Source organism: Hemitrygon akajei, chromosome 2 (assembly GCF_048418815.1).
Source record: "Hemitrygon akajei chromosome 2, sHemAka1.3, whole genome shotgun sequence".
In the NCBI taxonomy this organism is placed as follows: Eukaryota; Metazoa; Chordata; class Chondrichthyes; order Myliobatiformes; family Dasyatidae; genus Hemitrygon; species Hemitrygon akajei.
The window spans coordinates 204,215,296-204,287,384 of record NC_133125.1 but is presented as its reverse complement, the minus strand read 5'-3'; the positions used below and the strand labels follow the sequence as shown (position 1 = coordinate 204,287,384).

The 72,089-nt window shown below is 45.2% G+C and overlaps 1 protein-coding gene across 1 annotated transcript; it reads left to right on the top strand.

Annotated features, from left to right (window-relative positions):
- Window positions 1-32,023: 32,023 nt before the first annotated feature.
- LOC140720096 (cytochrome P450 2K1-like) lies at window positions 32,024-68,210 on the top strand. The gene is made up of 9 exons (XM_073034997.1): window positions 32,024-32,443; window positions 35,425-35,587; window positions 49,233-49,382; window positions 56,670-56,830; window positions 57,503-57,676; window positions 58,881-59,022; window positions 61,414-61,601; window positions 62,275-62,416; window positions 67,850-68,210. Exons 1-9 carry the CDS (start codon window positions 32,243-32,245, stop codon window positions 68,035-68,037), a joined length of 1,509 nt encoding a protein of 502 aa, XP_072891098.1. The 5' UTR covers window positions 32,024-32,242; the 3' UTR covers window positions 68,038-68,210.
- The last annotated feature ends 3,879 nt before the right edge of the window (window positions 68,211-72,089 follow it).

Genomic DNA, 72,089 nt, shown 5'->3' with positions numbered 1-72,089 from the left:
AGGACCTAGAACAGTAGTTCAGAGTATTATGTCCCACAATGTCTGTGCCTAACACAACATGATGCCAAATCAAACAACACTTATCAGCCTGCACATGCTCCATCTGACTGTTCATCTGCCTGTCTAAAAGCCTCTTAAACATTAAGACCATATGATATAGAAGCAGAATTAGGCCATTTGGCCAGTTGAGTCTGCTCTGCCATTTCATCATGACTGATCCAATTTTCCTCTCTGCCCCAGTCTCCTGCCATCTCCCTGCATCCATTCATGCCCTGACTAAACAAGAATCTATCAACCTCTGCTTTAAAGAAACATAGTTTCTCACTGGAAAGTGGTGCAGATGCAGTAGTAGTGTTCCCACACAGGTGCGGAGTGGAGTTTGGAAAAGCAGCCAGTTTTTGACTGGACAGCAGTGCAGACACAGTAGAGTGTGACCATGCCGGTCTGGAACGGAGCTTGAAAAGCCCAGTCTCCATAAAAGAGAGGTACTGTCTAGTGGAGCGGTCATCGTCGGAGTAGTCTGAGTCAGAGTGGTAAGGCTTTGGCTCAACAGACTTTGGTGAGACCAGGCGGAGACAAGGTAAGTAGTTAAGTTCAGTTCTTACTTCTTTTTCTTATTTATCTCTTGAAGGAATGGGGGGAGGGGTATATCTGCAGGGTCAGTGTTCTGTTCTGGGTGTCAGATGTAGGATTTCCAAGAGACTCCCAGCCTCCCCAATGGCCATATCTGCCCCAGGTATATCAAGATGCAACTCTTTAGAGACCGTGTTAGGGAACTGGAGCTGCAGCTCGATGACCTTCGGCTTGTTATGGAAAGTGAGGCAGTGACAGACAGAGACTACAGGGAGGTTGTCAGCCCCAGGCTACAGGAGATAGATAGATGGGTGACTGTCAGGAGAGGGAATGGAAAACATCAGATAATGGAGAGCATCCCTCATCCCTGTGGCTGTCTCCTTCAACAATAAGTACTCCTGTTTGAGTACTGTTGGGGGGAAGGACCTACCTGGGGGAAGCAACAGTGGCCGTGCCTCTGGCACTGAGTCTGGTCCTGTGGCTCAGAAGAGTAGGGGACTGAAGAGGATGGCAGCAGTGATAGGGAAATCTATCGTTAGTGGGACAGATAGGCGATTCTGTGGACACAGGAAAGAAAAAAGGATGGTAGTTTGCCTCCCAGTTGCCAGGGTCCACAATGTTTCTGATCACATCCGCAATATCCTGGAAAGGGAGGATGAGCAGGTGGAAGTCGTGGTACATACTGGTACAACGACATAGGTAGAGAAAGGGAGGAGAAAACAGCTAGTTAGGAAAGAAGTTGAGAAGCAGGACCACTAGTGTGGTAATCTCAGGATCACTATCTGTGCCATGAGATAATGAGGATAGGAATGGAATAAGGTGGCAAATAAATCTGTGGCTGAAGAATTGGGGCAATACAGATTTCTGGATAATTGAGACCTTTTTTGCTGCAGGAGGGACCTGTACAAAAGGGATAAGTTGCACCTGAATCTGGGGCGGGGCGGGGTTTGTTAAGGCAGCTGGGAGCGGTTTAAACTATGTGGCAGGTGGATGGGAACCAGTTTGATAGAGCTGAGGATGAGCCAACAGGTTCACAAGCAGATGATGGGTCTAACGTGTACGTAATGAAGGACAAGCCAATGATTGGATACAAATGCAGACAGAGTAAAGAGTCAAATTCTGCCGCAGACTGAAGGTGCTATATTTAAATGCATGTACCGGTAGTTTTCGCAATAAGGTGGTGCGGTTAGAGATCGGTCAGTATGACGTTGTGAGCATGTCTGAAAGAAGGTTGGGAGCTGGGAGCTTAACATCAAAGGATATACTTTGTATTAAAAGGACAGGCAGGAAGGCATAATCGGTAGTGTGGCTTTGTTGGTAAGAAGTGGAACTACATCTTTAGAAAGTGGTGACATAGGGTCAGAGAATGCTGAATCTTTGTGGGTGAAGGTAAGAAACTGTGAGGATAAAAAAACCCATCATGGGAATCATAGAAAGGTCTCCAAATAGTAGCCAAGATTTGGGGTTGAGATTGCAAAGGGAGCCGTTAAAAGGGTAATGACACAATTGTCATGGGGGACTTCAATATGCAAAAGGATTGGGAAAATCAGGCTGGTGTCGGATCGCAAGAGAGGGAATTTGTTGAATGCCTATGAGATGACTTTTTAGAGCAGTTTGTGCTTGAGCCTACTCGAGGAAAGGCCATCTTAGATTGGGTGTGTGTAATATCCCAGATATTATTAGGGAGCTTAATGTAAAGGAACCCTTAGGAGGCAGTGATCATAATATGATTGAATTCATACAGCAGTTTGAGAGGGAGAAGCATAAGTCACGTGTATCATTATCACAACGGAATGAAGGAATTACAGAGGCATGAGAGAGGAGCTTGCCCAGGTGGATTGGAGGAGGATACTGGCGGGGATGACAGAAGACCAGAGATGGCTGAGGTTTCTAGAAATAGTTCACAAGGCACAGAATAGATATGTCTTACAGAAGAAGTTGTTCTCAAATGGCAGGTGCAGGGAATTGTGGTTGACAAAGGAAGTTACGGACTGCATAAAAGCCAAGGAAAGGGCATATAAAGTAACAGAAGTGAGTGGGAAGTTGGATGATTGGGAAGCTTTTAAAAGTCAACTAAAAACTATAAGACGGGAAAAGATAAAGTTTGAGAGCAGACTAGCCAAAATTATAAAGCAGGGTACCAAAAGATTTTTGTTATATAAAGAGTAAAAGGGAGGTGAGAGTTGATATTGGACCACTGGAAAATGATGCTGGTGGGGTAGTAAGGGGGGGGGACAAAGAAATGACAGATGAACTTAATGGGTATTTTGCATCTGCCTTCACTGTAGAAGACACTAGCAGTGTGACAGAGGTCCGTGAGTGTCAGGGAGCAGGAGTGAGTGTCATTGCTATTGCAAAGGAAAAGGTGTGAGGCAGAGTGAAAGGTCTTAAGATGGATAAGACACCTGGATCAGCTGGACTACATTCCACAGTTGGAAAGAGGTCGCTGAGTCATTCAAGAATCACTTGATTCTGGCATGGTTCCAGAGGAATGGAAAATTACTGCACTGTTTCAAAGGGAGGAAGGCAAAAGAAAGGAAACTATGGGCCAGTTAGCCTAACCTCAGTGGCTGGAAATGTGTTGGAGTCTAACTATTAAGGATGAAGTTTCAAGGGACTTGGAGACTAATGACAAAATAAGTCAAAGTCAGCATGGTTTCTGTGAAGGGAAATCTTGCCTGACAAATCTGTTAGAGCTCTTCAAGGAGGTAACAAGCAGGATGGACAAAGCAGAGGCAGTGGATTTTCAGAAGGTGTTTGATAAGGTGCCAGGAGTTAATATATGAGGAGCGTTTGGCAGCTTTGAGCCTGTACTCACTGGAATTTAGAAGAATGCAGGGGAATCTCATTGAAACCTACCGAATGTTGAAAGGACTGGATAAGGTGGATGTGGAGAGGATGCTTCCTATGGTGGGTGTCAAGAACTAGAGGATGCAGCCTCAAAATAGAAAGGTATGTTACATACCCCGTGGGTATCTTGTGACTGTCTTATGACCATGATGTAATTGAGTATCTTGTGAGCATGATGTAATTGTCTTGTGATGGTGGGGTGATGTAATTTTCCCGCCAGTGTGAGGTCACATGATGTAACTTTCCCCGCCGGTGTGAGGTCACGTGATGGAAGGTTCCAACAGGTATATAAGAGAAACCCCTGTTGTGACGCAGGTTAGTTCGATAGTCGGTTCGTTAGCTTTGCTGAGTATTCATCTCATGACACAGTTTTGTTTTAAAGTGGATTTTTACTTTCTATCTGAAGTCTCAACGGTTACTGCCGACAGTTTCGCCAAACACTGCCAGTTTTGTTTGATCTACCATTGCAGTCTAGTGGGAGAGTGAAGACTTTACCGAGGTACGGGAACCGAAGGATTGAGTAAAGTTGGTATCGTTCGGCGGTTTCTTGAAGGATCAGCCTTATCAAATCTTCATTCATGAATAGTGACCTGCATCTGAGATAACCCCTGCAAGACAGGAAGGTTTGTAAAATGAGCTCATTCTCCAGGAAAAACTCAGTTCCTTTAAGCTGTTTTATTTCCTTCCTTTGGACAAGGTATCTCTCGTCTGGGATAGGCAGATCGTCGTTACTTCGAAGAAATCTGTTTGCCAGGAAAGTCTCTCCTCACTGACTGTATAAATCACTTGGACTTTTGAATTTACCACTTTAAGAACTGTTCCAGAGTTCGGCTGTTTGTTAATTCGCCGCATACCAGTTAACTTTCGGTTAAGTTAGTCGTTGGTTTACTTTTCACTTTTTTGTTGAACAGAGTTTAATAAATGTTTATGTTTGTTTATAAAACCTTGACTCAATTCTATATTCATTGTTGCCGATCACATGACAGGTATCCCTCTAAAAACAGAGGTAAGGAGGAATCTTTTTAGCCAGACAGTAGTGAATCAGTGGATGGCTCTGTCACAGACAGCTGTGGAGACTAAGACTGTGATATATTTAAAGTGAAAAATGATAGTTTCCCGATTGGTCATTGCATCAAAGTTTATCAAAGGCAGGTGTATGGGGTTGAATTGGATTCAGGATCAGCCACGATGAAATGGTAGAGCAGACTCATTGGGCTGAGTGGCCTAATTCAGCTCTTACGTCTTATGGTCTTATAAAGACTTGGCCTCCACAGCTACCTGTAGCAAAGAATTCCACAGGCTCACCACTCTCTGTCTAAAGAAATTCCTTCTCATCTCCATTCCAAAAGGACGCCTCTCTATTCTGAGTCTGTGCCTTCTGGTGCTAGACTCTCCCACCACAGGAAACATCCTGCCCACATCCACTCTATCAAGGCTTTTCACCATTCAATAGGTTGTAATTAGGTCACCCCTCATTCTTCTGAATTTCAGTGAATACAGGCCCAGAGCCATCAAACACTCTTTGTAAGACAAGACATTCAATCCTGGAATCATTTTTGTTAACTTCCTTTGAACCCTCTCCAGCTTCAGCACATTCTTTCCAAGATAAGGGCCCAACCTACTCAAATGAGGCTGGTGCTTTATAAAGTTTCCACTTGTCCTCCTGGAATGAACACTAACATTGTATTTGCCTTCCTCATCACAGACTCAATCTGCAAATTAACCTTTAGGAATGCTGCACAAGGACTCCCAAGTTCCTTTGCCCCCGAGTTTTTTTGTATTTTCTCTCCATTTTGAAAATAGTCAACCATTCATTTCTTCTACCAAAGTACATGACCATACACTTCCCAACACTGTATTCCATCTGCCATCTCTTTGCCCATTCTCCTGATTTGTCAAAGTCCTTCTGTAGCCTCTCTACTTCCTCCAAACTATCTGCCCCTTCACCTATCATCATATCACTTGCAAACTTTGCAACAAAGCCATCAATCCAATCATACAAATCATTAACAAAATAATAAATAAGTAATAAAAATGAGTCCTGTGGAACACCATTAGTCACCGGCAGCCAGTCAGAGAAAGCTCCCTTTATTCCCACTCTTTGCTTCCTGCCAGTCCACCTCTGCTTTATCGATGCTAGACTCCTTCCAGTAGCACCATGGGCTTCGAGCTTGTTAAGCAGCCTCATGTGTGGCACCTTGTCAAAGTCCTTCGGAAACTCTGAGGTTTGAAGGGTCTACTGAAGGGCCTCGGACTGATATATCTCATGTACTCTTTTCCAGAGATGCTGCCCGGCCTGTTGAATTCCTACATTTTGTGTGTGTCCTTCCTGCTTGTTACTTCTTCAAAGAATTTCAACAGGTTTGTCAGGCAAGATGTCCTTCGAGGAAAACATGCTGACTGTGACCTATTTTATTATGTGCCTCCAAGTACCCTGAGACCTCATCCTTAATCATCGACTCAACATCTTCCCAACCACTGAGATCAGACTAACTAGCCAAAAGTTTCCTTTCTTGGAGTGACATTTACCATTTTCCAGGCCTTCAGAACCATTCCAGAATCTAGTGATTCTTGAAGGATCATTACTAATGCCACCACAATCTCTTCAGCCACCTCTTTCAGATCTCTGGTGTGTAGACCATCTGGCCCAGGTGACTTATCTTCTTTCAGACCTTTCAGTTTCCCAAGGGCCTTCTCTGTAGTTACAGTAACTTCAATACTATCATGCCAGATTTCACCATCTCCATTGGCACCTACCACTTTATGTGTAAAAAAAAAGTACCTTAGATTTTTCCCTATCACCTTAAAGTCAAATTTTCTAATATTAGACATTTCTACCCCGAATGGTGGGATGGAGATACGTCTCTACCAAAGGAGGTACAAGGCACTCCTTCTCTCCGCTAGTCTGCAGGTCACCCTTGGGCAAGATGTAGCACCTGTTTAGATTCCCCCACTCCCCCGAACAGGGTCACGTAAAGCCATGGGAGCAGGTGGTGGACAGTCGAATGAGCAGCTAATGCATATTAGCTCAAACAAATAAATAGAGGGTTACCTCAAGCGGAGCGGCCTGTGGAAAGTGGCCAGTGAAGGAGTGGAGATTTGGGGCTTTGACTCAAGAGATTCTGGCAGTTTTGGCAGTTGGACTGTGCAATCAAGTCAATCAAGATTTGAATAGCTCAGCAGAAAGCCGTTGATTAGACAATCAAGATTTGAATAGCTCAGACTCAGCAGAAAGCAGCTGATTGGGCAATCGAGGTCAGGTCACCAAGCAGTTTGAAAAACTCAAACAAATTAATAGAGGGGTAGCTCAAGTGGAGCAGCCTGTGGAAAGTGACCAGTGAGTTGGTGGGCCAGTGAAGGAGTGGAGATTTGAGGCTTTGACTCGAGTGGCTTCAACGAGAAGAGGCAGAGGATGAGCTTGTTCCCAGTTAGCCTTTACAATGCCTCCTGAGATGGTGATGTGCCTCTCCTGTGAGATGTGGCAGTCTTGGGGGAACTCCCTCTCCCTCAGAGTCACATCTGCCTGAAGTGTATGCGGCTGGGCGATCTGGAAGACCGTGTGAGGAATCTGGAGCAGCAGCTGGATGACCTTCGACTCATAAGGGAGAATGAGGCAGTCATAGATGAGAGCTACAGGGAGGTAGTTACACCTAGGCTGCCGGAAGCAGGTCGTTGGGTGACAGTCCGAGGGGGGAAAGCGAAGGTGAGTAGACAGGTAGTGCAGAGCACCCCTGTAGCCATTCCCCTGAATAATAAGTTTACCGTCCTGGATGCTGTTGGTGAGGATGACCGACCAGGTGTGAGCCACGGTGGCAGAGCCTCTGGCACTGAGTCTGACCCTGTGGTGCAGAAGGATGGGATGGAGAAGAGGAGAGCTGTTGTCATTGGAGACTCTATAGTCAGGAGGGCAGACAGGAGATTTTGTGGATGTGAGAAGGACACCCACATGGTTTGTTGCCTCCCGGGTGCCAGGGTCCAGGATGTCTCTGACCGGGTGCACGACATCCTGGTACGAGAGGGAAAGCAACCAGAAGTCGTGATACATGTTGGTACCAACGACATAGGCAGGAAGAGGGATGAGGTCCTGAAGTGTGAGTTTCGGGAACTAGGCAGAAGGCTGAAGAACAGAACCTCAAGGGTGGCGTTCTCAGGATTGCTGCCAGTACTACGTGATAGTGATGGTAAGAATTGGAGGAGATGGCAGTTGAATGCGTGGCTGAGGAGTTGGTGGGGGTGGCAGGGTTTTAGATTTTTGGACCATTGGGATCTCTTCTGGGGAAGTTGGGACCTGTACAGATTGGATGGGTTGCACCTGAACTCGAGGGGGAGCAATATCCTTGCTGGTAGGTTTGCTAGCATGGTTCGGGAGGGCTTAAACTAACTTGCAAGGGGGATGGGACCCGGAGCGATAGAGCAGTGAAAGAAGTGCATGGAGTAAAGCCAGATCTAACATATAGAGAGGCTTTGAGGAAAGAGAAGCAGAATAAAGGGTGTAAAGGTAGTAAGGTAGAAGGGCTAAAGTGCGTGTACTTCAATGCAAGAAGCATCAGGAACAAAGGTGATGAACTGAGAGCTTGGATACATACATGGAATTATGATGTAGTGGCCATTACGGAGACTTGGCTGGCACCAGGGCAGGAATGGATTCTTAATATTCCTGGATTTCAGTGCTTTAAAAGGGATAGAGAGCGGGGGGAAAAGGGGAGGAGGGTGGCATTACTGGTCAGGGATACTATTACAGCTACAGAAAGGGTGGGTAATGTAGCAGGATCCTCTTTTGAGTCAGTATGGGTGGAAATCAGGAACAGGAAGGGAGCAGTTACTCTACTGGGGGTATTCTATAGCCCCCTGGTAGCAGCAGAGATACCGAGGAGCAGAGTGGGAGGCAGATTTTGGAAAGGTGCAAAAATAACAGGGTTGTTATCATGGGAGACTTTAACTTTCCTAATATTGATTGGCACTTGATTAGTTCCAAGGGTTTAGATGGGGCAGAGTTTGTTAAGTGTGTCCAGGATGGATTCCTGTCACAGTATGTTGACAGGCCGACTAGGGGGAATGCCACACTAGATCTAGTATTAGGTAACGAACCGGGTCAGGTCACAGATCTGTCAGTGGGTGAGCATCTGGGGGACAGTGATCACCACTCCCCGGCCTTTAACATTATCATGGAAAAGGATAGAATCAGAGAAGACAGGAAATTTTTTAATTGGGGAAGGGCAAATTATGAGGCTATAAGGCTAGAACTTGCGGGTGTGAATTGGGATGATGTTTTTTGCAGGGAAATGTACTATGGACATGTGGTCGATGTTTAAGGATCTCTTGCAGGATGTTAGGGATAAATTTGTCCCGGTGAGGAAGATAAAGAATGGTAGGGTGAAGGAACCATGGGTGACAAGTGAGGTGGAAAATCTAGTCAGGTGGAAGAAGGCAGCATACATGAGGTTTAGGAAGCAAGGATCAGATGGGTCTATTGAGGAATATAGGGTAGCAAGAAAGGAGCTTAAGAAGGGGTTGAAAAGAGCAAGAAGGGGGCATGAGAAGGCCTTGGCGAGTAGGGTAAAGGAAAACCCCAAGGCATTCTTCAATTATGTGAAGAACAAAAGGATGACAGGAGTGAAAGTAGGACCGATTAGAGATAAAAGTGGAAAGATGTGCCTGGAGGCTGTGGAAGTGAGCGAGGTCCTCAATGAATACTTCTCTTCGGTATTCACCAATGAGAGGGAACTTGATGACGGTGAGGACAATATGAGTGAGGTTGATGTTCTGCAGCATGTTGATATTAAGGGAGAGGAGGTGTTGGAGTTGTTAAAATACATTAGGACGGATAAGTCCCCGGGGCCTGACGGAATATTCCCCAGGCTGCTCCATGAGATGAGGGAAGAGATTGCTGAGCCTCTTGCTAGGATCTTTATGTCCTTGTTGTCCACGGGAATGGTACCGGAAGATTGGAGGGAGGCGAATGTTGTCCCCTTGTTCAAAAAAGGTAGTAGGGATAGTCCAGGTAATTATAGACCAGTGAGCCTTACATCTGTGGTGGGAAAGCTGTTGGAAAAGATTCTTAGAGATAGGATCTATGGGCATTTAGAGAATCATGGTCTGATCAGGGACAGTCAGCATGACTTTGTGAAGGGCAGATCGTGCCTAACAAGCCTGATAGAGTTCTTTGAGGAGGTGACCAGGCATATAGATGAGGGTAGTGCAGTGGATGTGATCTACATGGATTTTAGTAAGGCATTTGACAAGGTTCCACACGGTAGGCTTATTCAGAAAGTCAGAAGGCATGGGATCCAGGGAAGTTTAGCCAGGTGGATTCAGAATTGGCTTGCCTGCAGAAGGCAGAGGGTTGTGGTGGAGGGAGTACATTCAGATTGGAGGGTTGTGACTAGTGGTGTCCCACAAGGATCTGTTCTGGGACCTCTACTTTTTGTGATTTTTATTAACGACCTGGATGTGGGGGTAGAAGGTTGGGTTGGCAAGTTTGCAGACGACACAAAGTTTGGTGGTGTTGTAGATAGTGTAGAGGATTGTCGAAGATTGCAGAGTGACATTGATAGAACGCAGAAGTGGGCTGAGAAGTGGCAGATGGAGTTCATCCTGGAGAAGTGTGAGGTGGTACACTTTGGAAGGACAAACTCCAAGACAGAGTACAAAGTAAATGGCAGGATACTTGGTAGTGTGGAGGAGCAGAGGGATCTGGGGGTACATGTCCACAGATCCCTCAAAGTTGCCTCACAGGTAGATAGGGTAGTTAAGAAAGCTTATGGGGTGTTAGCTTTCATAAGTCGAGGGATAGCGTTTAAGAGACATGATGTAATGATTCAGATTCAGTTTATTGTCATTTAGAAACCACAAATGCAATGCAGTTTAAAAAATGAGACAACATTTCCCCAGAATGATATCACAAAAGCATATGACAAAACAGACTACACCAGAAAATCCACATAACGTTTGGCAATCCCCAATCCAGAGTCCGGAGAGGCTGCTGCGTATTAATATCGCGCTACCATCTTAGCGCGTTCCCTGGAAAGGAGCTCCAAATCCACCAGACAAACAAGACCAAAAACTAAAGCTACAAGACCTGCACAAAACCACGTAGTTACAACAGTCCAAACAATAGCATAATTGATAAAAAACAGACCATGGGCACAGTAAAAATAGTCCAAAGATGTTAAAGGACTATAAGTTCAAAAGAAATCACCACACGGTTTCCACAGGTCCCCAGGGTCCCGACAGACTCACCATCCCACGCCGGCGGCAGAAGGGAATACCCCCGCTATGGATTTCCATGGCACCGCCCAACTCAGCCTCGCAGACACACTGAAAGCGACCCGACCGCAGCGGACTCTGAGTCCGTCGAACCTCCGAGCCGACGACCATCCCCTCCGGCACAGCTTCTCCGAGCACCATCCTCTGCCGAGCGTATTAAGATGGCCCCGCCAACAGCCATCGGCAATGCAACCCCGAGGATGGGGGGCCTGTTCTTCCCAGCAGAGTCCCGGACCTCACAGCAGCAGCAGCAACGAAGAAGGTCTTCCTGGAGATTTCCCGATGCTCCTCCGTGCTCCCACGTCCGTTTTCAATCGATTATGATTGTGCACGGCACCCCGCTTCACAAATAACAGATGATGCAGCTCTATAAAACTCTAGTTAGGCCACACTTGGAGTATTGTGTCCAGTTCTGGTCACCTCACTATAGGAAGGATGTGGAAGCATTGGAAAGGGTACAGAGGAGATTTACCAGGATGCTGCCTGGTTTAGAGAGTATGGATTATGATCAGAGATTAAGGGAGCTAGGGCTTTACTCTTTGGAGAGAAGGAGGATGAGAGGAGACATGATAGAGGTGTACAAGATATTAAAGAGGAATAGACAGAGTGGACAGCCAGCGCCTCTTCCCCAGGGCACCACTGCTTAGTACAAGAGGACGTGGCTTTAAGGTAAGGGGAGGGAAGTTCAAGGGGGATATTAGAGGAAGGTTTTTCACTCGGAGAGTGGTTGGTACGTGGAATGCACTGCCTGAGTCAGTGGTGGAGGCAGATACACTAGTGAAGTTTAAGAGACTACTAGACAGGTATACGGAGGCATTTAAGGTGGGGGGTTATATGGGAGGTAGGGTTTGAGGGTCGGCACAACATTGTGGGCCGAAGGGCCTGTAATGTGCTGTACTGTTCTATGTTCTATATCACAAGTCCTGGTTATACAACCACTGACACCAGGCAGCCGATCTCTGAAGAGTATTGATCGTGGCTGGGGTTGCCCTTCCTGTAAACGCACTGCCCAGAAGAAACCAATGGCAAACAACTTTTGTGGAATAACTTGTTAAGAACAATCATGGTCACGGAAAGATTTTGATCACCCAACACGGCTCAAAATGTACAAATGTACCCTGGGAGCAAGACTCCGACTGTCCATCACATCTCACCTCCCGTAATTTTACGTCACTCCTCAGTGTCTGATGTTCCAGACAATGAAAAGTGTAATTTATTATTAAAGCCCATATATGTCACAATATACAACCCTACAATTCATTTTCAGGTGGGACATACTCAATAAATCCAATACTCGTAATAGAATCAATAGAAGACTGCACCAACAGTGTGGAAAAGCTCCGTGTAAAAGACAAACTACAAATACAAAAAGAAACTTAAAAAATAAATAACAATAAACTGGTATCATCTCAAAGTCATTACACAATAGATACGCTGGATCATCTTCTATGCCAGCATGTCTTTTGCTGGCATAGAGGATGGGGGGCCCATTCTTTTGAATTCCAGTGATTGCAGGCCCAGAGCCATCAAATGCTCTTCGTAAGACAGGGCATTCAATCCTGGAGTCATTTTCATGAACCTTCTTTGAACCCTCTCCAGTTTCAGCACATCCTTTCTAAGGTAAGGGGCCCAAACCTGCTCACAACACTCCAAGTATGTTCTGACCAAAGCCTCGGCATCACATCTTAGCTCTTACACTCCAGTCATCTTGACATGAATGCTGACATTGCATTTGCCTTCCTCACCACCGACTCAACCTGCGAGATAACTCTGGGGAATCCTGCAGGAGGTCTCTCAAGTCCGTTGGCTGTTCGGGTTTTTGAATTTTCTCTCCATTTATAAAATAGTCCAAGTCTTTGTTCATTCTGCCAAAGTGCATGACCATGTACTTCCCTACTCCATATTCCATCTGCCACTTCTTTGCCCATTCCCCCAATCCAAACCAAATTCAGTCCTTTGACCACACTCAGGTTGGAGAAGCATATTTCGTCTGGGTAACTTCCAACTTGATAGCATGGATATTGATTTCTCTAAATTCTAGTAATTTCTCCCTCTCCCTCCATCTCTCTTTTTCCATTTTTTTCATTCTGGTTGGGCTCTCTCCCCTTCTGACCTGCCAATCACCTCCCTCTGGTGCCCCTCCACCCTCCTGTTCTCCCATTGTCCACTCTCCTCACTTATCAGATTCTTTCTTTTTCAGCCATTTACCTCTTCCGTCACCTCCCAGTTTCTTAATTCAACCCCCTCCCTCATTCAGCCATCTTCCCCTCTCCTGGTTTCACCGATCACCTGCCACTTGTACCCCTCCCCTTTCCAGTCCTGATGAAGAGTCTCTGCCCAAAGTGTCAACCGTTTATTCCTCTCCATTGATGCCACCTGATCTGTTGAGTTCCTCCAGCATTAGCTCAAGATTTTCAGCAACTGCAGAGTATCTTGTGTTTGCTACATCTTGGTGGACCTCGTTTGCACCTTGTCCAAAGCCTCCACATCCTCCCTACAATGGAATGACTAAAATATACAAAAACGCGGAATGTTGCAATACCTCGATTCCTCAGTAGATGGCGGTGTTGCGTTGAAAATTACATTTTCTTCTCACCAAGTTTTGCTGATGAGCAATTTACCCTGATGAAAGGACTCCGCCCGAAATGTCGCCTGTTCATTCAAAGTTCAAAGTAAATTTATTATCAACGTACTTATATGTCGCAATATATAGCACTGAGAGTCACTTTCTTACGTGCATGCTCAATAAATCTGAAACAGAATTATAACCATACTCGCTGGAATTTAGAAGATTGAGGGGAGATCTTATTGAAACGTATAAAATTCTAAAGGGATTGGACAGGCTAGATGCAGGAAGATTGTTTCCGACGTTGGGGAAGTCCAGAACGAGGGGTCACAGTTTAAGGATAAAGGGGAAGCCTTTTAGGACCGAGATGAGGAAAAACTTCTTCACACAGAGAGTGGTGAATCTGTGGAATTCTCTGCCTCAGGAAACAGTTGAGGCCGGCTATATTTAAGAGGGAGTTAGATATGGGCCTTGTGGCTAAAGAGATCGGGGGTGTGGAGAGAAAGCAGGTACAGGGTTCTGAGTTGGATGATCAGCCATGATCATACTGAATGGCGGTGCAGGCTCGAAGGGCCGAATGGCCTACTCCTGCACCTATTTTCTATGTTTTCTATGTTTCTATAATAGAATCAATGGAAGACCATGTTCAAAAAGCATGCAAAGGACAACAAACTATGCAAGAATAAAAATAAAGAAATGATAATAATAATAAATACATAATCAATAAATAGAGAACATGAGATGAAGAGTCCTTGAAAATGAGTACATAGGTTGTGGGAACATTTCAATGACAGGGCAAGTGAAGTTGAGTGAAGTTATCCCCTTCAACAGCCTGACGGTTGAGGGGTAATAGCTGTTCCTGAACCTGATGGTCTGCATCCTGAAGCTCCTGTACCTTCCTCCTGATGGCAGCAGCAAGAAGAGAGGACGTACTGGGTGATGACGGATGCCGCTTTCCTGCGACAAGGTCGGAAACCTAGGGCAAAGAGATTCCCCTCCATTGAGGAGGAATCTCCAGACCTGCCGGGGTCCTCCAGCATTTTGTGTGTGTTGCTCAAGATTTCCAGCGTCTGCAGAAACCAAGAAAACATAAGTGAGAAAAGTTAATCCCCTGCGTTGGTAATGAATGATTACCTGCAAAGACAGGGATTTAGAGCAGCTGTTTATTGCCTGCCTTGTGCTTGGGCAAGTTCAACAAATTTGCAAACCACAGAATGACATAGCAGGAAGTATTTGGAAACACAAGGGATTCTGCAGATGCTAGAAATCCAGAGCAACACAGGGAAAATGCAGGTGGAACTCTGCAGGTCAGGCAGCATCTACGGAAAAGAATTTCAGGTGGAATCTCCTCATTAAGACTGGAAGGGAAGGAGGGGAAAAGCCAGAATTAAGCAGGTGGGGCATGGGAAGGAGTACAAGCTGGCAGGTGATAGGTGAGGGGAAAGGTGGGTGGGGGAGGGAGGGATGAAGTAAGATGATGGGAGGTGATAGGTGGAAGAAGAAAAGGGCTGAAGAAGAAGGATTCTGATAGGAGCAGACAGTGGAACATGGCAGAGCAGGAAGGTGGAGGGGCACCAGGGGGAATTGAAAAGCAGGTGAACAGGAGAGAACCAGAATGAGGAATGGAAAAGGAGAGAAGCAGGGAGAGGGGAAAGATTACCCGATAGTTGGTGAAATCAATGTTCATGCTATCAGGTCATATCATGTCAGGAAATATCTGTGGAACGAAAAGTAGAATTGGCCAGTCAGTGCATTGTGCCTTTCTTGCCTGCCACCCCCTTGTATGTTTCTCACCAAATTATATAACCATAGAGTAATTCAGCTCAGAAACAGGCCCTTCAGCCCATTATCTTCAACAGGCTATGCCTCAAAAAGGTGGTATCTATTATTAAGGACCCCCATCACCCAGGACATACTCTCTTCTTGTTGCGACCGTCAAGCAGGAAGTACAGGATCCTGAAGACACACACCCAATGTTTTAGAAACAGCTTCGTCCCCTCCACTATCAAATCTCTGAATGGAAAAGGAATCCACTATTTTTCTCTCTTTTTACAATACTTATTTAATTTAATTTTATATAAATAAATAAATCTTATTGCAATTGATAGTTTTTGAAATTATGTATTTATGGAGAACAACAAATTTCATGGCAAATGCTGTGATGTTAAACCTGGTTCTGATCCCAGTTCTGATTCTGATTTGCTGCCTGTTGTATCAACCTACACGCTCATATTTCACCCCATTGCCAGCTTCTAAAATCTTCCATTCCCTCATTTATCCAGTCCTCTGTTCCGTCTGCCTCCTCGGTTCTTTCACCCAGCCACTGCATCACACTGGGTGAATTCTGACATCTCTGCTTCTTGTAATCATCTCCTTAAAACTGTCATTACTGACACTTAAAGGTTTAAAGATTTTAAAAATTAACTTGATTAGTTATATGTACTTTGAAACAACAACAGATACAGTGAAATGCATAAACACAAGAGATTCTAAAGACGTTGGAAATCCAGAGTAACACACACAACATGCTGGAGGAACTCAGCAGGTCAGGCAGCATCTCTGGAGTAGAATAAACAGTCGACATTTTGAGCGGAATTCCCTCATCAGGACTGGAAAGATGCCCGAATAAGAAGGTAGGGGGACGGGAAGGTGTACAGACTGGGAGTTGATGGATGGAAAAGGTAAAGGGCAGGATGTTACAGTGAAATGCATTGTTTGCATTAACAACCAACACAGTTTGAAGGTGTGATGGGGGCACTCCAACATTACTTGCCGACAGCTCGCTAACCCGTGTAACTTTGGAACGTGGGAGGAAACCAGAGCATCAGTCTGAGTCTGAAGTCTGAGTGGTGAACGCTAGCGCTATAAAACGCTTGCACTATCCATTACGCTACCGGGCCACTCGACCGGTAAAGCATTACGTGCACAAGGTAGGGTTGAAAAAAAAACTTCGGCCATGATTGAATGGTGGAATAGACTTGATGGGCTGAATGGCCCCATCCAACTTCTGGAGCATACCTTCTGGTGTTATTTGAAGGGTGACTAAATTATGTGGGCAAATTGGCTGGAATTCCTCCAAGAGGACCACAGTAGGGTTTGGAGGCTTGCGTGCCTCAACAACCGGACAGCTGTAGTAGGGTCACCCAGGCCAACCAGGTCAAAGGGTAGAGGTCAGACTAGGAGCAGTCTACCAGTCCTCCAGATTCAGGGCTTCAGCTCAGGGCTAGCATCCCTGACTAGTAAAACTAAACTTTTTTGGACACAGCAATGAAGAATCCTTCTACATCTGCATGTGATGGTATTCCCGAGTCTCCAGCTAGACTTGTATGACTGGCGGTAGTGAAAACTGAGAGGAAGCCACTGACACGATGAAGAAACCCGTGAAATTGAGGACCAGACATGGAGGACCTTCAGTACTGCCCTAAACACCAGCAGCGTAACGGGCAGCAAGTCAGATGGTAAGTATTAACTAGTTGGGCTGAAGGGCCTGTATCTGTGCTGTATTATCCTCTAGGAGTCCATCTCTAGTCATGTCTCTGGTGGATGAACAGTACGACTTTGTGCTAAACCCTAGACGTGTGATGCCGGGGGAAGGGTGATGATATTAGACTAAATATAGGACAGATGGCCACAGTGGCATATTTCCATCCTCCTGTGTCAAACCCTGTTCTTGTCTTCCAACCTGATAAATGCTGGGATATCACGTATCCACTAAACGCTCCATCTGGTGAGATGGCTCCCCTGCTTAACTAACACCTGGAGAAAGGAAACGTGCACAGCCAAGAAGGTTGTTCCACAATGCATGGTTTGATTTAAGCACCTCATCCTTTCATTCAAATCTTACCCTTGACCTCACCCTCCCCAGTTCAGTAATCCCCTCCAGGATTAGTGTGACCTCAGGTAACTGAACTCCTTTACTTGAACATAGAATGGAGAATACAGAACAGTACTGCACAGTAGAGGCGCTCCGGCCACAATATAGTGCCGAACTCTTAACCTACTCTGGGATGAATCCAACCCTTCCCTCCCACATAGCCCTCATGTTCTATCGTTCATTTGTCTATCTAAGCGTCTTTTAAACGTCCCTAATGTATCTGCCTCAGCCTTCACCCCTGGCAGCACATTCCATGCACTCACCACTCTCTGTGTTAAGAGACATCAGATATCGCCGCTCTACTTTCCTCCAATAACCTTAAAATTATGGTCCCCTTGCATTAGCCATTTCTGCCCTGGGGTAAAACCTTTGGCTGTTAACCAACCCTTTTGTTCCCAGGATCAGAACCCATAAGGCCATAAGACATAGGAGCACAATTGGGCCATTCAGCCCATCGAGTCTGCTCCGCCATTCTATCATGGCTAATCCTGGATACCATTCAACCCCATACACCTGCCTTCTCCCCATATCCTTTGATGCTCTGACTGATCAGGAAACGATCAACTTCTGCTTCAAGTATCGCCATGGACTCGACCTCCACCGCAGAGCATTCCACAGATTCACTGCTCTCTGGGTAAAAATACTCCTCCTTACCTCTGTTTTAAAAGGTCGCTTCTCAAAAAGGATTCTGACTTTGACTTATTTTATCATTATTCTCCAAGTGCCCCGAAAACTCGTCCTTAATAATAAACTCCAAAAATTTCCCAACCATTGAGGTTAAGCCAACTGGCCTATAATTTCCTTTCCTTTGCCTTCCTCCCTTCTTAAAGAGTGGAGTGACATTTGTAATTTTCCAGTCCTCTGGAACCATACTAGAATCAAGTGATTCTTGAAAGATAATGACCAATGCATCCATTATCTCTTCAGCAACCTCTCTCAGGACTCTGGGATGTAGTCCACCTGGCCCAGGTGACTTATCCAGCTGAAGATCTTTGAGTTTGCCAAGCACTTTTTCCTCTGTAATACAATGGCATTTACCCCTGCTCCCTGACACTCACTGCTAATGTCTTTCACAGTGAAGACAGATGCAAAGTACCCATTAAGTTCACCTGACATTTCTTTGCCCCCATTACTACCTCACTAGCATCACTTTGCAGTGGTTCAATATCAACTCTCACCACCATTTTACTCTTTATGTAACTGAAAATACTTTAAGTATCTTGCTTTATATTGTTGGCTAGTTTGCCTTCATATTTCATCTGTTCCCTTCTTATAACATATTTGTTGCCTTTTGTTGGATTTCAAAAGCTTCCCAATCATCCACCTTCCCACTCACTTTTGAATATGCCCTTTTCCTTGGCTTTCATGCAGTCCTTAACTTCCCTTGTCAGCCAAGGTTTGCCCACCCCTGCCATTTGAGAACTTTTTCAATTCAGCAGTTTTCAATTGGTACATTTAATGTCAGAGAAATGTATACAATATACATCCTGAAATTCTTTTTCTTTGTAAATATCCACAAAAACAGAGGAATGCCCCAAAGAATGAATGACCGTTAAACATTAGAAACCCAAAACCCACCAAAGCTCCCCCCTCCCACGCACAAGCAGCAGCAAAGCAACGACCCCCTCCCCCACCAGCAAAAAAACATCAGCACCCCCCCACTGAGCACTCAGGCGTGCAGCAAAGCATCAATAAAGACACAGACTTGCAGTAGCCCAAAGACTACTCGTTCACCCGGTAATTCGACATACCGTAGGCTCTCTCTCTCCCTAATAAGGGAAAAAGAGGCGACCCGTTTCACAGCAAAAGGGGAGACATACAGACAACTCGCTGATTTACAATATTAAAAGTCTGTTGTGTCAATTTTTCCGAGCTGTGCGCCCCAGAAATTTGCAGCTCCCCTGACACAGAACCCCCGGCAGCTCACCCCCTGCTCCCGGTGTTCTGTGTTCTCTCACGATGCCTCACTCAGGGAAATCGGCCTTGAATCAGCCCGTCTCCAGAGCCGCGAAGACCACCTCCTTGGGATATCAAACAGCGGCCGGTCGTGAGGCCCTGAGAACGGGTCCCATTCCCGCAGAGAACCAAAGTCAGAGTGTAACTCCAGGTCAGGGTCTTCAAAAGAACCTAGAAAGGAAAAAATAGATACCAAAGATAGAAATGGAGCTGCTTCTGAAGATGCAAGCAAAGGAGGCGCCATTTAGTGCCATCATAACTTCATTCTGCCCCTCCTTTGTGTCCGTATTGGCTACAGTCGAGCAATCCCACAGCCCCATTCTCTGGCATCTGTGACCTTGCAACTTATGCTCTCTCTTGGACTATTTCGAAAGAATGTCCCCACCTCATCTCAGCTTCAAATGTGCTGTGAATGTTACGTTCACCATTATGCTGCTATGCAGCCCTGCTCAGAAGGCATGGGATCCAGGGAGGTTTGGCCAGGTAGATTCAGAATTGGCTTGCCTGTAGAAAGCCAAGGGTTGTGGTGGAGGGAGTACATTCAGATTGGAAGGACATAGCCTTCAAGGTCAGTGTTAAATGCAGGCCCTGCATCTGTAAGCCAGTGGCATTTATAGCTGGGCCCCTGCCCCCGCAACGCTGTTCTGTTTACTGAACCCGTTGGGTAATTACCCCTCTAAAGTTAATTGGCAGGTCGTAGACTGCGGAATTCAATACCTAAACCTGTAAGGGATGCAGACTCAGTTGAATACCATCTCAAAGCCAATTTATTTAAACTTGTTTTTAACTAACATCTTTTCATTCTCATGTTTATTTTAATTTTATTTTCATGTTTGCGGTTTAGCCCATTGTGAAGCCCTTTGAACAACATGGTCTGAATGGAAAGTGCTCTATAAGCAAGTTATTATTATGACCATCTGCTCACCCGACAATACTGAAGAAACTAGGTTTTAACCCTGCTGCCAAAATGGCTTTCAGGCTCAGAGAAATGTCACATTCATAGACAGGAATTTTACTTCATTACACTCAGCGATACAGTGTGGAATGGGCTCTTCTGACCCAATGAGTCAGGCCACGCAGCAACCCACTGATTTAACCCCGGCGTAATCACAGGAGAATTTATAATGATATGTCTTTGGACTGTGGGAGGAAACCATAGCTCCCAGAGGAGATCTATCTGGTGAAGGGGAGAACAGACGGTGCCAGAATTGAACTTCAGACTCCGTCGCTTTGAACTGTACTGGTGTCGGTCTATCTGCTAACACACTGTGGACTGTGGACAGAGACCAATTACTGTTGGGACCAGTTCCCCGATATGCCACTTCCCTCAGTCAATCTGGAGGCCAAGTCGTTGGGTATATTTAAAGTGGAGGTTGATCAGGGCGTCAAAGGTTACAGGAAGAAAGCAGGAGAATGGGGTTGAGAGGGAAAATGAATCAGCCATGATGGAACGGCAGAGCAGACTCGATGGGCTGAATGGCCTAAGCCTTATGGTCTGGAATAGCTGTGTTGCCTTGTGCACACAGTGGCTCAGTGGAGGAGGGCCAGAGTGTAGGGGTCTTCTGCCTCTGGACAGGGAGGTGCCCGGTCGCTCAGTTATCGCGGGAGTGAACCACTCCAGGGCCACGTCAGCTGCGGCAGTCGGTCACCAAACGGCTTTAACAAATGTACACTGGGACACTACCTAACGTATTGTCTTTGAGTGTGAAGCTGAAAAGGTTTATTCCCGTAAATATACATTTATAAGTTTTTAATTTGATGAACTGATCTCGAGTTCTCATGTAAGATGGCAGTGTGCACGAACAGTGCCTTCTACGGGACCAAACAAAATTCGAAGTTCAAGGTATATTTATTACCAAAGGTGTTATTGTCATTTTAGAAGTGTATTTTTTACCATCGCAAGACCCTGCTGGACATAGGAACTTCTACCCCGTTGCTTGTTGGCAGAGAAACTGAAGGAGCTGGACTGTGTTGCTGCCTGAGGCATCCGAGTCAGTAATGAAGGCGGTGTGCGGTCTAACGGTGAGCGTCAGTCGCTTTACTCGTGACTGCGAGACCCTGTTGGACATCGACCGTGCAGAATGCTCACTGGTTATCGGCAGACCCGTCAGCAGGGAAGTTGCATGGCCTCAGTCGTAATGAGGACCGGACCCACCGTTTCCAGCCACCCAGGAGAGAGACATCGGCGTTGGTGCTCTGTGCCAGCGGCGGTGTGGCTCGGCGTCCTGGCCGGCCACGATGCTGCTCTCCAGTGCTCACTCAGTGGAACACAATTCGTACTGTGTTTGAATGCAGACTGCTGCAACGTTCTTGGACTGTAATGTTCTGTGTGACTGTTTTACTGACACCTTATGTGTGACTGTTGGTACCTTGGGCCCGGAATAATGCCGTTTCTTTTGTTGCATTCATAGGTATTCATGTGTGGTTGATTATCAATTAAACCTAAGCTTAAACTTTAATGAAGCCGCCAGTTCCCGATCAGATCAGCGCAGTCAACAGAGGGTGTTTCACACACTTAAAAGCTGCTCTAATCAAACATGATGAAACTAGGGCAGGGAAGCGAGACTTGCACAGCGACAGAAGCCGTGTTTGGTTAACAGTCGAATCTCCAACAGTGCAGCATTCAACAGAGCAGCGTGCAAGAGGGATTTGGGGCTTATCGTTGCCGTGGTAACGGAGACTGACCCAGTCACTGTGCCAATGGTCCTCGGAGCAGGTCCTCTGGCAGCTGAGACGGGGTGGGGGAAGTGTGTATGTGCAGCAGGGAATGTGGTTGCCATGACAATCTCAATCCAGCAGAACCTGATTAGAATCCACAAACTAGGGTTAAAGATTAAAAGGCAGTGCAGTGACCTACAGTCCTTCAGTGACTGTTGACCCCTCAAATCCTGGCCTGCTTTAAAGTGGTATAATCTTACAGTACAGGCCCTTCAGCCTATGATAATGTGCTGACCTTTTAACCTACTGGAAAATCAATCTAATCCTTCCCTCCCATATAGCCCCCCATTATCTATCGCCCATATGCATATCTACGAGTCACTTACATGTTCCTAATGTATCTGTCTCTACCACAACCCCAGGCAAGGCGATCCACACATCCCTTCAATCTCTTACCTCAGGCATCTCCATTATACTATCTTCCAATCACAAATCACGCCCCCATGTGTTACCCATTTCCAGCCTGGGAAAAAGTCTCTGGCTTTCCACCCTGATCCATGCCTTCTATCCTCCTGTACACCTCTCATCCTCCTTCACTCCAAACAGAAAAGCCCTAGATCGCTCCCCCTGTCCTCATGAGGCATGCTCTCTAATCCTGACAATATCCTGGTACATTCTCTCTGCACCCTCTCTAAAGCCTCCACATCCTTCAGTAACCCCTCTTACTGACACCAACTTACTGCCCTCTACTGTGCCTATTGTCTTGTTTAGATAGATAGATAGATAGATACTTTATTCATCCCCATGGGGAAATTCAACTTTTTTCCAATGTCCCATACACTTGTTGTAGCAAAACTAATTACATACAATACTTAACTCAGTAAAAAATATGATATGCATCTAAATCACTATCTCAAAAAGCATTAATAATAGCTTTTAAAAAGTTCTTAAGTCCTGGCGGTAGAATTGTAAAGCCTAATGGCATTGGGGAGTATTGACCTCTTCATCCTGTCTGAGGAGCATTGCATCGATAGTAACCTGTCGCTGAAACTGCTTCTCTGTCTCTGGATGGTGCTATGTAGAGGATGTTTGTATTTATTGTAATGCCTGCATTGTTTTGTGCACTTTATGCAGTCCTGGGTAGGTCTGTAGTCTAGTGTAGTTTCTTCTGTGTTGTTTTTATGTAGTTCAGTGTAGTTTTTGTATTGTTTCATGTTGCACCATGGTCTCATTTTTACTGTGTACTGTACCAGCAACTATGGTCGAAATGACAATAAAAGGTGACTTGACTTGACTTGACTTATAACGATGCCACCACAAATAAGCACAATATTCCAAGTGTGGTCTAACCAAGGTTTTATAGATTCAGGATTGTTTAATTTCTCCTGCACACAAGTGTAAAGAGAACAAAGTAATTGTTACTCCAGATCTGATACATCACACAAAAACTACAAAAGATAATGGATACAATAATAAAAGCACAATAATTATAAATACCTAAGATGACTTGTATACATAGATTGTCTGTATGCCCATAAAATGACGCTACACTCCATATGCAGTAAGGTGACTAATGGGAAATAATAAAGTAGTGGTGGAGTTAGTGGGTGGAGGTGTTGGGGAAAGGAACTGTTTTTGAGTCTGCTGGTCCTGGTGTGCGTGCTACGTAGCCTCCTCCCTGATAGGAGTGGGACAACAGTCCATAAGCAGGGTGGGTGATCATCCAACTAGGGAAAGCCAACTCACTATATGACTTGTGGAACGCAGCAGGCCAGGCAGCATCTACAGGAAGAAGCACAGTCGACATTTTGGCCCGAGACCATTCATCAGGACTCATTTCCTCGTGTTTGTGTTTTCAAATTCACTACTGCTGTGCATCTCCCTATAGATGCTGCCCGGCCTGCTGCGTTCCACCAGCATTTTGTGTGTGTTGCTTGAATTTCCAGCATCTGCAGATTTCCTCGTGTTCACTATATGACTTCATAGCCAGCCTCTCAACTTGCACTAACAGAAACCAGTCTTCCAAAATTCAGTGTCATCTCTGAGGTCCTGTTCCAAGCAGCCAGTGGTACTGGGCTTCACTCCCAGTATGACTAGTTATGGCGTGTTCAAGAGCAATACTGAAATTTCAAATCAACACACACAAATGCTGGAGGCACTCAGCAGGCCAGGCAGCATCTCTGGAGATGAATATTTTGGGCTGAGACCCAAAACATCAGGACTGGAACAGAAGGGGGCAGAAGTCATAAAAAGAAGGTGGGGGTAGAGGAAGGAAGAAAATGTCGTTTATTTATTTCTCTCCATAGCTGCTGCCTGACTTACTGAGTTCTTCCAGAATTATGTGTGTTGCTCTGGATTTCCAGCAATCTGCCAAATCTCTTATGTTTCTGTTATCTGTAATGTTTAAATTCTTAAGCAACTTTCATGGCTGTAAAATAATATCAGACTACAAACCAAAATGACCTTCCATGTGTTACCCTCATAGTGAGCAGCCTGGGCACACCCTCAGGGTGCGTTGGTTGTTAACACAAATGACATATTTCACTCGAGGTTTCGATGTCCATTTGATAAATAAATGAATCTGAGTTTACTTAGCTGCCCACAGTTCAATTGCCAGCGAGCGAACAAACTTCAACTTGCCTTGCCGACAGAGAGGTAAACTTTGATTGTGCCTGGCTGTCTATTGGTGCCCGTGATTGCACCTTTGTTTAAAGAGTCACTGGCCCCAGCGGCGATGAACTCAAGAGTGCTTCTCAACCCTCGAGGTATTTGGAAAAAGCCTTTTCAATGCCTTGTGCAAACCAGCATCAAATTCGAGTGTTCTGAGCTACCTTTTTCAATGAGCCATAAGAGCTAGGGGCAGGATTAGCACATCCAGCCCAGTGAGCCTGCTCACCATTCCATCATGGCTGATCCCTCAGCCCCATTCTCCTGCCTTCTCCCTGCAACTTTTGATGTCCTTACTTATTAAGAACATATCAACCTCCGCTTTAAACATACCTAATGATTTGGCCTCCACAGCTGTTTGTGATGATGAATTCCACAGATTCTCCACGCTCTGGCTAAACAAATTCCTCCTCATCTCTGTTCTAAAGGGACGTCCTTCTATTCTCAGCAATTCAGGAACAGCTTCTTCCCCTCTGTCATCAGATTTCTGAAAGGACATTGAACCCATGAATACTTCCTCACTGCTTTTTTTTCTCTTTGTCCACTACATATTTAATTCAACTTTTTAAATATATTCATATACTTCTTACTATAATTTACAGATTTTTATTATTATGTACTGCAATGTACTGCTACTGCATAACAACAAATTTCACAACATATGCCAGTGATGTTAAACTTGGTTCTGAGGCTGTGCCTTCAGGTCCTGGTCTCTCCCACTATTGGAAATCCTCTCCACATCCACTCTCTCCAGGTCCTTCCAGATTTGATATTTCATTGGGATCCCCTCTTATTCTTCTGAACTACGGGCCCAAAGCCATCAACTGCTCCCCATACATTAACCCTTTCATTCTCGGGATTATTCTTGTAAACCATCTCTGGACGTTTTGCAATGCCAGCACATCCTTTCTTGGATATGGAGCCCAAAAACTTGCCTTATGCGCGAATGTTGTGTGAAACAGAGCTTTTTCTGCAAACACCCTCAACAACATTGTACGTCTGTAGAGGTTTATAAGAGTGCTCAGTAACAATCCGAACCTCCTGAACTTCCTATGAAAGCAAAACCGCTGATGTGTATCACTGGTGGTTGCATTTGTGTGCTAGGCCCAGGGCAGGTCATCTGATATGACAGCCCCGTCTTTGGTGCTGCGGGCTGCAGTCCCCAGCCTCGAGTCAGGCTGCTGGAAGGGGCGGATTCTTTAGGGACATTGAAGCGATGTTGGGGTTAACACATTGATATGAGGAAATCGGAAGGATATGGACATTGAGCAGGCAGAGGGATTTAGTTGGGCTGCCCATTTGATCACTAATTTAATTGTGTTGTTGGGAGAGTTGGGATATCTGCTGTGCGCCTGGAGACCCGGGGATCTTTGTGAACTTCCGGCACAGAGCTCGAAGAAAGCGACGTAACGGACTTTTAACATCGTAAACCAGCGAGTTGTTTGTTATGTCTCCCTGCTCGCTGGGAAAATGGAGACACCTCTTTCTCCCTTATTAGAGAGAGAACCTGCGGTATGTGGAATACCGGGTGAAACACGAGGTCTTTGGGGTAACTGCAAATCTGTGTCTTTGCTGTCGCTTTGTTCACGCTTGAGTGCTCGGTGGGGGTGCTGATGCTTGTTCTTGCTGGTGGGGGGAGGGGGATCGTTGCTCACTGCCGCTTATACGCAGGAGGGAGGGGAGCAGGGGGATCTTTGAAGTTCTAACGTTTAACTGTCGTTCATTCTTTGGGGAACTGCTCTGTTTTTGTGGACGGTTGTGAAGAAAATGCGTTTCAGGATGCATACTGTATACATTTCTCTGACAGTAAATTGGACCTTTGAACCTTTGGATTGGCACGGCATTGTGGGCTGAAGGGCCTGTTCTATGTTTTAAGTCCCTTGTTTGAGACTTGAATCAGAATTTGCAATTACTGTTGATTTCTGTTCTAAAAGATAATTGCCAGCAGGGCACAGCTCCCGAGAGACGTGTGCGGAGAGAATTTTGTTTTCCTTGGATCTTCTGTGAGCGATGTCGCACACGTCAGCGTAATTAGACATCTCAGTGAGATTTGCAAGGGGGACGGTTATCAGAAAACTCAATACCAATCAAAGCTGACATTTGTGTAACTAATCTTGTGTTGGTGCCTTTCTTTAATCCTGAGAATAACTAGGGATCAGGAGTGACAATAACTATGGGATTGAAGTCTTCTTCCTGCCCTGTGCTCATTGTCCTCTCTGTGAGACTGGTCTGGAAAACTCATGAATATATTCCTACAGGAAATCACAATAACAGCACATAAACCTTTCCGACCTTGGTGAAGTCAAAATGGAACAGTCTAGTGTGGAAAGGACAAGGGTGACTTTGTAAATGGGGTCTGCTGGGTGGCAGTTCCCTCAGGCAAGTTCACCAGACAGGTAAGCGGCTGAAGAAAGGAGGACGAGAGGGGAGGGGAGAAAGGTGAGACCGGGACAAGGGAGAGCGAAAGTGAGAGAGTGTGGGTGAAAGAGAGAGAGAGTTAGGTTGAGAAAAAGAGAGAGAGAGAAGAGTGCGGGGAGGAGGGGATAGAGAGAAGGGGCAAGGAGTTAGGTTGGGGGGGGGAGAGCGAGAGAGAGAGAGAGAGAGAGAGAGAGAGAGAGAGAGATCCCCTGAATACTGTTAAATCCTCTGAGGCTAATGAAGTAAACAGAAAGTACACTGCAGATGCTGTGGTCAAATTAACACGTACAAACAAGCTGGATGAACTCAGCAGATCGGGCAGCATCCGTTGAAATGAGCTGTCAATGTTCCAGGCCGAGACCCTTTGTCAGGACTGAAGAAGGAGGGGGCAGGGGCCCTATAAAGAACATGGGGGGAGGGTGGAAGGTGCCAGGTGAAAAACCAATCAGAGGAAAGATCAAGGGGTGGGGGAGGGGAAGCAGGGAGGGGATAGGCAGGAGAGGTGAAGAAGGAATGTAAGGGGAAAACACTATGGGTAGTGGAAGATGGCAGAATCATGAGAGAGGTGATAGGCAGCTTGAAGAGGAGACAGAGTGAAGGTGGGATGGGGGAAGGGAGAGGGAGGGAATTACCAGAAGCTGGAGAATTCGATGTTCATACCAAGGGGGCTAATCTCTGAGTGTAGAAACTCCTCGTACATAGACAACATGACAGTCAGTGTGCAGGAAGCATAGCCTGACAAACAGTAACGTGATGATGAACTTCTACAGTTGGCGATGACCGACCGAGAGATGCAGGGGCACAAACCGTTCAGAAATATAATCTCATCCTCCACCACACCCCCTCCCACCATTGACATGACAGAAGTATCCACCATGTTGAATCAGGTTTGTTACCAATGACATACACTCAGTAGCCACTTTATTAGGTACTGCTTGTTAATGCAAATGTATAATTGGCCAATCATGTGGCAGCAACTCAATGTATAAAAGTATGCAGACTTGGTCAAGACTTTCAGATATTATTCAGGCCAAGCATCAGAATGGGGGAGAAATGTGACCTTGACAGCAGAATGATTGTTGGTGCCAGACAGGGTGGCTTGAGTATTTCAGAAACTCCTGATTATCACACACAACAGTCTCTGGAGCGTACAAGAATGTCCTGAAAAACAAACAAGAGAATAGAAACATCCAGTGAGCAGCAGTTCTGCGGGGAAAAGCATATTTTTATTGAGAATGGCCAGACTGGTTTAAGCTGACGGGAAGGAAACAGTAACTCAAATAACCACACGCTAAAGTAGGGGTGTGCGGAATGTACAACAAGCTGAACCTTGAAGTTAGAAACATAGAAACAAAGAAAACCTATAGCACAATACAGGCCCTTCGGCCCACAAAGCTGTGTCAACCATGTACTTACTTCAGAAATTACCTAGTGTTACCCATAGCCCTCTATTTTTCTAAGCTTCCTTTATCCATCCAGGAGTCTCTTAAAAGACCCTATCGTGTTCACCTCCACCACCATTGCCGGCAGCCCATTCCACACACTCACCACTCTGCATAAAAACTTACCCCTGACATCTCCTCTGTACCTACTTCCAAGCATTTTAAAACTGTGCCCTCTCGTGTTAGCCTTTTCAGCCCTGGGGAAAAGCCTCTGACTATCCACACGATCAATGCCTCTCATCATCTTATACACCTCTATCAGGTCACCTCTCAGTTCACTCAACCTATTCTCATAAGGCATGCTCCCCAATCCAGGCAACATCCTTGTAAATCTCCTCTGCACCCTTTCTATAGTTTCCACATCCTTCCTGTAGTGAGGTGACCAGGACTGAGCACAGTGCTCCAAGTGGGGTCTGACCAGGGTCCTATATAGATGCAACATTACCTCTTGGCTCCTAAGTTTAATCCCATGATTGAGAAGGCCAATGCACTGTATGCCTTCTTAACCACAGAGTCAACCTGCACAGCAGCTTTGAGTGTCCTATGGACTTGGACCCCAAGATCCCTCTGATCCTCCACACTGTCAAGAGTCTTACCATTAATACTATATTCTGCCATCATATTTACCCTACCAAAATGAACCACCTCACACTTATCTGGGTTGAGATATCTCCATCTGCCACTTCTCAGTCAGTTTTGCATCCTATCAATGTCCCGCTGTAACCTCTGACAGCCCTCCACACTATCCGCAACACTCCCAACCTTTGTGTCATCAGCAAATTTACCAACCCATCCCTCCACTTCCTCATCCACATCAATTATAAAAATCACAAAGAGTAGTGGTCCCAGAACAGATCCTTGAGGCACACCACTGGTCACCAACTCCATGCAGAATATGACCTGTCTACAATCACACTTTGCCTTCTGTGGGCAGGCCAATTGTGGATCCACAAAGCAATGTCCCCTTGGATCCCATGCCTCCTTACTTTCTCAATAAGCCTTGCATGGGGTACCTTATCAAATACCTTGCTGAAATCCATATATGCTACATCTACTGGTCTACCTTCATCAATGTGTTTAGTCACATCCTCAAAAAATTCAGTCAGGCTCGTAAGGCACGACTTGCCTTTGACAAAGCCATGCTGACTATTCCTAATCATATTATGCCTCTCCAAATGTTCATAAATCCTGCATCTCAGGATCTTTTCCATCAAATTACCAAATCACTGAAGTAAGACTCACTGGTCTATAATTTCCTGGGCTATCTCTGCTCCCTTTCTTGAATAAAGGGAACAACATCCACAACCCTCCAATCCTCCGGAACCTCTCCCATCCCTATTGATGATGCAAAAATCATCGCCAGAGGCTCAGCAATCTCCTCCCTCACCTCCCACAGCAGCCTGAGGTTCTGGAGACTTACCCAACCTGATGCTTTCCAAAAGCTCCAGCACATCCTCTATCTTAATATCTATATGCTCAAGCTTTTCATATGCTGTATCTATATGCTGTAAGTCATCCCTACAAACACCAAGATCCTTTTCCATAGTGAATACTAAAGTAAAGTATTCATTAAGTACCTATGCTATCTCCTGCAGTTCCATACACACTTCTGCACTGTCACACTTGATTGGTCCTATTCTCTCATGTCTTATCCTCTTGCTCTTCACATACTTGTAGAATGCCTTGGGGGTTTCCTTAATCCTGCTCGCCAAGGCTTTCTCATGGCCCCTTCTGGCTCTCCGAATTTCATTCTTAAACCCCTTCCTGCTAGCCTTATAATCTTCTAAATCTCTATCTTTCCCAGTTTTTTGAACTTTCCATAAGCTTTTCTCTTCTTCTTGACTAAAACAGCCTTTTTATACCACAGTTCCTGTACCCTACCATCATTTCCCTGTCTCATTGGAATGTACCTACGCAAAATGCCACATTTGCCATATTTCTGCCATACATTTTCCTGAGAACATCTGTTCCCAATTTATGCTTCCAAGTTCCTGCCTGATATCCCCTAACTCCAACTAAACACTTTCCTAACTTGTCCATTCCTATCTCTCTCCAATGCTACGGTAAAGGAGATAGGAGTTGATGGGCTACAGTAGCAGAGCACAACTCAGTGGTCACATCACTCCCTGACGATCTCCTGGATGCTGGGAAGTCAGTGCCCATGATGGAGCAGGTTCAGTTTACAGCTTGCTACAGCTTTTCCCAATCCTGTGCAGTGGCCCCTCCAGACCAGACAGTGATGAAACCAGTCAGAATGTTCTCTCCACGGTACATCTGTAGAAATGTGCAAGAGTGACATACCAAATCAGAATCAGAATCAGGTTTATTATCACCGGCATGTGGTGTGAAATTTGTTAACTTAGCAGCAGCAGTTCAATGTAATACATAATCTAGCAGAGAGAAATATAAATAAAATAAAACACAATAATAAACAAGCAAGTAAATCAATTACGTATATTGAATAGATTTTAAAAATGTGCAAGAACAGAAAAAAAGTATATTAAAAAAAGTGAGGTAATGTCCAAAGCTTCAATGTCCATTCAGGAATCGGATGGCAGAGGGCAAGAAGCTGTTCCTGAATCGCTGAGTGTGTGCCTTCAGGCTTCTGTATCTCCTACCAGTGAGAAATGGCATGCTTTGGGTGCTGGAGGTCTTTAATAATGGACACAGCCTTTCTGAGACACCACACCCTAAAAATGTCCTGGGTACTTTGTAGGCTAGTGCCGAAAATAGATCACACTAGATTTACAACCCTCTGTAGCTTCTTTCGGTCCTGTGCAGTATTGGGTTTCACTGAGCTATAGTCGAAAAACAGCACCCTGATGTAGGTATTTGTGTTGTCTAGGTGGTCTAAAGCTGTGTGGAGAGCCTGGTTTTCTCCTCAAACTCCTCAAGTGTAGCCACTCCACAGTATTGTTAATGAACATAGACAGTACTGTACAGAAACAAATGCTACAGTCCCCACCCAATGAAATGCAGACCAAGATGTCAAGTTAAACTGAGCCTGTCTGCCTGCACAATAGCCACACACTTCCATTCCCTCATGTTCCCATCAGTGTCTAAATGCCCCTTAAATGTCAGTATTGTGCCTGCTTGCAAAAGAGGCCCAAACGTCTCTGGGTATGAGACTTATCGACAGACCCTTCAAACATTCCTTCTCTCGCCTTAAAACTAAGATCCCATGATATCACTGTAGCCTACGTACAGTCTTGGTAGCAGAATTTAACTATGTCAATGAAATCTCTCTCAATGAGTCAAGTCCACGTTAGTGCAATTGATACTTTTGCACGTTGGTTGTTTGTCAGTCTTTGTGTATAGTTTTTCACTGACTCTGTTGTGTTTCTTTGTTCTACTGTGAATACCTACAGGAAAATGAATCTCAGGCAAATAAATACAGTGACATTTGCACACTTTGAGAATAAATTTACTTCGAACTTTGAAGTGATAGTTTTAATCATAAATTGAAGAACTTTGTGTGAGAAAGATGTGCTGGTTGGAAGAGGGTATTCTGCCGGGCAAATTGTTTTCTGCTGGAGTGGAAGGGATTTCTGCTGGAGGCAGGGCTTTATACTAGGGAAGGGTTCTTTTTAACTGGGAAATTGTTTCTGCAGTGGTGGATGGGCTTTCTGCTGGGGATAGGGCTTTATACTGGGCAATGATTTCTGCTGGGCTGGGAATGGTTTACGGCACACTGCAGTGAAGCAGATTTTTTCTCGCTCTGAGCTGCGGCTGCAGCCTGTTTGAGGATCAAAAGTCCAACGACCGTAGTTTGCAGAGGGACGGGAATCTGTGCCGGTCAACATGTCGCTGCTTTTATGTTCAGGAATGTGACTGCTTTGGAGTCGATATGAGTATCCAACCAGGCAAAGACTGGAGTATCAAGGCCTAGCATAGATTTAGTGAGGCTGATTCCCGCCCAGGAGGGCGGACCTAACAGAGACATCTTGCTTTGCAAATTCAGACTTTCACAGAATGGCTGTCTTTGACTTGCTCCCGTCAAGCCTCGTCACGACGCTGCTCATTTATTCCCTAATTGTGATCTTCCTGCTGTACGTCTTCGTTGGACTGGGAGGCAAATCGCAATTGAACTACCCTCCGGGACCCACACCCCTGCCAGTTATCGGCAACCTTCACCAGCTGGACCTGAAAAGACTCTACAAATCTCTGGTGGAGGTAAGAAGGGATCTGTGATGTCTGGTATCATTGAGCCTTTGGGGTTCACTGTAGATCTGGGGGGAAATTCCCCACGGTTCTCACAGTGACCTGGTTCCAACTAGGAACTGCACTGTCCGCAGAGATCTCACAGAGATTCCCTGTGCACGAGAGTCAGTTCAGATCAGATTTGTTTTAGTTATAACATGTGCATTGAGACACACAGTGAAATGCATCATCCGTGTTAACAACCAACACACCCTAAGGATTTAATAGCACCAGCATATGTCATGAAATGTGTTGTTATGCAGCAGGAGTACACTGCCATGCATAATAATAAAAAATGTAAATTATCAGTAGAAGTATATATAGGTTTTAAAAATTAAATTAAGTAAGTTGTGCCAAAAGAGGGAAAAGAGGTAGTGAGGTAGTGTTCATGGGTTGAGTGTCCATTCAGAAATTGGATGATGGAGGGAAAGAAGCGGTTCCTGTTTCAGTGAGATCCCCTGCATTCTTCTAAATTCCAGTGAGTACAACCACATTAAACCCTTCCCAGAATCACCCTCGTGAACCTCCTCTGGACTCTGTGCAATGGCAACAATCCTTTCTGAGATATGGGGCCAATACTCTGAGAGCGTCTGACTACTGTCTGAAAAAGGCTCAGCATTATCTCCTTGTTTTTATATTCAATTACAAATAAATGCCAACATTACACTTGCCTTCTTTATCACAGACTCAATCTGTAAATTAACCTTCTGGGAGTCTTGCAGCTCTGCACCTCTGATGTTTGAATCTTCTCCCCATTTAGATAATAGTCTGCACAATTGTTCCTTTTACCAAATGCATTATCATACATTTCCCAACACTGTATTCCATCTGCCACTTTTTTTACCCATCCTTCCAATTTGTCTAAGTTCAGCTGCAATCACGTTGCTTCCTCAACACTACCTACCCCTCCACCCATCTTTGTTATGTCCGCAAACTTTGCCACAAAGCCATCAATTCCATTATCTAAATCATTGACAAACAATGGGAAAAGTAGAGATCCCAATACTGACCCCTGAGGAACAGCACTAGTCACTGGCAGCCAACCAGAAAAGGCTCCTTTATTCCCACTCGCTGCCTCGTGCCTGTCAGCCATTCCTCTATCCAACCCAGTATCTTTCCTGTAACGCCATAGGATTTTATCTTGATAAGCAGCTTCATGTGTGGCACCTTATCAAACACCTTCTGAAAGTCCAAGTAAATGACATCCACTGCCTCTCCCTTGTCCGCCCTCCTCGATACTTCCTGGTGTGGATGCTATGTAGCCTCCTCCCTGAAGGATGTGAGCAGGATAGGTGGGAGCTTTCATGATGTTACTTTTGTGGGATCATTGGTGTCGGTGATGCGTTAGTCAGTTATCCGTTGCAGAGCCTTCCTGCCCATCACTATGCAGTTTCCGTAGCGATGCAGCTTGTTGGGGTGATCGCTTCTCTGTACTGCAGAATGGCATGAGCAGAGACAGCACAGTGCAGCTCTCTTCAGCCTCCTCAGAACATTGGGGTGTTGGTGAGCTTTCCTGATTGTGCTTATCTTTTATCTACAACAAATTTAACATTGCAAAGTGATCTCGAGAGTTAAGGGAGAGAAAGAAGGATCGGCTCGCATTGACAATCACTTGGGGGCTAATTTCCAGGCACTAAAAGGTATTGTCAAGGGCAAATAGGAGGTGGGGAAGGGGGATTAAGAATACAGCATACGACTATAAGATATAGGAGCAGAATGATGCCATTTGGCCCACCGAATCTGCTCTACCATTTCATCATGGCTGATTGAAGCCCAAATCTCCTGCCATCTCCCCATATCCCTTCACGCCCTGAGCAATCTAGAATCTATCAACCTCTGCCTTAAATATACACAATGACTTGGCCTCCACAGCCGGCTGTAAATTCCACAGGTTCACCACCCTCTGGCTAAAGAAATTTCTTCTCATCTCCATTCTAAATGGATGTCTCTCTATTCTGAGGCTGTGTCCTCTAACCCTAGAGTCCCTCACCATAGGAAACATCCTCTCCACATCCACTACATAGAGGGCTTTCAACAGTCATTTGGTTTCAATGAGATTATCCCCCTCATACTTCTGAATTCCAGTGAGTGTAGGCCCAGAGCCATCATAATAGATGTTTAGTGAGGGAGTAAAGAAAAGCTGATTAAGAATTAAAGTTTAAAGATTAATGATTAACTGTATTTGTCATATACACATCAAAACATTGAAGCATACAGTGAAATGTGTCATTTGCATCAACAGTTCGAGGGTTGTGTTGGATGCAGCCCACAACCATCACCCTCCCTCTGATGTCAACACTGTATACCCACAACTTTCTGACCTTATATCTGTTTGGAATGTGGGAAGAAACCAGAGCATCTGGAAGAAACTCACCCTCTAACAGGGAGAATGTACAAACCTCTTAAAGACTGTGGTGGGAATCGAGCACCAATCGTCTGAGCTAAAGCATTACGCCATCGTGCCTGCCCCTGCACAGGGCAGTAATAATGGTAATGAGGGAGGGAGCAGGAGAATGAAGGAAGTGAGGAATAGTTCATCAGATTGAAAGTCAGAAAGACTTTGAAGAGGGATTTTGAGCACTGAAAATCCGATGGGAGAGATAGGGTTTGAAGAAGGCAATTTAAACAGAAAGGATTTGAAGATTTGCAGATGTAATGAACTGCAGTCATTGGCCACCTACTGTGCCTAATAAAGTTGCCATTGGGTGTATGTTCCTGGTCTTCTGCTGCTGTAGACCCTCCTCGACATGTGCATTCAGAGACACTCTTCTGCACATCTCCTTTGTAGTGCGTGATTATTCAAGTTTCTGTTGTCTTCCTGTCTGCTTGAACCAGTCTGGCCTCCGACCTCTCTCATTAACAAGGCTGCCGCATGATTGGCTGATTAGATATTTGCAACAACGAACAGGTGTGCAAGCGGAACGATGAATGAAGTTCCTCTCTTTCGTTTCCAGCTGTCTGAGAAGTATGGCTCGGTGTATTCCGTGAGACTTGGCCCGGAGAAAGTGGTGGTGCTAGCAGGCTACAACACAGTGAGGAATGCACTGATTAACTACGCCGACGAATTCCTAGGCAGACCTGATGTCCCAATCATGAACGTTCTTAAAGAAGGATCTGGTAACTTATTTAATACTTATTTTTAAATTGTCTAACCTTTCCTAGAAGAATGTTGTTTGAGCTGCTGTGTTGAGACACAGAGTACCCTTCTTATTTTGAATGATCTGTTTGTATCGTTAATGTAATAGTGGATCAGATTGCATGCAATTCATTGTTAAACGATTAAGGTTTGTTTTATTTATCGCAAGTACATCAAACCATCAAAACACAGCGTAATGTGTTGATGACATCAAGGACCAACACCGTCCAAGGATATGCTGGGGCAGCCCGCAAATTCCAACGCCATCGCCACAAATTAATAATAGTTTGAGAACCAGAATGTAAAGGCAGGAATGCAACGCTAAGGCACAGCTCAGTGTCTTTTGCACATTGATTGCTTGTCCATCCTGTAGGGTGTGGTCTTTCGTTGATTCTATTGTGTTTCTTGTACTTACTGTGAATGCCCACAAGAAAATGAATCTCATGGTTGGAAAGGGGAAAGGCGGCCGTCGATCCCAGGGGATCATGGGTTTGCGCCTCTGGTGGACCGTGTCCTCTCCAGGCACAAGCCTGGCAGGAAGATTTGGAGAACCGGCTGTTGCCCGTGCAGTGGGTTCCCCCTCTCCACATCACTGATGGAGTCCAGGGGAAGGACAAGCACCGATACAGCTCGGCACCAGTGTCGTCACAGGGGTTGCCAGAGTGAAGTTGTAAACAACATCAAACTGCCTCAGGGGCCCCGGCTCCGGATTTCTTCCTCAGGGTTTACTCCCAAAGCCTTTCCCATGGGTGGGTATGGCCGCAAGGCAGCGGAGGTTTAAAATCAGAGTTTTCCCTCTCCTGGACAGGCTGCTGTCCAAGGCTGATGAGTCCCGCCTGCCTGAAGCAACTGCTTTTGCTGCGCCAGTGGTCTGCCTTCGCCCCTTCTCTTGTCAGTAGGTATATTTAAAGCAGAGTTTGATAGTAAGGGTCCCAAAGATTACGGGGAGAAGGAAAGAGAGTGGGGTTGAGAGGGATAATAAATCAGACAGGATGGAATGGCAGTGGACTGAATTGCCTAATACTGCTCCTATGTCTTATGGCCTGTGGGAGGATACCAGAACACCCAGAGGAAACCTGCATAGTCAGGGGGAGAAGGTACAGACAGCAGCTGGAATTGAACCAGTTCACAAGGACTGTGAAAGGTTATGCCACGATGGCACTGTGCAGGGAAATGAGGTGGGAGCACATTTTAGAATAACTCATTCCAATTATGCCACAGGGTAGGATGACAGTGAAAAAAATCTGAAGCAAAAAAGAAAACAAAATGTAATAATTCAGGCAGTTACCATCCTATCATTTGTTGTCGATCGTCATGGTAATAATGACAAGCGGCATTATCAAGAAACCTACCGGGAGCAACTCAAAAGGTGGAGGGAAATGGACAGGTGACATTTTGGGTCAAGATCCCCAGGTTGGGAACACGTGGTCTCGATGAAGGGTCTTGACCCAAATGTCAACTATCTACTTCCCTCCACAGATGCTGCCTGTCCATTTGAGGACCCCAGTATCTCAATTTTGCTTCAGATTACAGCATTAGACCATAAGACATAGGAGCAAAATGAGGCCACTCAGCCCATCGAGCAACTTCCATCATTATCCTTATTATCCCTCTCAACTCTATTCTTCTGCCTTCTCTCTATAACCTCTGATGCCTTTATTATCAGGAACCTACCAAAATATACCCAGTGACTTGGCGTCCACAGCACACTCTGGCAATGAATTCACATATTCACCACCTTCTGGCTAAAGACATTTTTCCTCACCCCTGTTCTGAACGGACATGCTTAATTCTAAGGATGTGCTCTCTGGCCCTAGACTCCACCACTATAGGAAAAATCTTCTCCAATCCACACATCCAGGCCTTTCAATATTCAATTGGTTTCAATGAGATTCACCCCTCATTCTTCTAGACTCCAGTATGTGGAGGCTCAGAGTCATTGAACACTCCTCCTATGATAATAGTGGGATCATTCTCGTGGACCTTCTCCAATGCCAGCTCATCTTTTCTTAGATAAATGGCCCAAAACTGCTCACATGACTCCAAGTGGTGTCTGACAGCCCAGTCAGTGGCAGGAGCAGGCCGCAGTCACGAGGTTTTCTGCAGGTCAGCGATGCTTGTTTAAACGCACAGAAGGGCGGCTGTTGTTGGGAGTTGGCCAGAGGTGAGAGTAGGAGTGTCGGGCTTTGGATCGAAAGAGGCTTCAGCTCGAAAAAGGCATCGGCCCTGGGTAAGCTTTTGTTAAGGGTCCCGTTTTCTCTCTTACTGCACCTAGAGTAGTAAATGGCTGTTGTGTGTTCTTCATGCCGGATGTTGGAGTCCTGAGAGACCCAGAGTGTCGCAGTGAACACCGTCTGCGTGAAGTGTATCGGGCTGCAGCTGCTTGAAGATTATATTAGGGATCTGGAGCAGCAGCTGGATGATCTTCGGATTGTAGAGGGGAGTGAAGAGATAATCAATCAGAGCTACAGGAAAGTAGTCACCCTGAAGCTGCAGGAGACAAGCAGCTGAGTGACTGTCAGGATAAATGGAAACGTGAATAGGCAGTTGGCGCAGTGTACCCCTGTGGCCATTCCCTCAAAGATATCTGTACTCTTTTGGATACCCTTGTGGGGGTGACCTCCCAGGGGAATGCAATGGAGACCGGGTTACTGGCACTGAGCGTGGGTCCGTGGTGCAGAAGGGAAAGAGGAAGAACAGGGGAACAGCCAGGAGACATGAACGGGACACCCAGATGGTATGTTGCCTCCCAGGTGCCAGGGTCAGGGACTGAGGCTGACGCTGTGTCCTGCTCTGGGCCTTGTGTCTGCGACACTGGTGATGATTTGCCCTGCCGTGTGATGAACTGAGGCTGACGCTGTGTCCTGCTCCGGCTGCTCTGAGCTTCAGGTCTAGGGAACTCACTGTCGTCCTGAATGCTGCTGCTTGCTATTTATTATTGTTAGCATGAATTATGAATTTTTTCTCTCTGCACTGGGCGTTGGTCTTTTTTTTAAATTGGGTTCTTTTGGGTTTCTTGTCTTGCGGCTGCCTGTAAACAGATGAATCTCAAGGATTTATAATTTATATATGCTTTGATAATTAAGTGCACCGAGAACTTTGACCTATGTTAGCGATGGAATGTGTGGCAACAATTGTCCCCAAAACACATCCTTAGGTTGTGCTGGTTGTTAATGCAAACAATGCATTTCACTCTATGCTTCGATGTACATGATGAAAAATTGAACCTGAATTTGAAGAAAGGGAAGACCTCAAATGCGAGGGGTGATTGATAGGTTCGTGGCCTAAGGTAGAAGGATTCAATTTTAGAAAACCTAGCACATTTATTTTTCAACATAGTCCCCTCCTACATTTACACACTTAGCCCAGCGGTCGTGGAGCATACAGATCTTGGACCTCCAGAAAGTGTCCACAGCAGGGGTAATTGATGTTCATGCTCTAAGGTAGAAGGAGATGAGTTATTAACTTCAAACTTTCTGCATAATCACTCAAGGAGTTGACCTGCATGTGCATGTAACGAGAGCTGTATAACTCATCTCCTTCTAGCTTAGGCCACAAACTTATCAATCACCCATCTGTGGACACTTTCTGGAGGTCCAAGATCCATATGCTCCACGACCGCTGGACTAAGTGTGTAAATGTAGGAGGGGAATATGTTGAAAAATAAATGTGCTAGGTTTTCTAAAATTGACTCCTTCTACCCTAGACCATGAACATATCAATCATCCCTCGTAAAAGCAAGGAGATAATGCTGAGGCTTTATAAGACAGGCTGCACGGAGTACTGTCAACAGTTTTGGGCCCCATATCTCAGAAAGGATGTGTTATCATTGAAGAGAGTCCAGAGGAGGATTACAAGGATAATTCCAGGAATTAAGGGGTTAAAGTATAAGGAGAGTGGCAGCTTTGGGCCTGTAATGACTGGAATTTAGAAGAATGCAGGTGGGAGTGGGGGGGGGCGGTGGAATCTCATTGAAACCTACTGAATGTTGAAAGGACTAGATAGGGTGGACATGGAGAGGGTCTTTCCTATGGTGGGGCTATCCAGAACTAGAGGGCACAGCCTCAAACTTGAGGGGCAACCTTTTAGAACAGAGGTAAGGAGGATCGTTTTTAGCCAGAGAGTAGTAAATCTGTGGAACGCCCTGCCACAGTGCGGTGGAGGCCACGTCCACAAGGATATTTAAAGCGGAAGTTGATAGTTTCTTGATTGGTCAGGGCATCAAAGGATATGGCGAGAAGGCAGGTGTGTGGGGTTGAGTGGGTTTGGGGATCAGTGATGATGGAACACAGAGCAGATTCGATGGGCTGAATGGCCTGTCTGCTCCTATGTCTTATGGTCTGTGGTCTTACGTGCATCGAAACGTACAGCGAAATGTGTTGTTTGCGTCAAATCAGATCAGCGAGGACTGCACACATGTTTCCGGTACCAGTGAAGCATGCACACAACTTACCTGTACGTCTTTGGAAGGCTTAGATGAAACCCACGTGATCATGGGGAGAACGTACAAACTCCTTACAGACGGAGGTGGGAATTGAACCCAGACCGGTGATGCTGTAAAACATTACGCGAACCACTATGCACCGTGCTGCTCAGCTTCCTCTTAAACCTGTCTTATTGATTTCCCACCACGGGGGAAGTGACTGTGTGGACTGGGCAGTCGTGGGGTCATTAGTTGTGTTGCCATCTGACAGCTGTAACAAGCCAGGTCCATTCCTGCCCTTGGCCACTGTCTGTGTGGAAGTTAAACGTTCCTCCTTTGACTGGGTAAATTTCCACTGGGTACCCTGGTTTCCACCTACAAAGACGCACAAACCTGTAAGTAAATTGGCACTGTAGTTTGCCCCTGTGTTTGCCCCAAACCTGTAAGTTACCCTTGTGAGATAGGCATGAGATTGGATCAACAGTGAAATCCGACCACCAAGAATGCGGTTCTGCGACACTTTGTGGGGAGCAAAGGGCGGGACAAGGTATGGAAGAAGTCAGGGTCGCCACTATCACCAGTCTGTGACGAAAATTTCTCCCATTGCACTCCGACTTCGGAGGTTGAGAGAGTACAATGGCCTTTCCACTTGAAAAACTCTCCCATACTGCCTTTCACTGTCGCCATCGGGTACGATGCACAACCAATCACATCAGTCTGCCCTGGTGTGTTGGTGAGTGGTCAGGAGGGGCTCGCTGCTCAGCCTTGCTTTGCCTTTGAAGCCAGCCTTTGGTGCCTGCTGTTCGCCACAGACGCACCATCAAAGGTGCTGCTGAAAAATCCTTGTAACAGGGCCAGGACACACGCAGCAATGAGGGCAAGTTTCAAAATCATATACACAGGGAGGTGTAAATACAAGAGTGTTTTTTTGTAAGTCCTAGAGAGAGCTGAAAGGTTACATTAGATAAGGAAAGGCTCCAAGAAAAACAGCATCTCTTTCATTAAACCAAGAGATTCCAGCGATTGATTTACCTTGTAGATCGCAAAGCCCATTCCTGGGGCTTGGCGTGACTCAGTGTTTCCCAACCTTTTTCAGCCTACCCCCCCCCCCCCAGGACTTTCCTGCTTGCCCACTGTGGTGAACTAGATATACCTGTCTGACTGCTCCTGTGGCTCCTCCCAAGACCCTGCTGACTGCTCCTGTGGCTCCTCCCACAGACCCCTGTATAAAGGCGACTGTGGCCTGCTGCTCTCCCTCATTTTCCCCAGGATGTAGTGTTGTCCTTCAGTCAATAAAAGCCGATAATCTCACTTCCTAAGTCTCGGCGTGAGTTATTGATGGTGCATCACCCACAACCCCCTAAAGCACCTTTATACTTGCCAGTGACCCTCTTAGGCACAATATTCCTTCTGGCTCCCCCAAAATGTAAAAACATGTCTACCATATGCTAACATGCAAAAAATGATTCTGCTCAAAATCTGTATTTATCTTTAAACACAGCTTACACAGTCAGTACCCGTGCACAGAAACCAGGTTACTGGCATTGAGCATGGGTCCGTGGTGCAGAAGGTAAAGGGGGAGAAGAGTGGAGTGGTAGTGATAGGAGACTCGACAGTGAGGGGAACAGACAGGAGACTCTGTGGACGTGAACGGGACACCCGGATGGTATGTTGCCTCCCAGGTGCCAGGGTCAAAGACTTCGCGGATCACCTCCACAGCATTTTAGAGAGGGAGGGAGAGCAGCTAGATGTTTTAGTACATATTGGTACCAATGACACAGGAAGGAAAAGAAATGAGGTCCTGAAAAGAGAATTTAGAGAGCTAGGTAGAAATCTGAGAAGCTGGACCTCCCGGGTAGTAATTTCTGGATTGTTGCCTGTGCCACACACCCGTGAGGGTAGAAACAAGATGATTTGGCAAATAAATGTGTGTCTGAGAAGCTGGTGCAGGGGACAGGGCTTCGGGTTCTTGGATCATTGGGATCTCTTTTGAGGAGGTACGACCTGTACAAAAGTGACAGGTTGCACCTGAACCCAAGGGGGACAAAAATTCTCCTGGGCAGATTTGTTAGAGCTGTTCGGGAGAGTTTAAATTAATTTGGCAGGAGCTGGGAACCGGAGTGAAGGGACTGAGGGTAGGACGAATGGTAAAAAAGCAAGGATAGAGTGCAGTCAGACTGCCAGGAAGGGTAGGCAGATCATAGGATGTAACTGCAGCCAGCAGGGTGAGTTACAGTACATTAGGAACACAGAATCAAAGAGGACAGTAAATACAGCACACAAAGTGTTATATCTCAATGTGTGGAGTACAGTATAAGCAATCAGGTGGATGATCTTGTTGCACTATTGTCAGGTATGATGTTGTGAATCGTGGCTGAAGGATGGTTGTAGTTGGGAGCTGAATGTCCAAGGTTACACGCTGTATCAGTGGGATAGGAAGATAGCTAGAGGGGGTGGCGTGTTTCTGCTGGTAAAGGATGGCATCAAATCAGTAGAAAGGTGTGACATAGTATCGGACGAAGTTGAATCCTTGTGGGTTGAGTTAAGAAACTGCAAGGGTAAAAGGACCCTGATGGCAGTTATATACAGGCCTCCCAACAGTTGCTGGGCGGTGGACCACAGATTACAACAGGAAATAGTAAAGCCAAGTCAAAAGCCAATGTTATGGTAGTCATGGGAGATTTTAACATACAGGTCAATTGGGAATATCAGGTAGGAAAGGAATCTCTCAAGACTGAGTTTGTCGAATGCCTATAAAATGGCTTTTTAGAGCAGTTTGTCGTTGAGCCTACTACAGGATCAGCTAGACTGGTTTGGGTGTTACGTAATGGACTGGAGGTGATTAAGGAGCTTAAGGCAAAAGAACACTTATGAGCCAGTGATCATAATATGATCGAGCTCATCTTGAAATCTGATAGGAAGAAAGTAAAGTATTTCAGTGGGGTAAAGGAAATTACAGAGGTTTGAGAGAGGAGTTGGCCAAAGGAAGTGCTGGCAGGGATGTCAGCAGAGCAGCAACAGGGTGAGTTTCTGAGAAAAGCGAGAAAAGAAGGACATATGTATTCCAAAAACAAAGAAATACTTAAGTGGCTGATAAGGGAAGTCAAAGCCAATGTAAAAACAAAACGGAGGACATACAACAAAGCAAAAACTAGCGGGACGATAGAGGATTGGGAAGCTTTTAAAAAGCTCCTACAGGGAGCAACTAAAAGGATCATTAGAAGAGAAAAGATGAAATATGAAAGCAAGCTAGAAACAATATCAAAGTGGATACTAAACGCTTTTTTAAGTATGTGAAAAAATAAAAGAGAAATGAGAGTGGATATGAGACTGTTAGAAAATGAGGCTGGAGAAATAATAACCGGGGATAAGGAGATGGCAGATGAACTAAATGAGCGTTTTGTCTTCACGCCAGCAGTGTGCCAGATGTTGAAAGGTGTGAGGGAAGAGAAGTGGGTGCAGTTGCTATTACAAGGGAGAAGTTGTTCAAAAAGCTGCAAAACCTAAGGGTACATATGTCACTGCACTCTTGAAGGAAGGAGGGTGGCAGCAGAAAGGAAACTATAGACCAGTTAGCCTGACCTCAGTGGCTGGGAAGATGGTTGATTCAATTTCTAAGGATGAAGTGATGGAGCACTTGGTGACATGGGACGAGATAGTACAAAGTCAGCATGGTTTCCTTCAGGGAAAATCCTGCCTGACGAACCTGTTGGAATTCTTTGAGGAGATTACAAGTAGAATAAAGGTGTTGTATATTTGTACAATGGATGTTATATATTTGGACTTTCAGAAGGTCTTTGAAGTGAAGAGCCCATGGTATTCCAGGAAAGTTACTAGCATGGTTAGAGCATTGGCTGATGGATAGGAGGCAGCAAGTGGGAATAAAAGGATCCTTTTCTGGTTGGCTGACAGTGACTAGTGGTGTTCCGCAGGAGTCGGTGTTGGAACCGCTTCTTTTTATGCTGTATATCAAGGAATTAGATGATGGAATAGATGGATCTCTTACCAAGTTTGCAAATGATTCGAAGATTAGTGGAGGGACAGGTAGTGTTGACAAAGATGGCTTTTTAACCCCTCTTTCAAACCTACAATACACTCAAGACAGAAACTCATCCACTCCAAGGATTCTAAACCCAAACATAAACACATCCAATGCAATGAAAACTGTATATCGGTGAGACATTTTCCAAACAGATGGCCCAGCGCAGGGCAGCTAACATCTCAGGTCAAGAGCCGGCTGTATATCTACACCCAAAGGACAAGGGTCACTCCTTTGACGTGCTCATTGTGGACAGGGAGGACAGGTGGTTTGAAAGGGGGGTTAAAGAGCCCATCATTGTCAAACTGAAAACCCATCCCTGAACAGAGGGTGGGGTACAACACCACCAGTCAGCCAGTTACAATGCAGTCCTAACGCCTCTACCCTGGCATCTCCACAACAGTCCACACCTCCATTCATGCAAAGATAAGACTAATGACACCCTCATTACCTCTATGACCCTAAACAGCCCTCATGTGATTGCTATACCTATAAACAACTGACCGAGTTTACAAGCCAGGGAACTACCCACCATGGATCAGAACTGAAGAAGCGTCTCGGATGAGTGGTGAATCGTCCTCTACACAACACAGCAAGCCTCGTTGCCTCGATTTACTACGGCCAGCTCTCTGTTTTTTTTTTGTTTCTCGCACCATTTTCTGTAAGTGAAAACCCAAGGAGATCAGCAGTTTCTGAGATACTCAAACCACCCCATCTGGCACTGACAATTATTCCATGGTAAAGTCACTTAGATCTCATCTCTTCCCAATTCTGATATTCAGTCTGAACAACAACTGAACCTGTTGGCCATGCCTGCGTGCTTTTAGGCATTGAGTTGCTGCCACGTGATTGGCTGATGAGATATTTCCACTAATATGCAGGTGTACCTGATAAAGTGTCCAGTGTGTGTTCTTTACATTCTGTTTCCCGGTCTTACAACCCTGATAACATTTTTACTTTTTTGCCACCGTATTGTACTCACGTACTGTCTGGATGGCACACAAACAAAAGCTTTTCACCATACCTTGGTATACCTGATTATATTAAACCAATTCCAATCCCTATGTACTGTATGTAGGCAAATGAGACTGCAAATAACTGGAATCTGGGACACAATGCCATGGTAGTGTTGTGGTTAGCACAACACTCTTACAGCTCAGGAAGTTGGAGTTCGGAGTTCGATTCCAACGTCCTCTGTAAGAAAATTTGTACCTTCTTCCCATGTGTGTAGGTTTCCTCCGGGTGCTCCAGGTTCCTCGCATGGTCCAAAGTCGTACCAGTTAGTAGGTTAATTGGTCATTGTACATGGTCCTGTGATTAGGCTAGAATTAAATAGGTGTGTTGCTGGGTGGTGGGGCTTGTTGTTCTGCGTTATATCTCTAAATAAGTAAGTAAATAAACAATTTTTTAAAATGCAGCACATTTCTGGTGTTTTCACTTATTGATTATGTGTGTTTCGAATGGCTATATCTATTAAGTAAGTTGTTCTTCCTTGTTTATCCAGACCATTGTTATGATTGTACTATTTGTAATAATGGATCAGTCATAAAGTAATTTGTAGGACATCAGCTCTAAAATTGGATAAGGCTTGGATTTATAGTAAGGTATGGTATTTCTCATGAGTTTGAATCTTGTGAATGATGTTTATCACTTCCGCCTGTGTAAGCAATCAAACTGAGTTGAACTGCTGCAGGATCCTGTAATGCGTTGGATTGTTACTTATTTCTCTTGGCATTCTCCGCATTTATCCTCTTGAATCAGTTGATCTTTTATTATGTACTTCTGATACTTTTTGTGTTAACCACTTGGTCCTGCATTGCCACAAGGAACTCTGTGTCTGTGAAGAGGTCTGCGACTCTGAGTCAGGCGCTTGATGTTTCCGTGTCGACATCTAGTCTGCTCAGATCAGGGGGGGTGTCCTCCACAGAGGGCCATGCTCCTCCACAGAGGGCCATGCTCTTCCACAGAGGACCATGCTCTTCCACTGAGGGCCATGCTCTTCCACTGAGGACCATGCTCTTCCACAGAGGACCATGCTCTTCCACTGAGGGCCATGCTCTTCCACTGAGGGTCATGCTCTTCCACAGAGGACCATGCTCTTCCACAGAGGACCATGCTTTTCCACTGAGGACCATGCTCTTCCACTGAGGGCCATGCTCTTCCACAGAGGGTCATGCTCTTCCACTGAGGGTCATGCTCTTCCACAGAGGACCATGCTCTTCCACTGGGGACCATGCTCTTCCACTGAGGACCATGCTCTTCCACTGAGGGCCATGCTCTTCCACTGGGGACCATGCTCTTCCACTGAGGGCCATGCTCTTCCACTGAGGGCCATGCTCTTCCACAGAGGACCATGCTCTTCCACTGAGGGCCATGCTCTTCCACCGAGGATCATGCTCTTCCACAGAGGACCATGCTCTTCTACTGAGGGTCATGCTCTTCCACAGAGGACCATGCTCTTCCACAGAGGGCCATGCTCTTCCACAGAGGACCATGCTCTTCCACAGAGGGCCATGCTCTTCCACAGAGGACCATGCTCTTCCACAGAGGGCCATGCTCTTCCACAGAGGACCATGCTCTTCCACAGAGGACCATGCTCTTCCACTGAGGGCCATGCTCTTCCACTGGTTAACCTTTTCTTCAGTACTGATAATATCTTCAGTTTTCTGGTTTGGGCTTTCTCTTAAGTTTAGTGGTGCGTACCTCTTATCAACATCAAATATGCTTGCGTGGAGCGCTGATTCCTGTTTTCATTGATGAAATACATCCTTAGAAGTTTCATCTGACTGTTATGCACATTTTTAGTGTCTGTTATTCCTATTCCTCCTTCTGTCCTAGGTAAAGTTACGCTAAGTGTGTTTAAGTGTACAGAGTGTTTTCATTTCTTATTTTTCTTAATAAATTTTCCAGATTGGTTTTGGATCAAGATATTATGCCAAAAGAATATGTTAACATGGGTACAGCAAAAGTATTTATCATGTAGATGTGTCTGTAAGAAGAAGAAGGATTATTGTTATTATCCAATTTAAAGTTACTTTTCATACTTTATGTACACAGATCAAATCACTACACAGTGCATTGAGGTAGAACAAGGGAAAACAATAACAGAATACAGAATGAAGTGTCACAATTACAAAGATAGTGCAGTGCAGGCAATCAATATGGTGTAAGGTTACAATGAGGTGGACTGTGAGAACAAGTGGCCATTTTAAGGAACTGTTCTATAGTCTTAAAACATTGGGGTGGAAGCTGCCCTTGAGTCTGGTGGCATGTGCTTTCGGGCTTTTGTATCTCCTGCCTGATGGAAGGTGGGTGAAGAGAGAATGAGTTAAACCCACTTCAGCAGAATGTAATCATCCAGCACATGCCCTCTTCTCATTGCTACCATCAAGGAGGAGGTACAGGAGCCTGAAGATCCACACTCAGTATTTTAGAAACAGCTTCTTCCCCTCCACCATCAGATTTCTAAATGGACCATGAACCCATGAATACTACGTCACTATTCTCACTTTATGCACTAATTATTGGCCTTTATTTCTTATTGTGACCTGTAGTCATGTTTTTAATAGTTGAATGTACTGCTGCAGAACAACAAATTTAACGGCATACTGTATGTCAGTGTAATAAACCTGATTATAATTCTGATTTCAAAATCTGTCTGAGAAAAATCATTTGAGTTGTTATAAACTGCAGCGCATTGTGGTATGAACAATTATCTTTAAGGGATATTTTGATAAATGCTTGTAAAAGAAAATTTTCAGGGCTCTGGGAGAGCCGAGTTTGGGTATAGAATTAAAGGAAGTTCAAACAAGGGGTTAGTACAACACAGAGGAATGAATGCTCTCTTCCTGTGCAGTGCTGTACTTGCCAAGAAGCTGGATTGTCTGTGTTAAACAGACAACACGGTGGTGTCTGCACATTGTTTCTGAAGTAGCATTCCTCATCTAGGACCTTGTGGAGAAATCATATCTCCTTCATTAGCCGAAAGTCTCGGCAGAGGATGCACTTCCTGCAGCAACTGGTAAATTTCCATCTTCCCAATATGTAGACAATAGACAATAGACAATAGGTGCAGGAGTAGGCCATTTGGCCCTTCTAGCCAGCACCGCCATTCACTGTAATCATGGCTGATCATACACAATCAGTACCCCGTTCCTGCCCTCTCCCCATATCCCTTGACACCGCTATCTAAAGGAGCTCTATCTAACTCTCTCGTGAATGCTTCCAGAGACTTGGCCTCCACTGCCTTCTGGGGCAGAGCATTCCACATATCCACCACTCTCTGGGTGAAAAAGTTTTTCCGCATCTCAGTTCTAAATGGCCTACCCCTTATTCTTAAACTGTGGCCTCTAGTTCTGGACTCACCCATCAGCGGGAACATGCTTCCTGCCTCCAGCGTGTCCAATCCCTTAATAATGTACTGATGTAATTCTACACCACCATCACAGAGAGCCTCCTCACATCACCATTACTGTCTGGTTTGGTGCAGCATCCTGTCACAATGTACAGACACTACAGTGAACTGTCAGGTCTGCAGTCTACCATCACTGCCAGACCTGTACGCGTTCAGGACGAAGGAGCGTGCAGGAAAAATCTTACATCTCTCCTGATGACGAAACTTCACACAATATTCCAAATTAGGCCTCACCAACTTCTCATACAACTTCAACATGACATCCAACTCCTGTACTCAATACTTCGATCTTTGAAGGTGAATGTGCCCAAAGCCGCCTTTGTGAGAACACCACCCACCCTGCAAACTGCCTTTTCCAAAAGAACTTCCTTCTGGAAAGCTCCACAGGGCTATACCCTTAGAAAAAAAACCTCACACCATCTCAAAAGCTTCTTCCCCCATGCAGTTAATCTGATCAAACATTCTACTTATCCCCCACCCTAACCCCCCCCCCCATCCATCCTTCAGCCTCTAAGATTTCTATAATTATTTACTCTTTATAATTGTTGAATGTTGTTTTTTGGTTGCATGTCACACCCTGACCAAGGCAACACAACAAATTCCTAATACACGTAACTGTATATGGCGAACACAGTTGATCCATGACCTTTGATTTGATTGAATCGTCTATCAAACGGTACTCAGCCCAAGAACGTTGATCACCCCGAGGCTGGATATGCGGGACTGACAAGTTCTCTCACCTGGTTGCAGGCGTGGTCTGGTCCAATGGAGAGCCCTGGAAACAGATGCGAAGGTTCACGCTCTCAACTCTGCGGGATTTCGGAATGGGCAAGAGGTCCATTGAAGATAAAATCATCGAGGAGGCTGGCTTCCTGATGGAAAAGATTCGATCATTCAAAGGTAAGCTTTAACCTTTGAACTTTGGAGGTTAGTCAAGTCGTCACTTTTTATTGTCATTTCGACTATAACTGCTGGTACAGTACACAGTAAAAATGAGACAACGTTTTCCAGGACCATGGTGTTACATGACACAGTACAAAAACTAGACTGAACTACGTAAAAAACAACACAGAAAAAAACTACACTAGACTACAGACCTACCAGGACTGCATAAAATGCACAGAACAGTGCAGGCATTACAATAAATAATAAACAAGACAACAGGGCAGTAAGTTGGTGTCAGTCCAGGCTCTGGGTATTGAGGAGTCTGATAGCTTGGGGGAAGAAACTGTTACATAGTGTGGTCGTGAGAGCCCGAATGCTTCGGTGCCTTTTCCCACACGGCAGGAAGGAGAAGAGTTTGTATGAGGGGTGCGTGGGGTCCTTCATAATGCTGTTTGCTTTGCAGGTGCAGTGTGTAGTGTAAATGTCTGTAATGGTGGGAAGAGAGACTCTTCTCAGCTATGCAGCATTTATACAAAGAAGAGTGGAGTTAATGTCAAAGTCAAAGTAAATTTGATATCCATGTTACCCATATACACAAGAGATGCTGGAAATCCAGAGTAACACACACAAAACACTGCAGGAACTCAGCAGGTCAGGCAGCATCTTTGGAGAGGAATAGAAGTTGACCTTTCGGGCTGAGACCCTTCACCAGGACGAGGTAGTACAGTTTATGTTGCCACCTATTACCCTGAGATTCAGCTTAATGCAGGCAGTTACAGGAAAATAAAGATATCCAATAGAATTTGTGAAAAACTGTACATAAACAAAGACTGGGACATGATATTGAGGGTTGAAAACTTTTCTTCAGAAGTAGGAAAGAGGAAGAACAAGTTGGTTTTAATTTGCTTCTTTTCGAAGCATGGTTTTCGATCTGAAACATTAACCGTGCTTCTCTTTCTGCAGATGCTCTCTGATCTGCGGACACACACGTCATGCACACAAGAACTGCGCCAACAGGCGTTCAGGCACCCACACAGTCTGCTTCTCACTGGAGCAGGGGCAGGCTCTAATCTGCTGGCTTGTACGATGTGCTTCTGTGCTGTGAAGAATCTGTAGTACCCCAGTGTTCAAATTGCCACTCGTATGTGTATGTTGGTGTTTGTGCGTGTGCATGTATGTGTGTGTGTGTGTGTGTGGGGGGGGGGGGTGTTTGTGTATCTGAGTGAGTGTGGTATGTAGGTGCACACATGATGTTTTTGCACATGTGTACATAATGTATGTTTGGGGGGAATGGGGGTGGAGAGGGAGAGAGGGGAGTGTGGGGAGGTATCTAACGTCTGTGCGTCAAAACATTTGTAAATTTATATATCTAAATGTGTAAGTGTGGCTTTGTGAGTGTGTATCTGCAGTACCTGGGTGTGCAGGGATCTCAGTTCAGGTATGGATCTCTGAGTGTGTGTGCATGTGGATATCTGAATGCGTGTGAGAGGGAGAGGGAGTAAAATTATTCCTTTCCAGACCAGTTCTGAGTCTACACCTATGCTGAGGAGCTCATACTTCTTTGGAATAAACCTGTTCAGAGTATCTTTGACTTTCCTAAAGTTCTCTAAACGGCGGTCTGAGTACTTGCTCCTGGGTATCTGACCGTCTGTGTTTACTGATTCATTGGTGGATATTGGAGTTTATTATTGTCACATGTACCAGGTACCGGGAAAAGCTTGTTCAAGTTCATTGTCAGTCAAGTGTGAGCTTATATACTGCCAAATGAAATAACGTTCCTCAGGAGTAAGGTGCACAATACAGTACGTATAGTTCACAAAGGTAATATTACCACTAATAAATCAACAAATAATAAGGTGCATTTACAGCACAAGTTAAAAGGTAAACAGTACCATGCTACCGGCACTTCATACGTGATGAAAGCTGACTGCCGGCAGGGAGTTCAGAAGTCTCAGGGTCTGGGGGTTTGGAGGGGAGAAGCTGTTTCCAATGTCTTGTCGTAATGCTGTGGTACCTCCTGCCTGATGGTAGGAGGACGAAGAGATCGTTGGTCGAATGGGAGGGTTTGCTGACAACGCTGAGGGCCCTGCATGTGCAATACTCCTGATAAATATTTCTGATGGATGGGTGAACATTTAAGTCACTCTTCCACCCACCCAAGATATTTGTTAGGAGCGCCTCATATGAAGGGCGCTTAGCATTGTCAATGGCAACTTTCCCAAAGTTTCCTGGTTAGCTGAGTACCCACACCTGGATGTCTGACCATCTATGGATACCGGTTTATTGATGTATTGGTGGATATTGGTACTGGTATTGGTTTATTATTGTCACATCTGCTGAAATACAGTGAAAAGCTTGCTTTGCATCACACAGGTCGAGTCATTACACAGTGCATTAGGGTAGGATGCAGAATGAAGTGTAAAAGCTTCCAAAAGAGTGGAGTGCAGCTAAATGATAAAGTGCAAGATCACAATGAGATAGACTGTGAGGCCAAGAGTCCGTCTTGTTGCACAAGAAGTTCACTCAAGAGTCTGATAACTGTGGAGTAGAAGATGTCCTTGGACCTGGTGGTCCGTGCTTTCAGGCTGAAGGATTTTGAGTTAGTTATTGTATGCTTGTGCATGTGTGAGTCTCTGGTGAGGTGTGACAAGGTAAAAAGGATTTGGATTTATATAGTGCCTTCAGCTTCTCACCAAGCGTTACCCTGCTCCCGGCCCACAACCTTGCATGTCTTTGTCATACGGGAAAAATCAGAGCACCCGGAGGAAGCCCACGCAGTTATGGGTGAAATATCCAACGACCAACGCAGTCCGAGGAAATGCCGTGGGCAAACTGCAAGTGTCATAAGAACATAACATAAGAACATAAGAGATAGGAGCAGGAGTAGGCCAATCGGCCCCTCAAGCCTGCTCCGCCATTCAACAAGATCATGGCTGATCCAACCTTAACTCTAGTTTTCACCGAATCCCACATGGCAACAGTGCCAACCAACAGGGCACCATGCCGCCCATTTTATTTTATTATTCATCCCGCCCAAACCCATGTGATCACCTGGGGAAAAAAAACCGAGTTGCCAATTGAGGAGAAAAAATCTGGAAAATTCCTCTCCGACCCATCCAGGCTATCGAAAACTGGTCCAGGAGATCACATGGCTAATCTAAACCTAGCCCATGTCCACTTACCTGCTCGCTCACCGTATCCCCTAATGCCATTTTTATCCAGGAAAATGTCTATCTCCGTTTTGAATTTATTGAGTGTAGTAGCTTCCACAGCTCTCTGGGGCAGTAAATTCCACAGCCCCACTACCCTCTGAGTGAAGAAATTTCTCCGCATCTCAGTCCTGGAACGGTATCCCCTTATTTTAAGATTATGCCCCCTAGTCCTAGTTTCACCCATCATTGGGAACATTCTCCCCGCATCCACCCGATCAAGCCCCTTCACAATCTTATATGTTTCAATAAGATCGCCTCTCATTCTTCGGAACTCCAATGAGTAGAGTCCCAATCTACTCAACCTCTCATCATACATCACCCCACCCATCCCCGGAATTAACCTAGTGAACCTTTTCTGCATTGCCTCGAGAGCCAGTGTGTCCTTTCTTAAATATGGACACCAGAACTGCACGCAGTACTCCAGGTGTGGTCTCACCAATACCCGGTACAACTGCAGTAAGACCTCCCTGTTCTTATACTCCATCCCCCTAGCAATAAAAGCCAGCATTCCATTGGCCTTCTTGACCACCTGCTGCACTTGCATACTAACTTTTTGTGTTTCCTGCACCAGGACCCCCAGATCCCTTTGCACAGAAGCACTTTCCAGTTTCTCTCCATTTAGATAATAACTTGCTCTATTATTTTTCCTGCCAAAGTGCAAGACCTCACACTTGTCAGTATTATATTTCATCTGCCAAATGTCTGCCCAATCACTCAGCCTATCTATGTCCCCCTGCAGGGTTTCAATGTCCTCCGCACTCATTACACTCCCTCCCATCTTTGTGACATCAGCAAACTTCGATACATTGCACTTAGTCCCTTTCTCCAAATCATTAATATAGATTGTAAAGAGTTGGGGTCCCAACACCGACCCCTGCGGAACACCACGAGTCACCAACTGCCAGTCTGAGAATAAACCATTTATCCCAACCCTCTGTTTTCTGTTAGAAAGCCAATCCTCCACCCATGCCAGAATATTATCCCCAATCCCATGATTTTTTACTTTAAGTAATAATCTTTGGTGTGGCACCTTGTCAAATGCCTTTTGGAAGTCCAAATACACCACATCCACTGGTTCCCCTTTATCTACCCTATACGTTATGTCCTCAAAGAACTCCAACAAATTTGTCAAACATGACTTCCCTTTTGTAAAGCCATGCTGACTTTGTCCTATTAAGCTATGTTTATCCAAATGCCCTGTTACTGTTTCCTTAATTATCGATTCCAACATTTTGCCAACCACAGATGCTAGGCTAACTGGCCTATAATTCCCAGCCTTCTGTCTATTGCCCTTTTTAAATAAAGGAGTTACATTAGCATTCTTCCTATCTGCCGGGACCATTGCCGAGTCCAGCGAGTTTTGAAAAATTATCACTAATGCATCCACAATCCCAACCGTCACTTCCCTTAAGACCCTAGGATGCAAGCCATCCGGTCCAGGGGATTTATCCACCTTCAGTCCCATTAATTTATCAAGTACCATTTCCTTGGTGATTTGAATCGTAGTTAGCTTCTCTCCCCCTAGAGCCCCCTGTTTATCCAGTGTTGGGGTATTTTGAGTGTCCTCTACTGTAAAAACTGATACAAAATATTTGTTCAGCGTTTCCGCCATCTCCATGTCCCCTACCATTAATTTTCCGGTCTCATCTTCTAGGGGACCAACATTTACTTTAGCCACCCTTTTTCTTTTTATGTAACTATAAAAACTCTTACTATCTGCTTTTATGTTTTTCGCCAATTTACTTTCATAATCTATCTTCCCCTTCTTAATCAATCTTTTTGTTATTTGCTGCTGATCTTTAAAAGCTTCTCGATCTTCAATCTTCCCACTAGATTTAGCTACCTTATATACTGTAGATTCCGGACTACAGAGCGCACCTGATTAAAAGCCGCTGGCTCTAATTTTAGAAAGAAAATCAATTTTTTACTTGTACAGGCCACACCGGATTTTAGGCCGCACCGGATTTTAGGCCGCACCGGATTTTCGGCCGCAGGTGTCCCACGTTGTAATATGAGATATTTACACAGAAAGATATTACACGTGAGGATTTTTTAACTTTTAATTAAATCCATATGGTAACATAAACAAATACATATTGCAAATGCTTTTTTTCGAACCGTGCCTGTAACGCGGCTACTTTTAAATATACGTTGCGTATACTTTTTTACTGAACAACATTCCAATATCTCCTAACGACTGGTAAAAAATATATATACTGCAGCCTACCAGGAAAAGTTATTGATCGCCTTTAACTTAAAAGCAGCGTTCGCTCAGATCCAATGCCGCTTGCGTAATGCGCTCCCCCCCCCTTCCCGTTTATCGCAAACTGGCATTTTTCCCACAAGACGCGGCGAAACCGGGTGTGACGTCATAGCATCCCGCGATGTAGTACAGAAAACAAATATAGTTAAAACACTTCTAACTTTAACTAGAAAATGAATTACTAAGCGAAAATATTATAAACTAAATAACTGCCATAAAGGCAGCACAATGCTTTTCTTCGAGTGTTTTCCATGTTGATGAGGGTGAGTACAAATGACTGATTTACAATAATTTAATTGTGAAAGTGCGCTTGATTTATCGTACAATTTCATTGGACCTCTGTGAACTACTCATCAATTTTATTGGTCTACTGTTACGAGGCAAAATGTTTTTGGCGGCATGAAAAAAATCATGCATTAGCCGCCCCGTAGTAAAGGCCGCAGTGTTCAAAGCTGTTCAAAATGTGGGAAAAAAGTAGCGGCTTATAATCCGACATCTACGGTAACTTTCTTTTTAGTCGTATACTTTGTTTTATTTCTTTACTTAGCCACGGATAACTATTTTTTCTTTTACACCCTTTTTTCTTCAGTGGAATATATTTTTCTTGATAGTTGTAAAATAACTCCTTAAATATACACCACTGATCAAGTACCGATCTACCCTTTAATCTATTTTCCCAATCCATCTTAAGCAATTCTGCTCTCATACCATCATAGTCTCCTTTATTTAAGCTCAGTACACTTGTTTGAGATCCACCCCTCTCATCCTCTAATTGAATATAGAATTCGACCATGTTATGGTCACTCATTCCAAGGGGATCCTTTACTAGGACATTTTTTATTAGTCCTGTCTCATTACACAGGACCAGATCTAAGACTGCTTGTCCCCTTGTCGGCTCAGTAACGTATTGTTCAAGGAACCCATCCCGAATACACTCAATAAACTCTTCTTCAAGGCTGCCGTGTCCGACTTGATTAGTCCAGTCAATATGAAAATTAAAATCCCCCATAATTATAGCTGTTCCCTTATTACAAGCCCCAACTATTTCCTGATTTATGCTCCGACCAACTGAGTTACAGCTGTTTGGAGGCCTATAGACTACTCCCACCACTGCTTTTTTCCCTTTACTATTTCTTATTTCTACCCAAATTTGTTTCGTTATCCTGATCCTTTGAGCCAATATCATTTCGCTTTATTGCAGTGATTTCTTGCTTTATTAACATAGCCACCCCACCTCCTTTTCCTTCTTGCCTGTCTCTCCTAATTGTCGAATACCCTTGTATGTTTAATTCCCAGTCCTGGTCACCCTGCAGCCATGTTTCCGTAATTGCCACAATATCATAACCATACGTAATTATTTGTACCGTCAACTCATCAATTTTATTCCTAATACTACGTGCATTCAAATAAAGGACTTTCAAATATGTTTGACCCTTATTTCCTACCTTTTCCTTTTGTACAACTTTACGCTTATCTCCGTACATTCTTTCCCCTCCTGACACTCTCTGTCTTTTTATTCCTCCACTTTTACCTACATCCATTACCTTCTCCATTGTCTTTTTAATTATTTGCTCTCTAGAATCCTCCCCCCGCAACTTACACCCTAACCGGTACACCTTTGGAATGTGGGAGGGAACAGGAGCACCTGAGGAGAGCCCACGCAGTCACGGGGAAAACGTACAGACTTCTTACCCTCAGCGGCCGACACCAAAGCCCGATTGCATTCACTGCTGCTGTGACGCAGTTGCACCAACAGTGACACTATCAATCACACGAGCTCGTGTTTGGAATTCCTCATCACCTTCCCCTCCCTATCTCTGTTTGCAGGTCAGCCATTCGACACGGACGTTATAATAAACTTTGCCACGGCCAATATTATCTGCTCCATCGTTTTTGGAGACCGCTTTGAATATGATGACACGACCTTCCTTACCATAGGAAACTTGGTCCACGAAAGCTTTCGACTGCTTGGTAGCCCGATGGTCCAGGTAAAGGTGTAAAGATGACCTTTGTTCATCACAGGTACATTGAAATGCCTCAACGACCAACACAGTCCGTGGACATGGGTGGCATGTCTGCAACTTATTAACCGTAACCGGTACACCTTTGGAACGTGGGAGGGAATTGGAGCACAGGAAGGAAACGCATGTGCTAACAGGGAGAACGTACAAACTCGTCTCTGATCACCAGGGCTGTGAAACATTGTGCTACCCACCATTCTACATTCTTGCCCCTCGACAGTACAAAGTAGCGGTCAATTTATTTGCAGACGAGATATCATTTATTGAGATATAATGTATTAAAGACCTTGATGCACCTTGGCCAAGATCTGTAACTACAGTGAGTTCAATCCTGCATAAGGTCTTCTCCTCAGCACTGGACTGGCCCCGTGGCTGGGGACTCAATTTGGAGACTCAGCGGTTCATGTTCAGTGCGTTATTTGTTCACTTTATTTATTGTTTGCTCTTTTCTCGCACGTTGGATGTAGGGTAGTGCTGGGTTTTTCATGGATTCTATGGTGTTTCTTTGTTCTGTGGCTGCTTGCAAGCAGATGAAGCTGAAGGTTATATAATGGCATACATACTCTGACAATAAATCTACTTTGAACTTTAGAAGTCATAAGTTTCTGATATTTAAGGATTTAATTTATTACTTGGCAGGTGTATAATGCTTATCCTTTTCTGAGTTTTCTGCCCGGGAGCCACAAAGAGATTTGCACACATTTCACCAAGTTGAAGATGTGCCTGAAGGACATCATTGAAGCTAAACACAAGGAGATGAACGAAAATGACATCAGGAGCTTCATTGATACCTACATCAAGAAGCAGAAAGAGGTGAGATTCAAGTTCAGGTTCATTTATCACATGTACCGTGCCTATAAAAAGTATTCGCAAACCACCCCAAGAAGTTTTCATGTTTTATTGTTTTACAACATTGAATCACAGTGGATTTAATTTGGCTTTTTTTTTTGACATTGATCATCAGAAAAAAGACTCTTCTGTGTCAAAGTGAAAACAGATTCTACAAAGTGATCTAAATTAATTACAAGTATAAAACACAAAATAACTGATTGCATAAGTATTCACCCTTTCAAGTCAGTATTTAGTAGATGCATCTTTGGCAGCAATTACAGCCTTGAGTCTACGTGAATAAGACTCTTATCAGCTTTGCACAACTGGACACTGCAATTTCTTGTCATTCTTCTTTACAAAACTACTCATAGTCTGCACATTCATTTCTACTACCAAAGTGTATGATCATGCATTTTCCAACATTGCATTTCATTTGCCACTTTCTTGTCCATTCTCCTATTTTGTCTAAGTCCTTCTGCAGCCTGCCTGTTTCCTCAACACTACCTGCTCCTCCACCAATCTTCATATCATCTGCAAACTTGGCAGCAAAGCCACCCATTCCATCATCTAAATCATTTATATACAGAATAGAAAGAAGTGGTCCCAACACCAAACCCTGCAGAACACCACTAGTCACTGGCAGCCAACCAGACAAGGAATTTCTTATTCCCACTTGCTGCTTCCTACCAATCAGCCAATGCTCAAACCATGCCAGTAACTTTCCTGTAATACCATGGGCTCTTAACTTGGTAAGCAGACTGTTCTGTGGCACCTTGTCAAGTGCTTTCTGAAAGTCCAAATATACAACATCCACTACATACCCTCTATCTATCCTATGTGTAATCTCCTCAAAAAATTACAATAGGCCTCCCGATGACGGGACCCAAACTGCTGGCCGTGAACTCCAGACTCGCTGGCTCGCTGAACTGGCATGTCAGCAGCCTTCGTGGTTCCTGTCCACAATGAACTTCTGACCCTGACCCCCGCCGACATAGCCCTGTTCCTCCCCGTGTTTGCTCTCAGCACTTGTGGCCTGGTATCTATCCACAGATGTCATTCGCTTCACGTCCACATCACTGACCTTTGAGTGTGGAGCAGAGGCCCAGGTTTTGGCCTGACCTGCTGTATTACAGGTTTCAGATCTCTGGCGATCACGTACTGACTGCTGTGTGATTCTCCCTCCAAGGAGTCGGGAAACCCAGGCACATACTTCCATGAGAAGAATCTCCTGATCACGACCAGCGATCTCTTCATCGCCGGGATGGGCACGACGGCCACTACAATTCGCTGGGCCATGTACATCATGATAAAGTACCCTGACATCCAAAGTGAGGAGAAACTCAGGCATCGCCTTTCCTTTCCTATCTCAGGTGGTAGTGGGAGAGGAGAAGTCAATGAGGGAAAATATGAATCATGAGGATGGATGTCCAAAGCTCACAGTGGGTAGAGGGATCTGTTTCTTTGATTATTACAGGACAGAGTGAAGAGATTGCACCCATCATGAGACTATATGACATTGGAGTAGAATTAGTCCATTCGGCCCATCGAGCCTGCTCTGCCATTCAATATGGCTGATCGATTTCCTTCTCAACCCTATTCTCCTGCCATCTCCCAGTAACCTTTAACATCCTTATTAATCTAGAACCTATCAGCCTCCACTTTTAATATAGCCAATCTCTGTTCTAAAATGATGTCCTTCTCTTCTAAGTCTGTGCCCTCTGCTCCTCGACCCTCCCCATATTGGAAACATCCTCTCCATATCCACCCTATCAATATTTGATTGGTTTCAATGAGATCTCCCCTCATTCTTCTGAACTCAAAAGAGGGCAGAGCCAGAACTAGAAGAGAACCTCCCTGTCATTCAAGCATTCATGAATACTCGTGAATACAGCCAAACTAAACAGTGTTACTCCGGGGTGGGTCAAACAAGGTACCAACAGTCACACACAGCACAAGATAGCAAGCACAAATGATATCACAATCACACACTGAAAGAGTCCAAAGCTCATGCAGGCCGTTTGGCTTCTTAGCCAGCTGATTGGCTTCGACTGCCTCCTTTAAGCGTCTGAGGACACACTTTCTCAGGACACCTCTCTGCCATTCTTGTGAGCTCTCTCGCCTTGTTGCCCCTCCGCCAATGTGATACCTCATTCCTCTCTGGATTAAATTTCAGGCAAACGTTCATTAGGAGAAAAGGGAAGAGAAATTCCATCTCTTCAAAGCACATGTATTTGCCACTGATGTAAATTGGCTTATCATTTCCACATTTGTCGGGACGTGGTAAAAAAAACTCTGCTTTGCATACCATTCATACCGATCATTTCATCACACCAGTTAGTACGAGGGGAAATCAATTCCAGAAGGTTAATAAAGTGTTACAGTTCCAGAGAAAGTGCAGTGTAGGTAGACAATAAAGTACAAGGCCATAGCAAGGTAGATCATGAGATCAAGATCCATCGTATTGTACTAGAGGACAGTTCAAGGGTCTGATAACAGTGGGGTAGAGGATGCCTTTCAGCCCAGAGGTACGTTCTTTTAGGCTGTGGTAAATTCTGCCCGATCGGAGAAGGGAGAAGGGAGAATGTCTGGTGTGGGTGGGATCTTTGACTATATTGGCTGTTTTACTGAGGGAGTGAGGTGTAGTCAGGGTCCACGGAGGGGAGGCTGGTTCCCGTGACGTGGTGAGCTGTGCCCTCATCTCTCTGCCTTGAACAGAGTAGTTGCCAGATCAAACCGAGATAGATCCAGATTGGATGCTTTCTGTGACGTATTAATACACTATTGATGAGGGCCAATAGGTACGTGCTGAATTTCTTTAGACACACGGGTTTCTCGTTAGATGTGACAATTTCTGTTGTATATCAAAGTTCAAAGTACAATTATCATCAAACTGTGTATATATGACACACCTTTGAGATTGGGCTCTTGACAGGCAGCCACGAAACAAAGAAACGCAAAAGAACCCATGGAAAAAAAGATCATCAACCGCCCCGGTGTGCAGAGAAAGAGGGGAAAAAAACAAATCAAATCGTGCAAACAATAACCACAAGCAAACAGTGATCTGAACTGGTCCATAAAGAGAGCACGAGACCCATAGCTCAGTGCGGAACCGAAGAAAGGTGGCAGAGCAGTCCCGTCCCTCACCTCAATGTCCTGACCCTTCCAATCTGGCGAGGCACCTATTGTCATCCAAACATTGGTTTCAGTGGCTTTGATGCACTCCTGGGCCTGGACCCCACTGCCTCCATTCAGCCTGTATCCGACCTTTCTGATGTGGCAAGTTAATGGAACCTCGGGTCTCTCTCATTCTAAGCTCAGGCCTGTTGCCTTGCAGAGCCTTGGTTCTTACAGTACTTATCCTAAGTAGTTCCATAAAATGTATTTGCCACAAGGTCAGAATCTGTCCTCCAGATGAAACACTGGACAACGTGCTTTCAGGGTTAGAGATGAGAAGCTTAAAGGCAAAGAGAGGGGCAAATTGTTTACGCAGAGAGTAGTAGGTGCCTCGAACGGTTACCGGGGTAGCAGTGGATCAGGTAGTCTAGTGGGGTTGGAGAAGCTTTTAGAGAGGCCCAGGGATGCCCAGAAGGAGGCCATTTGTAAAAAATCGCCACAACGTTCTGGGCTGTCCTGCGCTGCACGGTTCTACGCTCTACGTTCAGTGATGGTTAAGGTTCACTCACCACTGCTGAAATAAAGTTCACCTTTCCCTCCTGCAGAGAGAGTCCAGGAGGAGGTCGACAGGGTGATTGGATCGGAGCGGTCGGTCAGAATGGAGGACCGCCGGCACATGCCGTACACAGACGCCGTCATTCATGAGGTGCAGCGGTTCGCCAACATTGCGCCACTGGGCATCCCGAGGACCACGACTGTTGACATCAACTTCCAGGGCTACTTCATCCCCAAGGTGGGCTTCAACACACAAACCAATTGCCCTGACGTGTATCTCTCACGCGAGCGGAGTGCTTCCATTAGTATCACCTTCCTGATACTGACGGAATAAAAGCTCCAAATAAACCCAACAAAATCCATCGACACAAAGTGCTGGAGGAACTCAGCAGTCGATGTTTCGGGCTGAAACCTCTCATCGCCAACTGGAAAGGAAGGAGGCAGAAGCCAGAATAAGACGGTGATGGGAGGAGAAGTTGCCGAGCATCTTTCTCCATCTGCCACAAAAGGCAGGATATCCCACAGGTCACCTATTTCACGATGAGGCCACTCTCAGGCTGGAGGAGCAAAACCACATATAACATTTGGGTAGCCTCCAACCTAATGGCACGAACAAGAATCCTTTTCTGGATTCAAGCATGTGTCTTCCAGCTCCTGTACCTCCTCTCTGATGGTAGCAATGAGAAGAGGGCACGCCCTGGATGGTGAGGGTTCTTAATGATGGTATAGAAATAATTATAGTGCAAAAAGGGATCAAAATAATGAGGTAATATTCATGGGTTCATGGGCTGATCAGAAATCTGATAACAGAGGGGAAGAATGGGAACATTGTGTGCGTCTTCAGGCTCCTGTATCTCCTCCCCAATGTTAGTAATGAGAAGAGGGTATGACTTCCTTCTCTTTTTCTGCAGGGAACTTACATCATTCCTTTACTAGCCTCTGTACTCTATGATAAAACACAGTGGGAAAAGCCTGAAGTGTTCAACCCAGGTCACTTCCTGGATGCATCTGGCAAGTTTGTGAAGAGAGACGCCTTCATTCCATTCTCTACAGGTAACTGATTAATGAGTTTAACACACAAGTGATTCTGCGGATGTTGGAAATTCAGAGTAACATACACAAAATGCAGGAGGAACTCAGCAGGTCAGGTAGCATCTATGGAGAGGAATAAACAGTCGATGTTTCAGGCTGAGACCCAAGCGTCAACTGTTTATTCCTTTCCGTAGATGCTGCCTGACCTGATGAGTTCCTCTGCAGAGATTAAAGACTAGCTTTACGCAGCATGTCACATCTGCATCGAAACATGCAGTGAAAGGCATCGTCTGTGAAATGCGTCAAATCAAATCAGTGACATGTGCCGGTGTCACCACACTTCCAGCACGCCCACGACTCACTAACCCTAACCTGTACGTCTTGGCAATGTGGGAGGAAACCGGAGCACCTGGAAGAAATGTACAAACTCCTTACAGATAGCAGCGGGAACCTAACCCTGATCGGTGATCGTTACCACTGCAAAGTGACTGCACTACCATGCCAGCTGACCTGGGGAAATGCTTTGACATGAACTATATTGACTCTTGCCTGAGGAGTGACTTGGATCCGCTCCAATTTGCCTGTTGACATAGCAGGTCAACAGCAGATGCATTTCATTGACACTTCACTCAATCGTGGAACATTTGGGCAATGAAAGTGCATATATCAGAATGCTCTTCATTGACTACAGCCTGGCATTCAACACTACTCGAATCCCCATGACCTAGGATTCCATGTGCAACTGGACTTCCTCACTTGCAGACCTCAGGTAGGGTGGATTGTCCTCCACAATCACCATCAGCACAGAAGCACCACAAGACGGTGTGCTTAGCCCCCCTGCTCTGCTCACCTTATACTTAACTGTGGCTAAGCTCACCTCAAATGACATACTTAAGCTTTCTGACTGTTGTTGGCTGAATCAAAGGTGGGGACGAATTGGCATTCAGGAAGCAGACTGAAACACAAGAGTATCTGCAGATGCTGGAAATCCAAAGTAACTCGCACAAAATGCTGGAGGAACTTAGCAGGCCAGGCAGCAACTATGGAGAGGAGTAAGCAGTTGATATTTTGGGTCGAGATCCTCAAAATCAGAATCAGGTTTATTAACACTGGCATGTGTTGTGAAATTTGTTAACTTAGCAACAGCAGTTCAATGCGATACTTAATATAGAAGAAGAAAAAAATAAATAAGTCAATTACAGTATACATATATTGAATAGATTAAAAATTGTGCAAAAACAGAAATAATATATATTTAAAAAGTGAGGTTGTGTTCACAAGTTCAATGTCCATTTAGGAATCAGATGGCAGAGGGGAAGAAGCTGTTCCTGAATCGCTGAGTGTGTGCCTTCAGGCTTCTGTACCTTCTACCTGATGGTAACAGTGAGAAAATGGCATGCCCTGGGTGCTGGAGGTCCTTAATAATGGACGCTGCCTTTGAGACACTGCTGCTTGAAGATGTCCTGGGTACTTTCTAGACTAGTACCTAAGATGGAGCCAACTAAATTTATGACCTTCTGCAGCTTCTTTTGGTCCTGTTCAGTAGCCCCAACCCTGTACGAGACATGCAGCCTGTCAGAATGCTCTCCATGGTACATCTATAGAAGTTTTTGAGTGTATTTGTTGACATGCCAAATCTCCTCAAACTCCTAATGAAGTACAGTCCTTGTCTTGCCTTCTTTATAACTGCATCGACATGTTGAGACCAGGTTAGGTCCCCAGAGATCTTGACACCCAGGAACTTGAAGCTGCTCACTCTCTCCACTTCTCTATGAGGATTGGTCTGTGTTCCTTCGTCTTACCCTTCCTGAAGTCCACAATCAGCTCTTTTATCTTACTGACGTTGAGTGCCAGGTTGTTGCTGCGACACCACTCCACTAGTTGGCATATCTCACTCCTGTGCCCTCTCGTCTCCACCTGAGATTCTACCAATAATTGTTGTATCATCAGAAAATGTATAGATGGTATTTGAGCTATGCCTAACCACATAGTCATTGGTATATAGAGAGTAGAGCAGTGGGCTAAGCACACACCCCTGAGGTGCACCAGCGTTGATCCTCAGCGAGGAGGAGATATCCTTCATCAGGACGGAAGATCTGGTTGAATGGTGACACAACAGTGACTTCTCACTCATTGTCAGCAAAACCAAAGGCCGATTAATGATGACAGGAGGGAGAAACCAGAGGTCCCTGAGCCACTCCTCACCGGGGGTTCGAAGGTAGAGAGGGTCAGTAGCTTTCAATTCCTGGTCATTACCATATCAGGGGATCTGTCCTGGGACCAACATGTAATTGTCACCACAAAGAATGCCTTCTACTAATCTTTCTGAGTGCCTGTTCTCACTTTGAACCGTTTACATTCTAGAGCTCCTAAATCACAGTTTATAATGTTCTATAAATACCTCGGCTGTGAATGGTGCTCAAACACTCCCTGCTGCTGGTACTTCGTGTCTTTGAATACATTACTCTTCCCCCAGATGCCATTTTGCTCCCAAGTTTTATCTTTCTCCTCCTGAAGGAATATTCGAACATTTGGACTTAAGGACAAAAATGTCCCGCAAATGTGAGAGTTGGAGCCTCTTTGTCCAAACGCACCATACGGCAGACCCTTCACTCCAGAATATGCTGGTAGTTTGAAGACAGAAAAGATGGACTTGATAAAGTTCAGCTTTATTTTATAACATCTACATCAAAACACACCATGGTACGCGCCCGAGTCTGAGGATGTGCCGGGCGTAGCCCCCAAAAGTTGCCATGCATCTGATGCCAACATTGCATGCCCACAACTTACTAACCCTAACTCTAACCCTAACCCAAACCCTAACCCTAACCCAAACCTTAACCCTAACCCTAACCCTAACCCTAACCGGCGAGATCAGAAAGCACAGGAGGGCTGATTTGCCCACTGCCTGCATAATTTCAATGTAATTTAGTTAAACATATATATCCACTAGCCTAAAATTTAAACCTAATCCTAAAGTCCAGATGGGGTGCACACCCCCACGAACTTTAGGCACTTCCCGATTAACCCTGGCTTCAGCCGCACAAACCCAAAGCACACCCTGATTGACCCTTGCTAAACCCCCACAGACTTAGTGTCCCGTGTCAAGAGGGGTAAATTTCAACAGGGGTAAGTGTTGGGCTTGGTTGGTGAAGGCGTGGGCCAGTTTAAAGTGGCAGGGTCGTGTGAAACTGAATCTCAGGTGACGAGATCAGAAAGCACAGGAGGGGTGATTTGCCCACTGCCTGCATAATTTCAATGTAATTTAGTTAAACATATATATCCACTAGCCTAAAATTTAAACCTAATCCTAAAGTCCAGATGGGGTGCACACCCCCACAAACTTTAGGCACTTCCCGATTAATCCTGGCTTCAGCCGCACAAACCCAAAGCACACCCTGATTGACCCTTGTTAAATCCCCACACACCCAGTGCTCCGTGTCAAGAGGGGTAAATTTCAACAGGGATAAGTGTTGGACCTGGTTGGTGAAGGCGTGGGCCAGTTTAAAGTGGCAGGGTCGCGTGAAATTGAATCTCAAGTGGCGAGATCAAAAAGCACGAGGGGGCTTTTTTGCCCACTGCCCACATAATCTTAACCTAACCCTAACCCAAACCCTAACCCTAACCCTAACCCTAACTTAAAGCAACACACACAACACAACAAGCCATTCAGCATCGGTGGAAATGAATAAACGGTTGACTTTTCAGGCCAAGACCCTTCCTCAGGACTGGCCTAACCTATCAATCGGAATGCTTTTGGAATGTGTAGGAATCCCGAGCACCATGCAGTCTCAGGGACAATGTACAATACAAACTCCTTACAGACAGTGGTGAGATTTGAACCTAGGGTGCTGGTGCTGTTAAGTGTTACATTAATCGATACGCCCATGAATGACATGGAGATTACGACTCGGGAACAGGCCTCTCTTTATCACGCACACGAGATTCCCTCACTCTATCTCGGAGTATACAGTACTTCCTTTCTCCTTTCTGTCCCTCTCCATGCTTCCTCGATGCTCTGAGCATCCGGGGCCAGAATAACAATTTGACTTACCGAAGGAACAGACGTGCCTTCTCCATCCGCTGTTTTTTTACTGGAATGGGTATCTCGGACATGTTCCTTATGCTAAATTGATGCTCCCTGTCCTAATTTGCTGGCAGATGCCATGTCTCCAAGGATGTTACAATGATTGGGTAATTATATAGGTTTTAAAGATTTAAAGAATATTTATCACGTTGAGACATCGAGACATAGTCAAGTGTGTCATTTGTGCCAAGGATGTGCTGGGGTCAGCCTGCAAGAGTTGTCTTGCTTCAGATACCAACTTAACAAGCCCGCATCTTACTAACTCCATAAGCCTTTGAAATGTGGGAGTAAAGCAGACACTCTGACAAAACCTGCGCAGCCAGTGGGAGAACGTACAAACTCCTTACAGACAGTGGCAGGAATTGAACTCTGATCTTCGTGTTGATGCTGTGCTGCCATTTAATGAGGAGGCCGTCTGGGTTAGACTTTGCCCCCTTTGGAACAGACATGACTGTGAAGAGATTTAGCTGCAGTGTGTAATATTAAGAGAGGTGTAAATGGGGGAAGATAGTACAGGAACAGGCCCTTCTGCCCACCATCTCTGTGCTGTACCCAGATATCTTCTGCCCACACGCGATCCCCATCTTCTTTTCCTGTCTAGCAGCCTGAGAGTACAGTATGTCTGGTGCATCTGTCCCCACCAGTGCCCCTGGGAGCTGTCCCAGGCACCCACCGCTCTCTGTGATAAACAGCTTGTCCCGTTTATCTCTTTTAAACTTACCCACTCTCAGCATGTTCTCTGGTAAGAGATATTTCTACCCTGGGATAACCTTTCTTACTGACTGCACTAACAATGCCTCTCATGATTTTATAATCTCCTATCCGATCTCCCCTCAGTCTCCTCCACTTCTGAGCAATCAGCCTCTCCTCATCCATTCCCACCACATCCTGGTGAACCTCTTCAGCACGCTGTCCAAAACCTCCACATCCTTCCTACGATGGGTGATCAGAATCGGACACAAATGTGGCCTAACCGAAACATTATACAGCCGTGACAAGACCTCCTTACTCAATGCCCCGACCCACGAATGCAAACATACCATATGCCTTCGTTATCTCCAACTCAGGTCCGCAAGACCCAGCAACATCCTTGGAAATGTTCTCTATACTCGTCTAATCTTATATCTCTCCTGTAGCTGGGCGCCCAGACCATGCTGAATGATTTGATGCTCTGTGACTTTATGATATCTCATCATGAACTGTCTGTCCAGGAATGCCTTTTGCCTGTTACGTCTACTTCTCCCTTTACAGATGCTGCCTGACCTGAGAAACACTTCCACTGTTCCCTGCTTCCCACTGTCCTCTGTCTGTACTGTTAATGCTTTGTCAAGGTCACTGCTAACACCAGGGCTTGTTACTCGTCACAGGGCGCCGGATCTGCCCCGGAGAGACGCTGGCCAAAGTGGAGCTCTTCCTGTTCTTCGTCACCCTGCTGCAGAAGTTTGACTTGGTCGCCCTGCAGGGAGCCGAACTTGACCTCGCCCCCGTCGTCGGCGGAATACTGAACCCAAAGCCACACCGGCTGCGTGCCGTAGCTCGCCAGCAACGCTGCTGACCTCAGAGCCAGTGTCAGGACTAATGGGACTTTGTTGCACTTCATCAAGATGGGATCCCATACTAATTGTCCATGGGGTGTGAGTGTCTGTAGAACCATTGTCGTGCTTTCTGTCACATTTACCCAGCTTGTTTAATGACCAGAGTGGGGAATAAAATGAAGAACTAATGAAATTTCAGTGTGTCCTCTTTAAACCCTGTCATTCCAAAAACATGATCACACAGTCTGTAGAATTTCAAACTGACCAGCCATTTTTTCCTGTACTGTTCACATTAAAATCTATCCCCACTGCCCAGTTTTTGTTAAACTGAGGCCCACCTCTTGGGGATGTCGTCTCTTTCCCTTGACCTGAGGATCAAGAACCTCCGGTATCTGCCTGAACCAGGTCCTTTGGCAGCCCCTTCCATACACTGCACAGGATCGGGAGCTGTAAACTCCGCTCGCTCCGTCATGGGCACCGGCAGCGAGGACACCTTCAACAGAAGATGACTCAAAAAAGGTGCCATCCATCGTTAAGGGCTCCCTCCGTCCAGGCCATGCCCTCATCTCATTACTACCATCCGGGAGGAGGTACAGGAGCCTGAAGACCCACACTCAATGTTTCAGGAACAGCTTCTTCCCCTTCATCATCAGATTTCTGAATGGACAGTGAACTCATGAACACTTTCTTCTCTTTTTGTGCCACTTATTTAATTTAGATTCTATATACTTATTGGTGTTTACAGTTTTTTATTATTATGTATTGCTGCCTCAAACAACAAATTTCATGATATCCAAGTGTGGCTTCAGCAGTGACCTATACAGCGCAACATAATGTCCCAGCCACCATGCACACTACCCAGACTATTGACGGGCAGAGTGCCAAATGCACTGCCATGTCTTCCTGTGATGTTATTTTCAACAAACAAAGTATTTGTATTCCTATGACAATCCCTCTAGCCCTGGCAATGTCCGCATAAATCTTCCATACACCTTTTCCAGTTGAACCATGTTTTACTCTAACGGTGACCAAGACTCTATACAGCACGTATAAAGACTTTAAAGAAAATTTAAAGATTAGCTATATTAGTTGAATATCTATCAAAACACACAGTGAAATATGTTGTTAATGCCGTGGATGTATCTGGGGTAGCCCGCAGTATCGCCATGCTTCCAGCCCAAACATAAAATGCCTAACAGCTACCTGTTACACAATGTCAGCAAGACCAAAGAGCTGATTATTGATTTCAGGTGGAAGAAACTGGAGGCCCATGAACCAGTTCTCATCAGGGGATCAGAGCTGGAGAGGGTCAGCGACCTTAAATTCCTCCATGTTATCATTTCTGAGGATGTGTCCTGGGCCCAGCGTGTAAGAACCATTATGAAGAAAGCATGAGAGCACCTCTTCTTTTTAGAAGTTTGCTTAGATTTAGCATGTCATTAAAACTTTGACAAACTTCTATGGATGCATGGTGGCGAATATCGTTCCTAATGAACTCTGGCCAAGGCTCTCTGACCTGATTTGTTCTCACCGTTGCACCTCCAGCGGCTTCTGTTTTAATTTCAGATTTCTATCACCTGTAGAATTTTTGTTCCCATTAATCGAGTTCTGTAAGTTATTGGTAGCTGGAAGAAGTGATGAAGGAAACAGGTTCAGTAGGAACTTGAGAAAACAACATTCAATTTGTAAATGTGTTTATTGTTATTACATGTACTGAGTTACAGCAAGGAACAAAAAAAAATGCTCTAAGGTCAAGCTAACCCTTCCCTCCCACATCACCCTCCACTTTTCTTTCACCCATGTGTCTATCTAAGAGTCCCTTAAATGTCCTCAATGTATCTACCTCTACCACCACCTCTGGCAGCACACACCACTCTCTGTGTAGAAACGTCTCAGTGTATCTGCCTCCACCAACATCTCTGCCAGCACACACCACTCTCTGTGTAGAAACATCTCAATGTATCTGCCTCCAACATCTCTGGCAGCACACACCACTCTCTGTGTAGAAACGTCTCAATGTATCTGTCTCCAACACCTGTGGCAGCACACACCACTCGCTGTGTAGAAACGTCTCAGTGTATCTGCCTCCACCAACATCTCTGGCAGCCCATACCACTCTCTGTGTAGAAAACATACTTCTGACATCTCCTTTACATTTCACTCCATTCATCTTAAAATAAGGCTTCTCTTACCAGCCATTTCCACCCTCTGGATCCTCCTGCCCAAGAGACCATTTGACAGGAGTGGAATTAGGCTGTTCGGCCTGTTAAGTTTGCTCCACCATTCCATCAAGGCTGACTTATTTTCCCTCGCAATACCATTCTCCTGCCTTCTCCTCGTAACCTTTGATGCCCTTACTTATCAACCTCGCTTTAAATATACCCAGTGATTTGACCCCCACAGCTGTCTGTGGCAATGAATTCTACAGATTCCCTACCCTCTGGCTAAAGAAATTCCTCCTCGAATTTGTTCTAAAAGATATCCTTGTATTCTGAAGCTGTTTTCTCGGGTCCTGGACTCTTCCACTATTGGAAAGACCCTCTCCATTCCACTCTATCAAGGCCTTTCGAAACCTGGTAGGATTCAAATTTGGTAGGATACACCCTCATTCGTCTAGACTCCAGTGAGTAGAAGCATCAAACGTTCATCATACATTGAACCTTTCACTCTTGTGAACCTCCTCTGGACCCTCTCCAATGCCAACATATCCTTTCTTAGATATGGGGCCCAAAACTGCTCACAATACTCTAAATGTGATCTAAACAATACCTTATTGTTAACACCTTAAATTTAATTAAATTTTTAGATCTAAACAATCTAAAAATGCCTGAAGATAGCTGTGAGAAGATGCCATGGCCAGATAGTCCGTTATCTATTGCATCTGTAATTCCTTGCTTCCCTATTTTAAAAAATCATCTCTCCACAACTCTTTCCGCCCCCAGATCAAACTTAAATTTGCCATTTAGCAGTCTAAACCCCTGGAACAATGCAGGCAAATTAATAGTTTCACTGCAAAAGGATCTAGTGCTTTCCTGCTCCGAGCTTCACTGCTTTTAGCCAGAGTGTGTTTGCCTTGTGTGTCAAAGCCTTATCACTAGGTACACAGAGCTACTGGCTTTATCTGGGGAGAATGGTTAATGAGTACAAAATCAACAAACATCTTTCAGAATGAGCAGTATTCACAGTGATATGAAGTTTTGGGAGCAAGGCTGGCAATTTCCTCAACTGTGGGAATTCCTAGTGCGAGGGGGCGTAATTTTAAAACGATTAGAGAAAAGTATTGGGTGTATGTCAGACATAGTTTTTTACAAGGAGAACACACTGCCTGGGGTGGTGACAGAGGCAGGTACACGAGGGACGTTTTAGAGACTCTTCTCAGAATCAGAATGGGAATCAGTTTTATTATCACTGACAGACAATACGTCATGAAATTCGTTGTTTGGCGGCACCAGAGGGAGGGTATCCTCCAACCTAAGGGAATCAGCATCAATTTCTCTACAAGTAATTTCTCACCTTTCCCCTTCTTTTTTTTTATCCCCCACTCTGGCTCCCCTCTTATCCCTTCCCTTCTCTTCATCTGCCCATTGCCTCCGTTTGGTTCCCCCTCCTCATGGTCCACTCTCCTGTCCTATCCGATTCCTTCCCCTTCAGCCCCGTTCCACTTATCCCCTCCCAGCTTCTTGCTTCGTCACCCCTTCCCCACCCACCCACCTTTCCCCTCACCTATCACCTTCGTCTCCCTCCACCTTTTCATTCTGGCTTTTCCCCATTCCTTCCCAGTCCTGATGAAGGGCCTTGGCCCAAAACGTCACCTGTTTATTTCACTCGGTAGGTTCTGCCTGACCTGGAGAGTTCCTCCAGCATCTTGTGACTGAAACACCCGTCCCTCCAGTAAGATTAGCTGCTTTGAAACTGAAACTGGTTACAGCCTACAAAACTGTGGCGATCTGATGTTATTCTCACCATGAAATGGGTCAGCTGACAGCAGCCAATCTCTCCCGCTGATGCTTTCCTGACTCTGCAATGCAGTTTATTTCTTTCAGCCGTAAGATTTGTGATTAAATTAGATTAA

Bases quoted from the DNA above. Each gene is read 5' to 3' on its own strand.
- LOC140720096 (XM_073034997.1), top strand. From the start codon at position 32,243: ATGGCTGTCTTTGACTTGCTCCCGTCAAGCCTCGTCACGACGCTGCTC. The intron at 35,588-49,232 runs GTAACTTATTTA...ACCTGGTTGCAG, and splicing joins CGTTCTTAAAGAAGGATCTG to GCGTGGTCTGGTCCAATGGA. The intron at 59,023-61,413 runs GTGAGGAGAAAC...TCCCTCCTGCAG, and splicing joins AAAGTACCCTGACATCCAAA to AGAGAGTCCAGGAGGAGGTC.